The sequence below is a fragment of the Equus asinus genome, chromosome X (genome assembly GCF_041296235.1).
Source record: "Equus asinus isolate D_3611 breed Donkey chromosome X, EquAss-T2T_v2, whole genome shotgun sequence".
Taxonomy (NCBI): Eukaryota; Metazoa; Chordata; class Mammalia; order Perissodactyla; family Equidae; genus Equus; species Equus asinus.
The window spans coordinates 32,922,774-32,994,862 of NC_091820.1; positions in this window are offsets into that span (position 1 = coordinate 32,922,774).

The window sequence follows — 72,089 nt, forward strand, 5'->3', positions numbered from 1 at the left end:
GAGAAATAGACAGCAGTGCAATAATAAGAGACTTGAATAACTCACTTTCGACAATGGATAGATCATTCAGATGGAAAATCAGTAGGGCAATGTTGACCTTAAATGACATATTAGACCAGATAGAATTAACAGGCATAAACAGAACATTCCATACAAATCAACAGAATATACATTCTTCTCAAGCACATATGATACATTCTTCAAGATAGATCATATGTTAGGACACAGAAAAAGCCTTATTAAATTTAAGATTGAATTCATATCAAGCATCTTTTCTGAGCACAATGGTATGAAACTAGAAATCAATTACAAGGAGAAAAGTGAAAAATTCACAACAAATATATGGACATTAAACAATATGCTACTGAACCAACCAGTAAATGGGTCAAAGAAGAAAGTAAAAAATACCTTGAAACAAATGAAAATAGAAATACAACATACCAAGACTTACAGTATGCAAATGAAGCAGTTCTAAGAGGGAAGGCCTTAGAGACAAATGCCTACCTCAAGAAGCAATAAAATTCTCAAGCAACCAAACAGAAAAGACTCAAAATTGCCAAAGAAATCTTGAAAAAGAAGAAAAAAGCTAGTCATTAAGCTCCCTAATTTCAAACTATATTACGAAACTATAGTAGTCAAAACAGTATGGTGTTGGCATAAAAACAGACGATGGGACAGAATAATGGAAACAGATCAATGAAACAGAGTAGAGAGAGCCCAGAAATAAACACACACATATATGAGCAATTAATTTTGAAAAAGGAGCCAAGAATATACAATGGGGAAAGGACAGTGTCTTCAATAAATGGTGCTGGGAAAACCATAAAGCCATATGCAAAAGAATGAAACTGGACCACTACTAACTTACACCATATACAAGAACTAACTCAAAATGGATTAAAGAGGGGCTGGCCCAGTGGTGCAGTGGTTGAGTTTGCATGTTCCACTTCAGTGGCCTGGGGTTCTCCAGTTCAGATCCCGGGTGCAAACATGGCACCACTTGGTAAGACATGCTGTGGCAGGCGTCCCACATATAAAGTAGTGGAAGATGGGCACGGATGTTAGCTCAGGGCCAGTCTTCCTTAGCAAAAAGAGGAGTATTGCAGCAGATGTTAGCTCAGGGCTAATCTTCCTCAAAAAAATAAATTACTTAATTTAAAAAATGTATCAGAGTTGAACCTTAAGACCTGAAATTATAAAACTCCTAGGAGAAAGCATAGGTGATAAGCTCATTGACATCAATCTTGATGGTGGGTTTTGGATTTCACACCAAAAGCAAAGGCAACAAAAGCAAAAATAAATAAGTGGGACTATATCAAAGTAAGAAGCTTCTGCATAGCAAAGGAAACAATCAACAAAATAAAAAGTCAACCTAAGATGAAATGTTTGCAAATCATTTATCTGATAAGGGGTTAATTTCCAAAATATATAAAGAACACATATAACTCAATGGCAAAAAAGCAAATAATCCAATTATAAACTTGACACAGGATATGAAAAGATATTTTTCCATAAAAAGACATATAGTGGCCAATAGATTTATGAAAAGGTGTTCAATATTACATATCCTGAGGGAAATGCAAATAAAAACCATAATGAGCTATCACCACATATCTATTAGAATGGCTATTATCAAAAAGACAAGAAATAAGAAATGTTGGCCAGGATGTGGAGAAAAGGGAACCTTTGTGCACTGTTTGTGGGAACATAAATTGGTGCAGCCACTATGGAAAGCAGTATGGAGTTTCCTCACAAAATATCATATGATCTCACTTGTATGTAGTATCTTTTTAAAAAGGCAAAACGAAAGACAACCAAACTCAGTGATACAGAAAACAGACTGGTGGTTGCCAGGTGTATGTGAGAGTGGCTGAAATGAGTGAAAGAGGTCAAAAGCTACAAACTTCCAGTTATGAAATAAATAAGTCCTAGAGATGTAATGTACAGCCTGGTGACTATAGTTGATAATACTGTATTGTATATTTGAAAGTTGCTAAGAGAGTAAACATTAATAGTTCTCATTACAGGAAAAAAAAACTTGCAACTGTGGTGATAGATGTTAACTAGACTTATTTTGGTAATAATTTTGCAGTATATACAAATATGGCATCATTATGTTGTGCACGTGAAACTAATATTATGGTATATGTCAATTATATCTGAGTTTAAAAAGTTTAAATGAAAGTTTGAATTGGTTTAAATTCTGGAAATTTTAAATTTCTGGAAAATTAAAATTTTCTGGAAGTGTGAATTCTGGAAATTCACTTTGAAAATAGGTACTAAATGCTTATTCACATCTATGATCCAGAAAATCTTCAAGAAATCTATCCTAAACACACATCAGAAATGAAAGAAAATATGGAGATTCATCATGTTTTTAAAATATTTAGTGGAAAATTAATGATGAATGTAAAAGAAAAGGATTATTTCAATTGCAGTGCAGCCATACAATGGAATATTATGCAACTATTGAAAATGCTATTTTTGAAGAATAGCTAACGACATGGAAAAGTGCTTTGCAATAATGAATCAAAGAAGAATGCAAAAATATTTGAAGGGAGATGTACAAAATACTTACTGTATTTTGTCAGCCTCCATCAAATTTTCTATGACTTGGTCTTCCCCAGCTGTTTGGGCAGGTGTTTTCCTTTGCCCCCAACCCATCTCTTCATCTTTATTCCCAGCACTGCCCTAATTTACGAATCAATCATGAACCCAGATAGGAAGTCAAGTGACTGCTTAGAAACAGAATGTATTTTCGTTTAAAAAAATGATCAAGTCTTTTCCCCCCAAACTTTATTGGGGAATAATTGACAAATATAATTGTACATATTTAAAGTGTACAGTGTTATAACTTGATATGCACATACATTGTGGAATTATTACCAAGATTAAGATAACTAATACATGCCTCATCTCACATACTTAACTAATTTTTGTAGTGAGAATGCTTATTTATCCTCAGTAACTTTCCAGTGTACAATACTGCATTAATAACTATAGTCACTCTTATTGCATAGATTATTTTAGCAATGGTTACCTCAAGGGAGGGGGAGTAAGTAGCTAGCGGACAAATGTGGTTGAAAGAATTACAATTCAGTGAATTAGCTACTAAAATTTAAAAAATATTAAAAAATAATCTCTCAAAAAAAGTAAAGACACATACAGGATCTTAGTTGAGATTTATATATTGCTCTTTCATTCTCCCTCACTATCAGCAAGACCTGCTGCCCAATGATTCACTGATCTTAAATGTGAATTAAAGTCTCAACAGATACATGGGGTCAAATATTTATTTTTAGAGGAGAAGATTGCGCCTCTGACCTGAGTGCTAAATAAGTATTATTCATTAAGGTGTGATAACTTTTCCTAACCCTGGAAAATGTAATGATGGTTCTCATTAAAAGTTGCCAGAAATTCTGACCCACATGTGCAAAAAATGATAATGGTGAAAGATTTCAGTGGACATTTATTGTTTTGTCTGCCTAAAACACCACTCACTTATTTTGGTAAATTTCTGCTTCCCTATTCCAATTGTATCATCTCAATGGGTGCTATCTTTAGACTACTCAGCACTCCTGGCCACAGGAGTGACCACATGATTCAGGCCTGGGCCATTATACTAACATATCCTATTGGCCATGGTGGTCTCTCCAAGGGATGGGCATGTAAGCCAGACTGAGCCAATCAGAAACCTTTTCTAGGAATTTCCAATTTGAAGTTGGAAGAGAAGCTGTCATTCCTTTATACTATATACAAGATATATATTCCTTTATATTAACAACGTCTAACATTTATTGAGCACTGACTATGTGCTAAGGCAGCAGTGATTTCCACAACGTCTCATTTAATCCACACAACAACATGTGATAGGTACCATGAGCATCCACATTTCACACGTGAGAAAAATGAAGCACAGAAAGGTTAAGTAACTTGCCAAAATTTCACATTGCTTAAAAGAGGCAGAGCCGGAATCTTGAACTCAGGTAATCTGACTCCAGAATACACCTTAAAATGCTGTGACCATGCAGTGGCAGTATTCTGAAGTGATTCCCACTTTGTAGAGATAGAAACAGGAAAGAGGGGATATTGGAAGAGCAGAAGAGACTCCTTGATGCTATCCAGCTGTACCTCAGTTCTTCCAGGTTAAAGAGCAAATAAATCCCTTTGGTTTTCTTAAAGCTGATTCTAGATGGATTTGTATCATGTGAAGACAGAAAAGTTCTGATTAACACACAAAATCTATTTGAAATGCAAAGCCACTAATATAGAGAAGGGAGAAAAACAGGGACTGTGGTTTTAATGTGTTTTTTATTCATTTTTTTAAAAGATTTTTTCTTTATTTTTCCCTTTTACTCCCCGAAGACCCCCGCTACATATTGGTATATTCTTCGTTGCGGGGCCTTCTAGTTGTGGCATGTGGGGCACTGCCTCAGCGTGGCTTGATGAGCAGTGCCATGTCCGCGCCCAGGATTCGAACCAACAAAACACTGGGCTGCCTGCAGTGGAGCACACGAACTTAACCACTCGGCCAAGTGGCCAGCCCCTTAATGTGTTTTTTAAATTATTAAAATTACCAAGAAAGAAGTTTCAACTAACCACAGCTTAAACAACAAATTATGAAAGAGAAAATTATGAAAGAAAATTAAGGCATTCACATGAACAAACAAGTTCAGGTGAACAAGCAGAACATTCAGTTAGAGAGGACAAAATTAATGTATTGTTACCAATGATAACAGTGTTCTCATATTTTTCTAGGTGTTTATTTTTTGTTTTGATAAAAATGTTCACTTTGTGACATTGATACAGAGCAATAGAACCATAAACTTTTTCACCATGTGCATAGATTATTTCATGCACTTTTGACAGATCTACTAAAGTATTAGTAGTTATTATTCCCTCCTACTCTCATCTGTAGAGAGTTGGCTAGCAAGTGTCTCTCATGCAAAACCACTTCATAATGTGTTTAAATTGCTCCCAATTTACTGTTCACCCCACCCTCCTGTGTTGAACCAGTCCTTAGAACTTGTCTCATGTCTTGATGCCTATTCTTAATTTCTACCTTCTTATTCTGAAGACCACCTCACTTTTCCCTATAGCCCCAGAGACCCATCCTCTGCCTCAATCTTGCCAGTCCTCCTTCCCAGAACTGATTCTTTGTCACGTATACTAACTTGCTATCTAAGCTCTCCCCCTAGTTTGTACATTGATAGATTTCTAGGATAATGATAACCTATCTGTCTGATTTTCAAATATTGATAGCCATTCAGATTGTCTACCGCTATATTCTGCAGATATGTTTGAAAATGGAAGAGAGAAGAGTAGTGATCAAACTTTCTACTAGGGCTTTTGAGTATATTTATTTAATATTCATAAAATGCTATGTGGCAGTTTTCTTTCTATTGTTCCTATTTAACTTATAAGAATGGTAAGGAAGAGTACAAAACTAAGATTCGTAACTCAAAAAAACATAATTTCTCCAGGTTCACAGGAAGAATCTCCGAAATCATCCTCTATAAATGTAATATATATAATATAATAATATATAATATATAAATATCAACGTGTATAAATGTACTCACCGAGCCTTTATAAGTGTACTTACAATCAAACACAGATATTAGACAAGTCTCCTAGCTTCTTATCTGCTCCTTTTCCCAACCAAAGTTCCAACTTGAATTCTCTCCTATATAGAAATTCTAGATTTACTGGTGTCACAGAGTTAGAAAGTGGTGGAAGATGGTCTTCAAATGCAAGTCTGCCCTTCTCCAAAACTCATACTTTTTCTAGTACACAACTTTGCCACACACGCAATCTGGTATTGAGTTGCCTGTTAGCTGCATCATGATGGAACTTGCCATGCCCTCAGAACATTAAGACTTGTCTATCTAAATAGAACCTTAGAATTAGTATTTGCATCCAGGTCAAGCTTAATAACATTTGCCTAGTCTCACAGGATAGGTCAAATGCCAAGTCTTGTATCATTCCCTTGTCCTCCCATGCCAATATCTCTGTAAGTGGGAGAGCATGTGTACTGCCCAGGTTATAAGACAAATAGCTGTTCCTTCCTTTTGGCTAGTGCAGAGCACACAACAATCATCATACATACACATATCTAAAGCATACCAAGTCTGAGATATTACTCAATTTAAACCTTTCACTGGAGCGTAAAGTACAAGTTTAGATAATGCTTGGGGAAAAAGCACTTTCTGGGTCTTCTCACATAGAAGGCAGCAGGTTAGAACTTTTCTGGAATGTGTTGCTATGGTCTAAATATTTGTGTTCCTCCCAAACTTACAAATCAGAATCCTAACACCCAATAATGTAGTGTTAAAAAGTGGGGCCTTTGGGATGTGATTAGGTCATGAGCATGGAGTCCCCATGGATAGTATTAGTGCCCTTGTAAAAGAGACCCCAGAAGATTCCCTAGTTCCTTCTGTCATGTAAGGATACAATGAGAACTCTGCAACCAGGAAGAAAGCCCTCACACTGAGCTCAGACTTCTAGCATCCAGAACTGTTAGAAATAAATTTCTGTTGTTTGTAAGCTACCTAGGCTATGTAATTTTGTTATAGCAACCTTAACAGACTAAGACACGTGTGTAGAGAGAAACTGAGCTAGCTTTCTTTGGAATGAATTTGTTGTTCAATATCTGGGAAGCGGTCAGCCATAGCAGTCTTATTACTCTGCAATGTACCTTTTCCTTTTTATTTTTTGATCTAGAGTTTGTGTATAATCTTAACTGTTATCTTATCTGAATAAAAGTGGCTTTTACACGATCAGATAGAGTCGCCTTTCCTTATGCCCTGATCGTTCTTCTAAGGCCACTTCCCCCTGTTATGTGCTGTCACTGGAACCTGAACTTCTTCATGGCACTGATCAAAACTACTATTTTATAAATATGTAAGTACTGGTTTAATGATTATCTACTCCACTAGAAAGCAGACTCAATGAGACCATGGATTGTCTGTTATGTTTATATTTGGAGAAAGAGCTTAAACAAGGAAATGAATTATAGAATTTTAAGATTAAAAAAAGAAAGTATCTCGGGGCTGGCCCCGTGGCCGAGTGGTTAAGTTCGCGCGCTCCGCTGCAGGCGGCCCAGTGTTTCGTTAGTTCGAATCCTGGGCGCGGACATGGCACTGCTCATCAGACCACGCTGAGGCAGCGTCCCACATACCACAACTAGAAGGACCCACAACGAAGAATATACAACTATGTACCAGAGGGGCTTTGGGGAGAAAAAGGAAAAAAATAAAATCTTTAAAAAAAAAAAAAAGAAAGTATCTTAGAGTTCATCGAGTCAATCTTTCTCGTTTTCTATATGTACAAACTAAGAACCATTTACACACTCTTTTCTATACTACCACCAATAGCTGTACTCTATTATTAAAACTTGCTATGAAAAAAATATGTGGAATGGATCAGTCATCCAAATCCCTTTCCTTTAGTCCTAATATCAGTTTCTAACTTCTGCATTCTCCATTCTATATACCACATATCTCTGTAAAGCTATGTTTTCTTATCTCAATTTTTATTATCATTCTTTTACTTTAAGATCTTATTTTTTTCTCATCTGAGGTAGGGCAACAATCTTCTGACTGATTGTCTGACCTACAATCTTCAGGCTTGCCAGTCCAACATCCATCATATGGCTATAGGGATCTTTCTAAATGCATAAAACTAATCATGTGACTCATGCTTAAAATCCTTTAGTGATCTGAAGCTGCTGTGAGGTCTATCTCTTTAGCAAGGTCTTTCATGACCTGATGCATGCATACTTTTACAGCCTAGCCTTTTACTATTTTCTGTTCTTACATTTAATGCTTCAACCATACTAAAAATTTCCTCCTATGTATATTTGCAAATGCTGCTTTGATTGTGTGAAATGTTCTTCATTTCTACTCTCCTCATATTTATCTGACTGACCCACGCAAGTTCATTCAGACATATCTCAGAAGTTACCTCTAATCTTCTCTAATTTCTCACTTTTCCAACCATAGGTTGATTTAGGTTTCCATCCAGGACACAGCCCTAGCACTCAGTATCTGCTTGACCTGTAACTTAAATGCTTACATATCTCATTGTTTTGTAATTATCCATTAAGTAACCTGTGGGCTCTATGAGGGGAGGGGAGGTTGGCCAAATTTTATTATTGCAGGCATTCGTTCATTTATTGAACAAAATTTTGTTGAGGACATAGGTACTTGTGATATGAAGACAAACCAGAGTATCTGATGGTAACTCCTAATATAGATTAATTATATTCTTACAAATATTGTGATTGAGACCACCAAGATGGTGACACAGGTAATTACTCACTTTGCTCCCCCTCACAAGAGCAACTAACAACCATTCATCGAGAAAACACCACTGAGAGAATCCTGGAACATGGGGATTGAAGTTGAAGAACCCCCCTGTAATACGAAGACCAAGACAGACTGCATTAGATGTATAAGAAAGGTGGCTACACATCGGCTGCATTGCCCTTTCCCTCACCAGTGTAACACCACACAGAGAGGTCTCCCCTGAGCCTACAGCCCCTCCAATGGGAAAAGAGCCCAGAAGGAACACCCAACTTTCCCACTGTTGTGGATCACTTCCTGGGAGGTCCTACCCTGATCTTGCCCCATGGGGATTGCAGGGGAATCTTCAGGGCTCATTCACTGGAAATCTGAGTGTGATGGAGAAAGAGGATGGGCTTGCATCAACCAGCATTCAGGTCTTGGCAGACTGAATTCATATCTGGAGAGCCCAAGTAGTAGTCCCAACCAACAGCTTTACTTATCTACACAACTCAGTCAGTGTGACACCCTGACCAGGGAGCTTGATGAGGTGCAGCTCTTCCTGATTCAGGTTCTTCAATGAAGTGTTTTGCCATCCCTAGAACCGCGGTTGCCCATGCCAAGGCAAGGGAGTTGAGTCATAGCCTCACTCACTGCTATAAGGCATGACTTTCAGCCCCATCTGACTAGTAGGGCTGGTGAGAACACCTGGAAGCTACATAACCTAGCAATGCTCTAGGTGAGAGGTGGCCTGGCAGAGATAATCACTCCCAGAGCAAAGCTAGTACTAGGCATGGAGCGTTCCCCTTCTACCCCCAGTAAGAGTCATTAATCCATAGTTTCACCTGACCTTGATGGTAGCTCCTGGTCTCTTCCAACTTGAAAGCCTGTTTGGAAAAGTTGGGAGTTGCCTTGGTGGCCCCTCTCCATCCTGCACTCCATCCAGTGAGGAGTCAAGCACCCAGTCTCATTTGACCAGAAGAGATAGCAAGAATACCTGGAAATGTATAACCCAACAATGCTCAAGCAGAGAGATGACAGACAGAGCTGAAGTCTGCAGAGCAAAGTCAGTGGCCTTATTCAGCCAGGGAACTTGGGGCATGGGTTGACATGAGTTAAGACTACAAACAAAGAACCTTATCAGCTTTAAAGCTGTTTTTCTTGCTGTACCTTGGCAGGGAAACTAATGCACAGCCCTTCCCATTGCTGAAAACAGTCTTCACCGTGCCTGACCAGCGAACGTAACCAGAGTACATGGGGAGCTGGGCAGCCCATGCAACAGCCCTGCTTACAGTGGCAATTGAACAGAGAACACAGTCTGTGGCTTTCCCCATCTGCAGAGCAAAACTAATGGCCTTACCTGACCAGGGAATTCAATGCACACTCTAGTCTGATTGCAGTCCCCAAACAATGAGCCATACAGTGCCTGGATCTTCTCCTGCTGCCCTACCATGGCAGGGAAGCTAATTTATAGTCCCATCTAATGCTGAATATAATACCCAGTCATGACCATCTGGTAAGCCTGACTGGAGAACCTAGGCAACCACAAAGCCCATTATACAGACTCACTTGGACAGGGAGGCAAGTCAGTAGTCCTTTCCAGTGGTTCTCAGATAGTGGCACATTTCCCCACCCCCAATCTCAGAGATCAAACAGTTGCCTTACCCCCAATAGCAGGCACCACCTGCCCAAGGACATTACCAGCTGACATATCCAGAAACCCAAACTGAGATGACTGGTGAAGAACTTTCTCTGCCAAATCTATAAAGTCTGGAAGATGAGTACCACAGTTACCAACATAAGAAATGAAAGATCTTGAAAAACCAGATAAATATGATGCCACCAAAGGAATTTAATAATATTTCAATAACTGGCCCTGAAGAAATAGAGATCTATGAACTGTCAGACAAAGAATTCATGAGAATACCCTTAAAGAAGTTTTGTGGACTACAAGAAAACATAGACAGACAACAAAATTAGGAATACAATGCATAAACAAAATAAGAAGTTTAATGAAGAAATAGAAACCATCAAAAACAAAAAACAAATAGAAATACTAGAGTGGAAAAATACAACAACTTCCCAGAAGAAATTAATAGAGAGCTTCAAAAGCAGGCTCAACCATGCAGAAGAAAGAATAAGTGAGCTGGAAGATAGAACATTTGAAATTATCCAATCAGAGGAGCAAAAGGAAAAAAGGCTGAAAAGGAGTGAAGAAAGCCTCTGAGACCTATGGGAAACAATGAAAAGAAAAAATATTTACATTATAGGAATTCCAGAAAGAGAAGAGAAAGAGAGAAGCACAGTAAGTATATTTAAAACAATATTGGTTGTGGCTGAAAACTTCCTGAACCTGGAGAGAGAAATGGACATCCAGATTCTTGAGGCCCAAAGCATCCCAAATAGGTTGAACCCAAATAGGCTACAGTGAGACACATTATGACTAAAGTGTCAAAAATCAAAGAGAAAAAAGTATATTAAAAGCAGCAAAAAAAGAGAGAGAGAGAAGTAGCATACAAAAGAATCCCCATAAGACAATAGGCAGATTTCTCAACAGAAACTTTTCAGGCCAGGAGAGAATGGAATGACATATTCAAAATATTGAAAGAAAGAAATTGTCAACAAAGAATTTGATACCTGGAGGAGATGTCCTTCAGTAATGAAGGAGGGATAAATATTTCCCCCAAAAAAAACAAAAGGTGAGGGAGCTCATTACCACTAGACCTGCCTTACAAGGAATGCTAAAGGGAGTTTTTGAGTGGAAGTAAAAGGACCCTAATTAACATCATACAAGTATAAGAAGGTAGCATAAAATTCACTGGTAACAGTAAGTATATAGTCAAAAATATATTCTGTAATATGGTAATGATGGTACATAATTCACTTACAACTCAAGTTTACAAGTTAAAAAACAAATGTAGTAAAATATCCATAACTGAAATAATTTGTTTTTAGTTACATGATATAAAATATGTAAATTGTAATGTTTATAGCCTAAAATGTGACAGAGGATAAGTAAAGCTATAAAGCTTAGAAATTCTATTGAAATTGAGTTGCTATCAGTTTTAAATAAAGTGCTAAAATTTCAAGATATTTTCTGTAAGCCTCATGGGAATAACAAGGGAAACGCTTGCAGTAACTACACAAAAGAACATGATAAAAAAACATCAAAGAATACTGATAACAAAAGGCATCAAAAAATGAAAAAAAGATAATAGGATAAGAAGCAAGGAACAAGAGAACTACAAAACAACCAGAGAACAATTATGAAAATGGCAATAGTAAGTCCTTACCAATCAATAATGTCTTTAAAGGTAAATAGATTAAATTCTCTAATTAAAAGACATAGAATGGCAGGGGGCTGTCCAGTGGTGCAGCAGCTAAGTTTGCATGCTCCACTTTGGCAATCCCGGGTTTGACAATTCAGATCCTGGGTGCAGACCTATGCACCACTTATCAAGCCATGCTGTGGCAGGTGTCCCACATATAAAGTAGAGGAAGGTGGGCATGGATGTTAGCTTAGAGCCAATCTTCCTCAGCAAAAAAAGAGGCATATTTGTGGCAGATGTTAGCTCAAGGCTAATCTTCCTCAAAAAAAAGAAAGACATAAGATGGCTGAATGAATGAATAAACAAGATCCAACAATATGCTGTCTACAACAGACACACTTTAGCCTTAAAGATACACGTAAACTGAGAGTGAAGGGATGAAGAAAATATTTGAAGCAAATAGTAACACTAAAAATGTAGAATAGCTATACTTACATCAGACAAAGTGGACTTTAAACTAAAAATGGTAAAAAGAGACAAAGAAGGTCACTATGTAGTGATAAAGTTGTCATTCCATCAAGAAGATATAACAACTGTAAATATTTATGTGTCCAACATTGCAGCACCTAAATATATAAAGCAAAAACAAACAGAGCTAAAAGAAGAAATAAACAGTAATACAATAATAGTTTGGGACGATAATGCTACACTCTCAGAAAGAGATAGACGATCTAGACAGGGAATCAGTAAAAAAAAAAAATAAAAAACAGTGGCTTTGAACAACGTTATAGGCCAAATGGACCTAACAGATATATATAGAACATTCTAAAGGACAACAGCAGAATACACAATCTTCTCAAGTGAACATGGAACACTTACTACGATAGACCATATGTTAGGCTGCAAAACAAGTCTTAGCAAATTCAAGAAGACTGAGATCATACCAGATATCTTCTCTGACCACAATGGAATGGAAAGAAATCATAAAACAATGAAAGGAGGAAGAATTGAAAAGTCACAAGCACATAAAAATTAAACAATGCTATCCTGAACAATTAATGGATCAAAAGAGAAATTAAAGGGGAAATAAAAAAATGTTTTTAGACAAATGAAATGGAAACACAACATATCAGAACTTATGCAGTTCAGCAAAAGGAATTCTAAAAGGGAAAATCACAGCAATAAACACCTACACTAAGAAGCAAAAAAATCCCACATAAGCAACCTAATTGTATGTCTAAAAAAACAGAAAAAGAAGAAAAGAGCCAAAGTTGGTGGAAGGAAGGAAATAATAAATGTTAGAGCAGAACTAAATTAAATAGAGAATACAAAAGCAATAGAAAAGATTAATGAAACTAAAAGTTAGTTCTTTGAAAAGATAAACAAAATTGACAAAAGTTTAGCTAGACTAATCAAGGAAAAGTGAGAGGATTCAAATGAACAAAATTATAAATGAAAAAGGAGACATTACAACTGATACTACAGAAATACAAAAGATCATAAGAGACTACTAAGAACAACTATACATGAATAAACTGGAAAAACTAGAAGAAATGGAAAAATTCTTACAAACATACAACATACCAATACTGAATCAGAAAGAAATAGAAAATCTAAATATATCAGTCACTACTAGTAAGGAGATTGAGTCAGTAATCAAAAACCTCCCAATGAAGAAAAATCCAGAACCAGATGGTTTCACTGGTGAATTTTACTAGACATTTAAAAAGAAATTAACATCAATCCATCTCAAATTTTTCCAAAAAAAAATTGAAGAGGAGACACACTATTACCAAAGCCAGAAAAGGACACTACTAAAAAAGAAAACTACAGGCCAATATCCTTGATGAATGTAGATTCAAAAATTCTCAACAAAACACTGTCAAACTGAAGTCAGAAGCACAAGAAAAGAACCATTCTCCATGACAAAGTGGGATTTATCCCTGGATGCAAGGATGGTTCAACATACACAAATCAATCAATGTGATGCATCGCAGTAATAGAAGGAAAGGAAACAATCATATGATCATATCCATTGATGTATAAAAATCATTTAACAAAATTCATCATCCATTCATGATAAAAATGCTCACCAAATTAGATATAGAAGGAATTCTCTCAACACAATAAAAGCCATATATGACAAGCCCACAGCTAACATCATACTCAAATGGAGAAAGGTTGAAAGATTTTCCTCTAAGATCAGGAAGAAGACAAGGGAGCACACTCTCATCATTCCTATTCAGCATAGTACTCGAAGTCCTAGCCAGAGCAATCATGGGCAGAGAGAGAGAGAAAAAGAGATAGAGAAAGAAGGAACAGCCACCAGAATTGGAAAGGAAGAAGGAAAATTTCTGTATTTACAGATGACAGGATTTTACATATAGAAAATCCTAAAGACTCAACCAAAAAGCTGTTAGATCTAATCAAATTCAGCAAAGTTGCAGGATACAAAATAATACAAAAATCAGTAGTATTTCTATACACTAACATCAAATGATCTGGAAAAATATAGAAACCAATCCCATTTACAATAGCATCAAAAATAAATAAAATATTAGGAATTAACTTAACCAAGGAGGTGAAGGATCTCTACTCTGAAAATTACAAGACAGTGGTGAAAGAATTCAAAGGAGACACAAATAAATGGAAAGGTATCCCATGGTCATGGATTGAAAGAATTAATATTGTTACAATACCAATACTATCAAAATGCCATGTATTGATTCAATGTAATCCTTACAAAGATTCCAATGGCATCTTCTAGAGAAGTTGGAAAGCAATCCTAAAATTTACATGAAACCACAAAAGACCCCAAATAGCCAAAGCAATGCTGGGATAGAAGAACAAAGCAGGAGACATCACACTTCCTGATTTCAAGCTATAGTATAAAGCTATAGTAATCAAAACAGCATGGTACTGACATAAAGATAGACACATAGACCAGTGGGGCAGAACTGAAAGCCCAGAAATAAACTCTAGTATATACAGTCAACCAATATTTAACAAGGGAGCCAAGAATAGTCAACGGAGAAAAGACAGTCTCTTCAATAAATGGGACTGGGGAAATTGGATATTCACATATAAAAGAATGAAACTCGACCCCTATCTTACTTACACCACTCACAAAAGTTGTCAGCGCCGGCCCTGGTGGCCTGGTGCTTAAGTTTGGCATGCTCCATTTTGGTGGCCTGTGTTTGGTTTCCGGGTGTGGAGAGAGTGGACACCCTTGTCTTATTCCTGTTCTTGGAGAGATAACATTCAGTTTTTCACCCTTGAGTATAATGCTAGCTGTGGATTTGTCATACATGGCCTTTATTATGTTTAGGTATTTTCCTTCTATAGCCATTTTATTGACAGTTTTTATCATAAATGGATGTTGAATCTTGTCAAAGGCTTTCTCTGCATCTATTGAGATGATCATGTGATATTCTTTTTTTCAATTATTTCATTGAAATCATAAAGGTTTATAACATTGTATAATTTCAAATTGTTATTATTTATCAATATCTGTATAGACTGCATCATGCTCATCACCAGTAGTCTAATTTTTATCTGTCACCATACATATGTGCCCCTTTAACCCTTTTGCTCACCCCTCAGCCCCCTTCACCTCTGGTAACCACTAATCTGTTCTCTTTATCCATGTGTTTGCTGATCTTCCACATACGAGTGAAACCATGCAGTATTTGCCTTTTTCTATCTGGTTTATTTAGCTTAACATCATACACTTAAGGCCCTTCCATGCTGTTGCAAATGGGATGATTTTGTCTTTTTTATGGCTGAGTAGTATTCCACTATATATATACATATATATACCACAGCTTCTTTATCCCTTCATCCATAGCAGGGCACTTGGGTTGCTTTCACATCTAGGCTACTGTGAATAATGCTGCAATTAACATAGGGGTGCATGAATCTCTTCGTGTTATTGATTTCAAGTTCTTTTGATAAATACCCACTAGCAAGATAGCTGGATCATATGATATTTCTATGTCTATTAATCAATTATTAACTCTATTTTCAGCCCCAATCCCCTCTAGAGAAGTGGCAGGGGGCTGAAAATTCCAAGTTTCTAATTATGGCTTGGTCTTTCTGGTGACTAGCTCTAATCCAGGAGCCATCCAGGAACCCACCTAGAGTTACCTCATTAGAGCAAAAGATGTTCCTAGTACTCTTATGACTTAAGGATTTACAAAGGTGGGCTCAAAGACCAATATTAGAACACGAGATGCTCTTATCACTTAAGAAATTACAAAGGTTTTAGGAGCTCTGTGCCAGGAGTGATCTATCTATCTATCTATCTAACTTATCTATCATCTAATAAAAGTAACAAAAAGGCCCAATATACATAATGCAAAACCTGACAGAATTGAAGGGAGAATTAGACAACTCAACAACAGTAGTGGAGACTTCAATACTCCACAGTCAATAATGGGTAGGACAACTAGACAGGAAAACACTGAGGAAACAGAAGACTTGAACACGACTTTAAACCAACTGGACATAACAAACATCTATAGAACCCTCCAATAAACAACAACAGAATACATGTCTTTCTTAACTACATGGGATGATCTCCAAGATAGGCCATATCTTAGGCCATAAACAAGTCTTAGTAAATATAAAATAATTGAAATTATACAAACTGTGTTTTATGACCGCAGTGGAATGAAATTAGAAATTAATAACAGCAGGAAATTTGGGAAATTCACAAATGTATGAAAATTAAATAAAACACTCCTAAATATCCAATGAGTCAAGGAAGAAATCACAAGAGAAATTATAAAAAACACATTGAAAGGAATAAAAATAAAAACAAACAATACCAAAACTTATGAGATGTAGTGAAAGCAGAGCTTTAGAGGGAACTTTATAGTGGTAAAGACCTATATCAATAAAGAAGAAAGATCTCAAATCAATAACATAACTTTCCACCTTAGGAAAGTAGAAAAAGAACAAATTAAACAAAGCAGGCAAGCAACAAGGAGGAAATTATAAAGATAAGAGCATGAATAAATGGAACACAATAGAAAATCAGTACAGAAAATCAAAGGAAATGAGAGCTGGTTCTTTGAAAAAATTAACACACTTGACAAAACTCTAGCTAGACTGAACAAGAAAAAAATTCAGGAATTCTTAAATTACTAAAATTAGGAGTGAAAAAGTATACATTACTAGAGGTCTTACAGAGTTAAAAAGGATTACAAATTAGTACTATTACCAATTGTATGACAACAAATTAGATAACCTAGATGAAATAGACAAGTTCTTAGAAATACATGAACAACTTAAACTGACTGAGGAAGAAATACACAATCTGAATAGGCCTATAACAAGTAAAGAAAGTGAATTCTTAAAAAAAACTTTAAAAAAGAAAAGCCCAGGACCAACTTGCCTTCACTGGTGAATTTTACCAAACTATGAAAGAAGAAGTAACACCAATTCTTCAAACAACCCCCCTGCCAAAGAAAAAAGAACAAGAGAGAACATGAGGCCTGAATTACCCTGATACCAAAACCAGAGAAGTCTTCACAAAAATATAAATCTACAGACCAATACTCCTTTTGAACATAGATACAAATATCCTCATCAAACTACTATCAAACCAAGTCCAGGAGCATAGAAAGATGATTATACACCATGGCCAAGTTATATTTATCCCAAGAATTCAAAGTTTCAGCACACAACAATCAGTCAATATGATACACTGTTTTAAAATAATAAAGAACACGATGGTATCAACAGGTGAAGGAAAAGAATTTGACGTAATCCAACACTCTTTCAAGAAAAAAATGCTCAACAAACTAGTTATAGAAAGGAATTTCCTCAACATTATAAAGAGCATCTGTGATAAACCTAAAGCTAGCAACATACTTCATGATGAATGAAAATAAGATTAGGAACAAGAAAAGAATGTCTGCTTTCACCACTTTTATTCAACATTTTATGGGAGATTCTAGTCAAAGCAGAGAGACAAGGAAAAGAAATAAAAGACAACCAGAATGAAAAGAAAGAAATAAAACTATCTCCATACTACAGAAGAAAATCTCATGTACAGAAATTTTTAAGGAATCTATCAAATAACTATTAGAACTAACAAATTAGTTTAGCCACGTTTCAGGATATAAGTTTAATATTCAAAATGCAACTTTATTTCTATACACTAGCAATAAACCATCCAAAAATAAAATTAAGAAAACAAAAAGAATAAAATACTTGAGTAATTTTGACAAAAGGTGTTCAAAACCTGAACACTTAAAACTACAAAACATTTTTGAAATAAATTTACAAACACCTAAGGAAATGGAAAGACATCCTGTGTTCATTTAATGAAGAAAATATTATTAAAATAATACTACTATGCAAAGCAATCTACATATTTATTGCAGTCTACATCAACATACTAGCTGACATTTTTAAATTACTGTGGTCATAATAGTTTATAACTGTGAAATTTCAGTTGTACATTATTATTTGCCAGACACCATACAAATGTGCCCATTCACCCCTTGTGACCACCCCCTACTACTCTTCCTCCTGGTAACCATTAAATTGTTCTAATCGTCTGTAAGTTTATGTTCCACAAGTAAGTGAAATCATATGGTGTTACTCTTCGTCTGGCTTATTTGACTTAACATAACACCCTTAAGGTGCATCCACGTGGTTGTGAACGGGACAATTTTTAAGGCTTAGTAGTATTCCACTGTGTGTGTGTGTGTGTGTGTGTGTGTGTGTGTGTATACCACATCTTCTTTATGAAATTATCAGTCAATGGGTACTTAGGTTGTTTCCACGCCTTAGCTATTGTGAATAATGCTGCAACAAACATAGAAGTGCATAAGTCTCATTGTATCATTGATTTCAAGTTCTTTGGATAAATATCTAGTAGAGGGATAGCTGGGTCATATGGTATTTGTATTTTTAATTTTTTTGGAGATCTCCATACTGTTTTCCATAGTGGCTGCACCAGTTGCATTCCCACCAACAGTGTATAAGGGTCCCCTTTTCTCCACAACCTTTCCAACATTTGTTATTTTTTGTCTTGGTGATTATAGCCTTTCTAACGGGCATAAGGTGATATCTAAGTGTAGATTTGATTTGCATTTCCATGATGATTAGTGATGTTGAGCATCTTTTCATGTGCCCATTTGCCATCTGTAAGTCTACTTTGGAAAAATGTCTGTTCATATACTCTGCCCATTTTTGGATTGGGTTGCTTGCTTTTTTGTAGTTCAGTTGTGTGAGTTCTTTATAGATTATGGAGATCAACTCCTTATTGGATATATGATTTTCAAATATTTTCTCACACTTGGTGGGTTGTTTGTTTTTTTGTGTGTTGATTCAGGTTTCCTTTGCTCCCAGAAGCTCTCTAGTCTAAGTCCCACTTGTTTACTTTTTTCTTTTGTTTCCTTTATCTGAGTAGACATGGTATTCAAAAAGATCCTTTTAAGGCCGATGTCAAAGAGTGTTCTGCCTATATTTTCTTTCAGAAGTTTTGTGGTTTCAGGTCTTACCTTCAAGTCTTTGGTCCATTTTGAGTCTATCTTTGTGTATGGTTCAAGATAAATGTCTACTTTCATTCTTCTGCATGTGGCTATCCAGTTTTCCCAACACCATGTATTGAGGAGAATTTCCTTTCTCCATTGTATGTTCTTGGCTCCTTTGTCAAAGATTAGCTTTCTGTAGATGTGTGGTTTTATTTTGGGGCTTTCAATTCTGTTCCATTGGACCCATGTGTCTGTTTTTATGCCAGTACCATGCTATTTTGATTACTATGAGTTTGTAGTATATTTTGACGTCAGGGAGTGTGATGCCTCGAGCTTTGTTTTTTCTCAGGATTTCTTTGGCTATTCTGGGTCTTTTGCTGTTCCATACAAATTTTAGGATTATCTGTTCCATTTCAGTGAAGAATATCACTGGGATTCTGATTGGGATTGCATTGAATCTGTAGATTGCTTTAGGTAATATAGACATTTCAGCTATGTTTATTCTTCCAATCCATGAGCGTGGACTATCTTTCCATTTCCTTTTGTCTTACTCAATTTTTTTCAATAATGTCTTATAGTTTTCAGTGTAACGGTCTTTCACCTCCTTGGTTAAATTTATCCCTAGATATTTTATTCTTTTTGTTGAGGTTATAAATGAGATTCCAGTCTTGACTTCTCTTTCTGCTAGTCTGTTATCAGTGTATAGAAATGCAACTGATTTCTGTAAATTGATTTTGTACCCTGCAACTTTGCTGTAGTTGTTGATTATATCTAATAGTTTTCAGGTGGATTCTTTAGGATTTTCTATATATAGAATCATGTCATCTGAAAATAGTGAAAGTTTTATTTCTTCCTTTACAATTTAGATCCCTTTTATTTCTTTTTCTTGCCTAATTGCTCTGGCCAAAGTCTCCAGTACTATCTCAAATATGAGAGGTGAGAGTGGGCACCCTTGTCTTGTTCCTGTTCTCAGAGGGATGGCTTTCAGTCTTTTCACCATTGAATATGATGTTGACTGTGGGTTTATCACATATGACCTTCATTACGTTGAGGTACTTTCCTTCTATGCTCATTTTATTGAGAGGATTTTTTTTTTACCATAAATGGATGTTAGGTTTTTCTCTGTATCTATTGAGATGATTATGTGATTGTAATTCCTCATTTTATTAACATAATGTACACCTGAAACTAATATAATGTCATGTCAATTGTACCTCAAGACAAAAGGATAAATCCATGAGATTATGAGAAAAAAGTTTATTTTTTGAAAATATCAATAAAATTGATAAGCCTACAGCTAGCTAGGTAAAAGAGAGAGAGAGAGAGAGTACACAATGACCAATATAAGAAATGAAAGAGAATATGTTACTACAGAACGCATTGACATTCAAAGGATAATAATGGCATACTATGATCAACTCTAGGCCCACAAATTTGGTAATTTAGGTGAAACAGACCAATTTCTTCAAAGACACAATTTGTCAAACTTCATACAAGAAGAAATAGACAACAATAATAGCTCTGTATCTATGGAATAAATTGAATCAATAATTAATACCTTCCAAAAGAGAAAGCATCGTGACCTAATTCTCTCCAATCTTTATCAGTGGATAGAAGCAAAGGGAATACTTCCTAACTCATTCTATCAGGCCAGGGTTACTCTAATTCAAAAATCAGATAAAGATGTTAAAATAGAGATCTCATCAACATGGTGGTTTTAGCAGACTCTGAATTCACCTCCTCCCACTAACACAACCAGCTTACAGCTATTTTTGGGAAAATTACCCTGGAGAGAAAACTGAAAACTGGATAAAAAGAATCCCCACACAAGGGACAGTCCTGACTAAGGCTGCAGAGGCAGAAATTCCTGCTGGAGAGGAATAAAGCCACCTTTGGGAGCAGCAGAGTTTCTCAACTGGACAGGTGGGGCACACCCTAAGTTATGCAGCCCCCCTGGAGGAGTGAGGTCCAGAGCAGGGTCCAAGACTGCTATGAGCATACTTCAGACTCAGCCCAACTGAGATGAGGATCTTACTGTCTGGCGCTATTAACTGCAGCAAGGATACCCCTAGAAAACCTATTGGCCACAAGCCAAAAAGACCCAGGTCTTAAAGGGCCCATGCACAAATTCATTCATTGCAGCAACCTAAAATCACCAGAGAGAAGGTTGACAGTCCTTTGGTGAAATGAGACTCGCCTGGTGGGCTCTTGGGGAATCTTGATGAGAGGAGGGACCTCTCTGGAGACTGAGACATTGGTGCAGGCCATTGTTCTGATCTGGCCCTGGCATGCTGACATAGACCCTGGTGGGCTCCACTGAGGTTCTTCCTCTGGCCTGTTAGCCCAGGGGTCTGCAACATCCACTACAGCACAGACTGAATCCAGTTTAGCCAGGGCAGGCAGTCAGCCCTAGGGACTGGCCCCACCAAACAGCAAGCCCTCAGGCTACTTTTCAGCCTGCATTGACTGTTTGCCTTGATCCTCTACATGCAGGTGAGTGTGTCCACCTCTGTGGGGCAGGGCCTGTGCGAGGACCAGGTGAACTGTGGGGGTCATTGCTGAAGAGGTTAGGACCTCTGCAGTGCAGCCTCAGGGTACTCTCCAGGGGGATGGGAAGTGTTCAAAGACCAGTACTGTGTTGACAGTGTGTGTGGTCCTGTGGGGGCTGAGGCTTATCAGCAGCAGATGACCTGTACTTCACAAATGGCCATGAAAAGGATAACCCCCAACTTCCAAAGTCTGAAACAATTGAGTGCTCACGTGCCTAGGGCCAGCCCCACTCAGCTTCACTCCTAAGAGAACTGACAACAGCCTTGTAGGCCTGAGGCCTATCACAACTGTAAGCCCCTGAGCCTAGAAAACAGCTACACTGGGTACCTACCCAGTTAAGAGGAAAACTGTCATAGGAGTGTGGTGATAGACTTTGTAGGGAATGGTGCTGAGGCTCCCAAAACCAGATTTACAAACAGCTGGCCAGGGAAGGAAAGACTAGACTCCCTGGGTACCTGCAGTAAAAGCAACCCTGCCACAGTAGAAAGACACAAGTAGCCCACTGAGGGGTCAGTCCTAGATCATTTAGACTGGTGATGAGAGGGAAGCGCACTGCTGGGTATCATAAGGCATCTCATACATAAGACCACTTTTCTAAGATCAGGAGACATAGCTGACTCACCTAATACATAGAAATAAGCACAGAGAAAGAGGAATAATGAGGAGACAAAGGAATACTTCCCAAGCAAGGGAACAGGAAAAAAAAAAACAGAAAAAGGACTAAATGAAACAGAAATAAGTGACTTAACAAAGATTTCAAACAAAATATCATAAGGATGCTGACTGATATTGGGAGAAGACTGGATGAGCACAGTGATTTCATCAGCAAAGAACTGGAAAATATAATAAAGAACCAATCAGAAATGAAGAAAACAACAATGGAAATGAAAAATTCACTAGAGGGACTCAAGAGCAGAGTGGAAGATGCAGAAGAATGGATCAGTGAGGTAGATGAAAGACTAGAGAAAATCACGCAAGCTGAACAGAAAAGAGAAAAAAAAAATCAGACAGAATGAGAACAGTCTAAGGGAAATCTGGGAAAAGATCAAGCTTGCCAACATTCAGATTATAGGTGTCCCAAAAGGAGAAGAGAGAGACAAAGGGGTTGAAAATTTATGTGAGGAAATAATAGATGAAAATGTTTCTAACCTAAAGAAGAAAACAGACATCTAGGTACAGGAAGCACAGAGATCTCCAAATAAGATAAGCCCAAAGAGGCCCACATCAAGACATATTAATTAAAATGTCCAACATTGAAGATAAAGAGAGAATGCTAAAAGCAGCAAGAGAATGGCCACAAGTGACATACAAAGAAAAGCCCCTAAGGCTATCTGCAGACTTCTCAGCTGAGACGCTACAGGTGAGAAGAGAATGGCAGAACATATTCAAAGTGCTAAAAAGAAAAGGCCTACAGCCAAGGATACTCTACCCATCAAGGTTGTCATTCAGAATGGAAGGAGAGATGAATAGCTTCCCAGAGAAGCCAAAATTAAAGGAGTTTAGCACCAAGAAACCAGTTCTCCAAGATATGCAGAAGGGACTAATTTAAGTGGGAAAGTGATGACCACAAATAGAGATAAAAAATTATCAAAAAACCCCACAAAAAACCCAAAAAAAACCCGACAATAAAATAACTTGTAAAGGTAAATATAAAGTAAAGGTAGCAGATCAACTACCAGTGAAGATAATATAAAGGTTAAAAGAGAAATGTAGTAAAATCACCTATTTCAATGATAAGAGAGTAATGGATAAACACACACTAAACAAAAGACTATATATGTTTTGAAAAACATAAAATGTGGGAGGAGAAGACTGAAAAAGTAGAGCACTTAGAAAGAGGTCAAGCTAAAGAGTCTATCAACTCATTATAGACTGTTATATACATAGAATATTAAATAGCATCCTCATGCTAATCACAAATCAGAATCCTATAATAAGTAAGCAAAAAAGTAAGACAAAAGAAATCAAACATCTTACTAAAGAAAGTCATCAAACCACAAGGAAAGAGAGCAAGAGAAAAAGAAAGGAACAGAGAAGAACTACTAAAACACCCAGAAGAAAATTAACAAAATGGCAATAAATGCATATTTATCAATAGCTACTTTAAATGTCAATGGACTAAATCCTCCAATCAAATGCCATAGGGTGGCCAATTGGATAAAACAACAAGACCCGTGTATATGCTGCATACAAGAGACACACCTCAGAACTAAAGACACTCAGAAACTGAAAGTAAAAATATGGGAAAAGATATTCCATGCAAATGACAAAGAAAGGAAAGCAGGGGTAGCAATACTTATATCAGACAAAATAGACTTTAAAACAAAAATTGTAAGGAGAGACAAAGACGGGCACAACATAATGATAAAGGGAACAATCCAACAAGAAAAGATAACACATGTAAATATCTATGGACTCAACATAGGAGCACCTAAATATATAAAGCAATTATTAGCAGACATAAAAGGATAAATAGACCGTAACACAATAATCGTAGGGGATTTTAACGCTTCACTTACACCAATGGAAAGATCATCCAAACAGAATATCAATAAGGAAACACTAGCCGTAAAGGACACATTATACCAGATGGACTTAGCAGGTATATATAGAACATTCCATCGAAAAACCACAAAATATACATTCTTCTCAAATGTACTTGGAACACTCTCCAGGATTGATCACATATTAGGCCACAAAAAAAGTCTTAATAAATTTAAGAAGATTGACAAATACCATGCATCCTTTCTGACCACAAAAGTGTGAAACTAGAAATCAACTACAAGAAGAAAACCATAAAATCCACAAAAATGTGGAGATTAAACAAAATACTACTGAACAATGATTGAGTTGATGAAGAAATCAAAGGAGAAATCAAGAAATTCCTGGAGACAAATGAAAACATGACATGCCAAAATCTGTGGGATACATCAAAGGCAATCTAAGAGGGAGGTTTATAGCAATTCAGGCCTACCTCAACAAACAGCAAAAATCCCAAACAATCTAAAAGTGCATCTAAAGGTACTGGATAAAGAAGAACACACAAAGCCCAAGATCAGCAGAAGGAAAGAAATAACAAAAATCAGAGCAGAAATAAATGAAATAGAGACTAAAAAAAATAGAAAAAAATAATGAAACCAAGAGCTGGTTCTTTGAAAAGATAAGCAAAATCAACAATCCCTTAGCTAGACTCATCAGGAAAAAAGAGACAAAGCTCAAATAAATAAAATCAGAAATGAAAGAGGAGAAATTACAATGGACACCTCAGAATTACAACAGCTAATAAGAAAATATGAAAAGCTATACACCAATAAATTGGATAATCTAGAAGAAATGGATAAATTCTTAGAAACATACAGCCTTCCAAAACTGGACCAAGAAGAATTAGAGAATTTGAATAGACCACTCACCAGTAAGGAGATCAAAACAGCAATCAAAAACTTCCCAAAAAATAAAAGTCCAGGACCAGATGGCTTCCCTGGTGAATTTTACTAAACATTCAAAGAAGACTTAATACCTATCCTTCTCAAACTCTTCCAATAATTGAAGAGGAGGGGAGGCTTCCTAATTTTTTCTATGAAGCCAGCATTATCCTGATATCGAAACCAGACAAGGACAACACAAAAAAAGAAAATTACAGGCTAATATCACTGAGCAACATCAATGCAAAAATGCTCAACAATATTCCAGCAAATCGAATACAACAATACATTAAAAAGCTCATACATCATGATCAAGATGGTTCAACATCCACAAATCTATCAACGTGATACACCACATTAACAAAATGAAGAATAAAAATCACAAGGTCATCTCAATAGATGCAGAGAAATCATTTGAAAAGATACAGCACCTATTTATGATAAAAAATCTAAACAAAATGGGTATAGAAGGGAAATACCTCAACATAATAAAGGCCATATATGACAAACCCGCAGCAGATATCATTCTCAATGGAGAAAAACTGAAAGCTATCCCTCTAAGAACAAGAACCAGACAAGGAAGCCCATTGTCACCATTCTTATTTAACATAGTATTGGAAGTCCTAGCCAGAACAATCAGGAAAGAAAAAGAAATAAAAGGGGTCAATATTGGAAAAGAAGTGAAACTGTCACTCTTTGCAGACAATGTGATTTTATATATAGAAAACCCTAAAGATTCCACTAAAAACCTTTAGAAACAATAAAGGAACACAGTCAAGTCACGGGATACAAAATCAACATATATAAGTCAGTTGTGTTTCTATGCACTAACAACGAAGTAGCAGAAAGAGAAATTAAGAATACAATCCCATTTACAATTGCAGCAAAAAGAATAAAATACCTAGGAATAAACGTAACCAAAGAAGTGAAAGATCTGTACACCTAAAACTATAAAACATTGTTGAAAGAAATCGAAGAAGACACAAAGAAATGGAAAGATGTTCCGTGTCTTGGATTGCAAGAATTAGCATAGTTAAAATGTCCATGCATACTAACGCAATCTATAGATTCAATGCAATCTTTATCAACGTTCCAACAATATTTTTCACAGAAATAGAACAAAGAATCCTACAATTTTTCTGGAACAACAAAAGACCCCGAATAGCCAAAGGATTCCTGAGAAAAAAAGAACAAAGCTGGAGGTATCATGCCCCTTGATTTCAAAACATACTACAAAGCCATAGTAACTAAAACAGCATAATACTGGTACAAAAACAGACACAGAGATCAATGGAACAGAACAGAGAGCCCAGAAATAAACCCACACATTTATGGAAAGCTAATATTCGACAAGAAAGCCAAGAGCATACGATGGAGAAAGGAGAGTCTCTTCAATAAATGGTGTTGGGAAAACTGGTCAGCTATATGCAAAAGAATGAAAGTAGACCATTCCCTTACACCATTCACAAAAATCAACTCAAAATGGTTTAAAGACTTCAATGTAAGACCTGAAACCATGAAACTTCTACAAGAAAACATAGGCGGTACACTCTTAGACATTGGTCTTAGCAGCATATTTTCAAGGGCCATGTCTGATCAGACAAGGGAAACAAAAGAAAAAATGAACAAATGGAACTGCATCAAACTGAAAAGCTTCTGCACAACAAAGGAAACCATCGACAAAATGAAAAGACAACCTAACAATTGGGAGAAGATATTTGGAAACCATATATCAGATAAGGGGTTAATATCCAAAATATGCAAAGAACTCATACAGCTCAACCAGAAAAACAACAACCCAATTAAAAAATGGGAAAAATATCTGAACAGAGATTTCTCAAAGAAGATATACGAATGGCCAACAGGCATATGAAAAGATGCTCAACATCATTAGCTATCAGGGAAATACATATCAAAACTACAATGAAGTATCAACTCACTCCAGTCAGAATGCCTATAATTAACAGGACAGGAAACAACAAATGTTGGAGAGGCTTTGGAGAGAAGGGAACCCTAGTACACTACTGGTGGGAGTGCAAAGTGGTGCAGCCACTATGGAAAAACAGTGTAGAGTATCCTCAGAAAATTAAGACAAGATCTAACATATGGTCCAGCTGTCCCACTACCGGATTATCCAAAGAATTTGAAAATGCAAAGGCATAAAGATACATGCATCCCTATGTTCATCACAGCCTTATCCACAATAACCAAGAATTGGAAGCAACCTAGTCGCCCACCAAAGGACAAATGGATAAAGAAGATGTGGTGTATATATACACAATGGAATACTACTCATCCATAAGAAGTGATGAAATCTGGCCATTTGTGACAACATGGATGATCCTTGAGGGTATTATGCTGAGTGAAATAAGTCAGAGGGAGAAAGTCAATTATGGTATGATCTCACTCATAAGTAGAAGATAAAAACAATGACAAACACATAGCAATGGAGATTGGATTGGTTGTTACCACAGAGGAAGTGGGGAGGAGAGAGCAAAAGGGGTGATTAGGTGCACATGTGAGGTGATGGGCTATAATTAGTTTTTGGGTGATGAACATGATGTAATCTTCACAGAATTCAAAATATATTATGATGTACATCTGTAGGCTATATATTGTTATAATCCAATGTTACTGCAATTAAAAAAATAAAAATTTAAAAGAATACTCATTACAATAAAAAAATACAGATCAGTATTTCTCTCATGAAGCTAGGTGCAAAAATCCTCAACACAATATTAGTAGTCCAATCCAATGCTGTATAGAAAAAATTATACACCACAGCCAAGTGAGATTTGTCCCAGGTATGCAAGGTTGGTTCACCATTCAAAAATGAATTAATGTAATCCATCACATCAACAGACTATAAATGATAAATCACATGATCACAATAATAGATCCAGAAAAAGCATTTGATGAAATACAATACCTATTCCTAATGATAACTCAGTAAAGTAGGACTGGAGGGGAATGAACATCTTCAACTTGTTAAAGAATATCTACAAAACACTTACAGCTATCATCATACGTAATTGAGGTGAGAAACCTGAAGCTTTCCCACTAAGATGAAGTACAAGGCAAAGATGTCCCCTCTCACCACTTCTTTTCAACATCATGCTGGAACTTCCAGATAATATAGTAGGAATAAATGGAAATAAATGGTATACAGATTGGGAAGGAAGAAATAAAACTGTCTTTGTTTGCAGACAAGACTTTATTGTCTATGTAGAAAATCCAAGAGAATCTACAAAAACTCCTGGAACTAATACAAGGTTAATATATAAAAAATCAATCACTTTTCTACATGCCAGCAATGAATAAGTGGAATTTGAAATTAAAATCACAGTACCATTTATATTAGAACTCAGAAGAATATAAATCTAATCAAATGGGTAAAAATGAAATGAGGAAAACTACTAAATTCTGATGAACAAAATTAAAGAAGAACCAGATAAACAGAGAGATATTCCATGTTTTGTGAGTAGGAAGACAATACTTTCAAGATGTCATTTCTTTCCAAATTGATATATATATTCAATACAATCCCAATCAAAATCCCAAGTTATTTTGTGCATACTGACAAACTGATTCTAAAGTTTATATGTAGTAACAACTGACCTAGAATATCCAAGATGATATTGAAGAAGAACAAAGCTGGAGGACTAATGCTATCCAACTTTAAGACTTACTAGAAAACTATGTAATGCCACAGTAATACTACATTATGATGTTGGCAAAATAATAGATAAATGGAACAGAATAGAGAGCCCAGATATAGAACTACATAAATTCAGTCAACTGATCTTTGACAAAGGTGCAAAGGCAATACAATGGAGCAAAAATAGACTTTCCAACAAATGGTTCTGGAACAACTGAACTTCAACTGAACTGAACTGCAGAAAAATGAACGTAGACACAGAGCTTACACCCTTCACAGAAACTTAAAATGGATCATAGACCTAAATATAAAATTCAAAACTATGAGACTCCTAAAAGTTACCATAGGGCAACCTTGGGTATGGTAATCACTTTTTTGATACAACACCAAAGGCATGATCCTTGAAAGAAATAATTGATAAGCTGGACTTCATTAAGATAAAAGACTTCTGCTCTGCAAAAAACAATGTCAAGGGAATGAGAATGCAAGCTATGGACTGGGCAAAAACATTTGCAAAAGACACATCTGATAAAGACTATTATCCAAAATGTGCAAAGACCTCTTAAAACTCAACAATAAGAAAACAAACAATCCAATCAAAAACTGGGCCATAGGCCTTAACAGACACCTCACCAAAGAACATATACAAATGGAAAATAAGCTTATGAAAAGATGCCCCACATCATCTGTTATCAGGGAAATGTAAATTAAGACAATATTATGATACCACTACACAGCATTTAGAATGGTGAAAATCTGGGACATTGACAATAACAAATGCTCAGGAACACGTAGAGCAATAAGAACTCTCAGTCGTTGCTTGTGGCAATGCAAAATGGTGCAGCTACTTGGTAAATAGTTTAACAATTTCTTACAAAACTAAACATAATCTTACCATACAGTCTAGCAATTGTGCTCCTCAGTATTTACCCAAAGGAGCTGAAAACTCACATCCACCCAAAAACCTCCACACGGATGTCTATAGCATCTTTATTTGTAATTGACATACTTCAAAAGCAAACAAGATGCCATTCAGCTGGTGAAGAGATAAACTGAGGTACATTCAGACAATGGAATACTATTCAGCACTAAGAAAAAAATTGAGTTCTCTACCCATGAAAAGACATGGAATAATCTTAAATGCATGTTACTAAGTGAAAGAGGCTAATATGAAAGGGCCACACACTGTATAATTCCAATTATATGACGTTCTGGAAAAAGGAAAAGCACGGAGACAGTAAAAAGGGCAGTGGTTTTCAGGGTTTGGGGAAGGGTCAAGTGCTGAATATTTGGAGCACAGAGGATTTGTAAGGCAGCAAAAGTACTCAGTATGATGCCGTAATGATGGATACTTGTCATTATACATTTTTACAAACACATTAAATCTACAACACCAAGAGAGAATGCTAGTAAACTATAGACTTTGGGTGATTATGGTGTGTCAATATAGGTTCATCAATTGTAACAAATGTACCACTCTTTAGGTGATGTCGACAATGGAGAAGGCTAGACATGTGTGAGGGCAGGGATCTAGGGAAAATTTCTGTACTTTCTCTTCAATTTTGCTGAAGACCTTAAACTGCTCTAAAAAATACAGTCTTTAAAAATATTTACTACACAATAAAGAAATTGGTAAGTGAGTCATCCAACTTTGTAGTCTGTTTAAATATCACTTTGGCTACTTTGTGTACCTTGCATTTCCATGTGAATTTTAGAATGAGCTTGACAATTTCCTTTAAAAAGTCAGCTAGGGTGTGGCATCAGCATTGTGGTGGAGTAAGTTCAACCCTCGAACTCTTCTCTCTAAAACACAACCAAAAGGACATTCATACACCAACAGAGGACATTCACATAACATGGATAAAATCTGAGAGACTCACACAGCCATACGTCTGCAAGTGGTGGGGCTGGAGACTCCAGAAGAAGTGGAAGCTAGTAAGGGGGACTTTCGTCTTCCCAATAGCAGCCAGTGACCTAGGGACAGTGCACAACTTTGAGAGGAAAAGGGGGAATGGCCCTCTGTGGAAACACTATTGTTCTCTGAATTCCCTCACAGCCTGAGGGAAAGCTCCACACAAAGAGGAGACTGAGCTGTTGTGGGGGTGTCTTCATCAAACTAGGACCCCAGGAGAGCAGTTGGTGAGGGCCCAGGGAGAGGGCTGGGATTGTGTAGAAAATGAGAGTGCCCCACCTCTTGCCCAGTGCTCCAGATCTGCCATCAGTCAGAGTGTCACACAGAGAGAAAAGTTATCAGCAGCTGGACCTGGGGAGTCCCAGATCATGCTGGGTCCAGGATACACAGCTCCTGATCCCCAGCCATTGGCAGCAGGTGGAAGCTGTGACCAGATAACACTATGGGGAGGCAAGAATTCACACCATAAATCAGTATGAGAAAGTGTATTAAATCTCCAGATCAGGAGGAATGTGACAAGTGTCCAGAAACACTGAAGTATCCAAGTACCCAAACCTGAAGACACAGAAATTCGTAAACCTAAATGACAAAGAATTCGAAATAGCCATCATAAAAAACTCAGTGAGTTACAAGAAAACACATAAAGACAAATCAACGAAATCAGGAGCTTCCTCACAAAAGAGATTGAAACTGTAAAGAAGAAGCAATCAGAATAGTTGGAGATGAAAAACACAATGAATGAGACAAAGGAAAATGTAGATTCCCTAAACAATAGAGCTGACATTATGGAGGACTGAAATAGCAACTTAGAGGACAATAATATAGAAATGCTTCAGATGGTGGAGGGAACTAAGACTAAAACGAAATGAAGAAACTCTCAGAGAAATATCTGAATCATTCAGGAAGTGCAACATAAGGATTGTAGGTATTCAAGAGGGTGAAGAGAAGGAGAATGGAGCAGAAGGCATGTGCAAAGAAATAATAGCTGAGAAATTCCCAAACCTTGGGAAAGAGTGGAACTACAAGTGAATTAAGCCAATAGAGCTCCTAATTACATCAATGTAAAAAGAGCTAATGCAAGGAATATAGTAGTAAAGCTGGCAAAAGTCAAAGACAAAGAAAAATACTAAGGGCAGCAAGGCAGAAGAAAATAACATACAAAGGAACCCCTATCAGGCTTTCAGTGGATTTCTCAGCAGAAACCTTAAAGGCTAGGAGAGAGTGGAATGATATATTCAAAATTCTGAAAGATGAAAACTTTCAGCCAAGAATACTCTACCCAGCGAAAATATCCTTCAGATATGATGGAGAAATGAAAACTTTCCCAGATAGACAAAAGCTAAGGGAGTTCATTTCCATAAGACCCCCCTGCAAGAAATCCCCAAGACGGCCCTCATATGTGAAAAAAAATAGGAAGCCCTGAGCAAGGAGATGGATAGGTAGGCAATAATCAGAAAACGGGATCTCTCTATCAGATCAGGTTGGGAAACACTTAACTTTAACACTAAGGATAAAGAGAATGAAAACACCAAAATAAAACTAGCTTCATAATTTCAACTACAAACTCACAACACAAGATGGAATAACAGATGTGAAAAATAACTTAGGGGGGAAGAGGAAAAGGATGGAATCAGCATAGTGCAAGGAAATAAGAGCCTATCAGGGAATGCACTATCTCATCTATGAGATATTTTATACAAACCCAATAGTAACCCCTAAACAAATAATTAGAAAGGAGACGTATATGATAAACAAGGAGAAAAGGAAGAAAACCATCATAGAAAACTACCTAATCAAATTGATAGTCCAAAATACAAGGGATGAGAAACGGAGGAATAGCAGAAGAACCAGAAAATGAGCAATAAGATGGCAGTATTAAGCCCTCATATATCATTAATCACTCTAAATGTAAACAGACTGAATTCTCCAATCAAAAGACACAGAGTGCCAGGATGGATTAAAGAACAAGACCAAACAATATGCTGCCTCCAGGAAACGCATCTCAGCTCCAAGGACAAACACGGGCTTAGAGTGAAGGGATGGAAGAAGATACCACAAGCTAATGGCAAACAAAAGAAAGCAGGCGTTGCCATACTTATAAGACAAAGTAGACTTCAAGACAAAACAGGTAAACAGAGACAAAGATGGGCTGTATATAATGATAAAAGGTACACTTCACCAAGAAGACATAACACTTATAAACGTATATGACCCCAACACAGGAGCACCAAAGTACATAAAGCAACTATTAAAAAACCTAAAAGGAGATATTAGCAATCACACAATAATAGTAGTGGATCTCAACACACCACTTACATTAATGGATAGATCATCCAGACAAAAAATCAGCAAGAAAATAGTGGAATTAAATGAAAATCTAGACCAGATGGACTTATACATATATGTAGAACACTCCATGCCCAAACAGCAGACTATACATTCTTCTCAAGTGCGCATGGAGCATTCTCAAGGATAGACCATATATTGGGAAACAAGACAAACTTCAATAAATTTAAGAAGACTCAAATTATACCTAGCATCTTATCCAACCATAATGCTGTAAAACTGAAATCAACTACAAGAAAAAAGCTGAGAAAGTCATAAAAATGTGGTGACCAAACAACATGCTACTGAACAACGAATGGATCACAAAAGAATTAAAGGGAGAAATTAAAATATATCTGGAGACAAATAATAATGAAAACACACCATATAAACTTATACAAGATGCAACAAAAGAAGTCCAAAGCAGAAAATTTATAGCATTATAGGCCCTTGTTAACAAACAAGAGAAAAGTCAAATAAGCAATCTTAAACTACGACTAACAGAACTAGGAAAAGAACAAAACCCAACAACAGCAGAAGGACGTAAATGGTAAAAATTAGAGCAGAAATAAGTGAAATTGAAACACAAAAGACTGTGGAAAGGCTCAATGAAACAAGGAGCTGCTTCTTTGAGAAGATAAACGAAATTGGCAAACAGCCAGAATCACTAATAAAAATAGAGAGCAGGCTCAAATAAATAAAATTAGAAAGGAAAGAGGAGAAATTACAGCAGATATTGCAGAAATACAAAAAATTATGAGAGAATATTATGAAAAACTATATGCCAATAAACTGGACAATCTAAAAGAAATGGATAAATTCTTAGACTCTTGCAACCTCCCAAAACTGAATCAAGAAGAAATAGAGAATATGAATAGATCAATCGCAACTAAAGAGATTGAAACAGTAATAAAAACTTTCTCAAAAATAAAGTCCAGGACCAGATGGCTTCCCTGGAGAATTATACAAAACATCCAAAGAAGATTTAATACCTATCCTTCTCAAACTATCCCAAAGAATTGATGAAGGTGGAAAAATTCCTAACACATTCTACAAGGCCAACATCACCCTGATACCAAAGCCAGACAAGGACAACACAAAGAAGGAAAATTACAGGCCAATGATGACAATGAAGATAGACGCAAAAATCCTCAACGAAACATTGGCAAACTGAATAGAGCAATACATTAAAAAGATCATACAACATGATCAAGTGGAATTCATACCAGGGACACAAGGATCTTTCAACATCCACAAATCAATCAATGTGATATGCCACATTAACAAAATGAAGAAAAAGAACCACGTGATAATCTCAATAGACACAGAGAAAGCATTTGACAAGATCCAACATCCATTCATGATAAAAACTCTCAATGAAATGGGTATAGAAGGAAAGCACCTCGAAATGATAAAGGCCATATATGACAAACCCACAGCCAACATCATACTCAATGGGAAAAAACTGAAAGACATCCAGCTGAGAACAGGAACAAGACGAGTGTGCTCACTCTCACCATTCTTATTCAACACATTACTAGAGGTTTTGGCCAGAGTAATTAGGCAAGAAAAAGAAATAAAAGGAATCCAAATAAGCAATGAAGAAATGAAACTCTTGCTGTTTGCAGACCACATGATTTTATATACAGAAAACTCTAAAGAATCCATTGGAAAACTATTAGAAATAACCCACAACTACCACAAAGTTGCAGGGTAAAAAGTCAACTTGCAAAAATTAGTGGCATTTCTATTCTCCAATAACAAACTAATAGAATGACAACTCAAGAATACAACTTCATTTATAATCACAACAAAAAGAATAAAATACCTGGGAATATATTTAACCAGGAAGCGAAAGACCTATACAAGAAAACTATGAGACGTTACTGAAAGAAATTGACAAAGACATAATGAAATGGAAAGAGATTCCATCACATGGATTGGAAGAATAAACATCGTTAAAATATCCATACCCCTAAAGCTATCTATAGATTCAATGCAATCCCAATCAGAATCCCAATGACATTGTTCACAGAAATACAACAAAGAATCTTAAAATTCATATGGGGCACAAAAAGACCCCAAATAGCCAAAGCAATCCTGAGAAACAAGAACAAAGCTGGAGGTATTGCAATCCCTGACTTCAAAATATATTACAAAGCTATAGCAATCAAACAGCATGGTACTGGTACAAAAACAGGGTAACAGAATAGTGGAACAGAATTGAAAGCCCCAAAATAAAACCACACATCTACAGACAGCTAATCTTTGACAAAGGAGCCAAGAACATACAATGGAGAAAGGAAATTCTCCTCAATACATGGTGTTGGGAAAACTGGATAGCCACATGCAGAAGAATGAAAGTAGACATTTATCTTGAACCATACACAAAGACAGACTCAAAATGGACCAAAGACCTGAAAGTAAGACCTGAAACTATGAAACTTCTGAAAGAAAATATAGGCAGAACACTCTTTGACATCAGCCTTAAAAGGATCTTTTTGAATACTATGTCTACTCAACAAAGGAAACAAAAGAAAAAAATAAACAAGTGGGACTTAGACTAGAGAGCTTCTGGGAGCAAAGGAAACCTGAATCAACACACACACAAAAAACAAACAACCCACCAAGTGTGAGAAAATATTTGAAAATCATATATCCAATAAGAGGTTGATCTCCATAATCTATAAAGAACTCACACAACTGAACTACAAAAAAGCAAGCAACCCAATCCAAAAATGGGCAGAGTATATGAACAGACATTTTTCCAAAGTAGACTTACAGATGGCAAATGGGCACATGAAAAGATGCTCAACATCACTAATCATCATGGAAATGCAAATCAAATCTACACTTAGATATCACCTTATGCCCGTTAGAAAGGCTATAATCACCAAGACAAAAAATAACAAATGTTGGAAAGGTTGTGGAGAAAAGGGGACCCTTATACACTGTTGGTGGGAATGCAACTGGTGCAGCCACTATGGAAAACAGTATGGAGATCTCCAAAAAAATTAAAAATACAAATACCATATGACCCAGCTATCCCTCTACTAGATATTTATCGAAAGAACTTGAAATCAATCATACAAAGAGACTTATGCACCCCTATGCCCAGGAAGAAAATTAATGAACATAAAAAGTACTTAGCTAAAGAGATTGAAATTCTAAAAAACACCAAACAGAAATTCTTTAGATAAAGAACACAATTAACGAGATGAAAAATACAGTTGAAAGCACTGAAAATAGAGCAGAACACAGGAAAAAGGATTAACAAGGTCAAGGATGGAAATCTAGAAATGATTCAAGCCGAAGAGGTGGGAAAACTAAGAATTAAAATTAAATTCTATTAGAAATATCTGATTCAAGTAGGAAAAGCAGCACAAGGAATGGGTATCCCCAAAGGAGAAGGGGCTAGAGGACTTATTCAAAGAAATAATAGCTGAGAACTTCCTAAACGTGGGGAAGGAAATGGATATGCCAGTACACGAAACTAATAGAACTCATAAGCCTCTCAATGCAAAAAGAACTTCTGCAAGGTATATTATATTAAAACTGTTAAAAGTTGGGTCTGCTCAGTGGTGTAGCAGTTCACTTCATGTGCTCCACTTTGGCAGCCTGGTGTTCACCGTTTGGATCCTGGGCATGGACTTACACAACACTCATCAAACCACGTTGTGACAGGCATCCCACATATAAAGTAGAGGAAGATGGGCACGCATATTAGCTCAGGCCAATCTTTCTCAGCAGAAAGAAGGGAATTGGCAGCAGATGTTAGCTCAGGGTTAGTCTTCCTCAAAAAAAAAAAAAACCTGTCAAAAGTCAATGACAGATAAAGAATATTAAGGGCAGCCAGAGAGAAGAAAATAACTTATAAAGGAACCTCCATCCAGATAGCAGTACATTTCTCAGCAGAAACTCTACAGGCTAGGAGAGAGTGGAATTATATATTCAAAATATTGAGAGATAAAACTCAGCCAAGAATACCTTATCCAGCAAAGTTACCTTTCACAAGTGAAGGAGAAATAAAAGCTTTCCCAGAGTATGAAAATCTAGGGAAACTCATTGCTACTATGCCTGCCTTACAAGAAATGTGGTCGGAGCCCTCCTACCTGAAAAAAAAAGACAAAGGTTTACAATAGCCTCTTTGAGAATGTTCCATGTGTACTTGAAAAGAATGGTTTTTCTGCAGCTTTTTGATGGAATGTTCTGTATATATCTATTAAGTCTATCTGTTCTAAAGTTCCACATAAGGCTGAAGTTTCTTTACTGACATTCTGTCTGAGTGATCTGTCCACTGATAGGACTACATAGGCTGCATAGGCTATGGAGATAAGATGCTATCAGCAGAAAAAAACTATCTCATCTGTGAGATCTTTGATACAAAAATCATGGTAATCAAAAAAACAAAAAATCAGACCACAGTCAATTTCACAAATAAAGAAAAAACAAGTTAAAACATCACAGAAAACTCACCAAATGGAAATGGGAGTAATGACAATATAGAACAACAAGAAATAAAAAGGTAAAATGGCAGTATTAGTCCCTCATATATGAGTAATCACTCTAAATGTAAATGAATTGAATTCACCAATCAAAACACAGAATGGCTGGATGTGTTGAAAAACAAGAACCAACAATATACTGCCTCCGGGAGACCCATCTCAGCTCTAAAGACAATCATAGACTTAGAGTGAAAGGAAGGAGGATAATAGTCTAAATTCATGGCAACCAAAAGAAAGCGGGTGTAGCCATATTTATATCAGAAAATAGACTTCAAGCCAAAAAAGATAACAAGAGACAAAGATGGAAATATTATCATTATAAAAGGGACATTCCATCAAGAAGTCATAATATTTATTAATATACATGCACTGAACATAGGAGCACCAATATATAAAAAGAAACTAGTAACAGATCTTAAGGGAGAAATTAGTAGCAATAAAACAGTAATAAGGGACATTAATACCCCAGTTGCATCAATGGACAGATGGAACATTCTCAAAGATAGACCACAGGTTAAAAAACAAAACAAGTTTCAGTAAATTTAAGAAGATTAAAATCATATCAAGCATTGTTTCCAATGACAATTCTATAAAACTAGAAATCAACTACAAGAAGAAAGCTGGAAGAATCACAAATATGTGGAGAGTAAACAACATGCTACTGAACAACTATTGGATCAATAAAAAAAATCAAAGGAGAAATAAAAAGTACCTGGAGACAAATAAAAATGAAAAAACAACATAACAAAACTCATGAGATGGAGCAAAAGCAGTACTAAGAGGTAAGAATGTAGCAATAGAGGCCTACCTAAGAAAGAAGAAAAATCTCAAATGAACAACCTAAAAGAACTAGAAAAATAACAAACCCAAAAGTCAGTAGAAGGAAGGAAATAACAAAAATCAGTGAAGGGATAAATGAAATAGAGAGTAAAAGAACAATAGAAAGACTCAATGAAGCTAAGAGCTAGTTCTTTGAGGAGATTTTTTTTTAAAAAATGACAAAATCTTTGCCAGACTTACTAAAAAAAGAAGAGAGAAGTTGAAAATAAATAAAATCAGAAATGAAACAGGAGAAATTACAATGGTAAGCACAGAAAACAAAGGATTGTAAGAGAATACTGTGAAATCTATATGCCAAAACAAGTTGGATAATCTAGAAGAAATGGATGAATTCTTACAATCATACAACCTCCCAAAACTGAATCAAGAAGAAATAGAGAATCTGAATAGACCAATCACAAGCAAGGAGATGGAAACAGTAATCAAAGTCCTCCCAAAAAAGAGAAGTGCAGTGCCAGATGAATTCACTGGTGAATTTTACCAAATATTCAAAGAAGATTTAATACTTTCCTCGTCAAACTCTTCCAAAATATTGAAGAGGATGAGATGCATTCTAAGTCATTTTACAAGGTCAACTTTACCCTGATGTGAAAACCAGGCAAGGACAACACAAAAATGGAAATTTACAAACCAATACCACTGATAAACATGATGAAAAAATCTTCAACAAAATATTAGCAAATAAAATACAAGAATACATTATAAGAATCGTATACCACAATCAAGTGAGGTTTATTTCAAGAATGCAGGGATGGTTCAACATTCACAAATCAATAAATATGATGCGTTAACAAAATTAAGAATAAACATCACATGATAATCTCAATAGGTGCAGAGAAAGCATTTGACAAGATTCAAATCCCTTTATGATAAAAAACACAGTAAGATGGAAGGAAATTATAGAAGGAATGCATCTCAACATAACAAATGTCATATATAACACATTGATAGCCAACATTATAGTCAACAGTGAAAAACTGAAAGCTATTCCTGCAAAAACAGGAACAAGACAAGGACACCTTCTCTCATAACTCTTATTCAATATAGTATTGGAAGTCCCAGCCAGAGCAACTAGGCAAAAAAAAAAAAAAAAAAGAAAAAGAAAAAGAAAAAGAAAGAAAGAAAAGGTATCCGGATTAGAAAGGAAGAAGTAAAACTCTCACTATTTGAGGATGACGATTTTATATATAGAAAATCCTAAAGAATGCACCAGAAAACTATTAAAAATAATCAACAAATTCAGCAAATTCGCAGAGTACAAAATCAACATACAAAAATCAATTACATTTCTATATACTAATAATAAACTAGCAGAAAAACTTAAGAATACAATCCCATTGAAAATTACAGCAAAAGAATGAAATATGTAGGAATAAATATAACAAAGGAGGTAAAAGAATTATACACTGAAAACTACAAGATATTATTGAAATAATTGAAGAAGATAAAATAAGTGGAAAGATACTTCACGTTCATGGATTGGAAAAATAAATGTATTTGAAATGTCTGTATTACCTAAAGCAATATACAGATTCAGTGCAATCCCAGTCAGAATCCAAATAACATTCTTGAAAGAATCCTAAAATTTAAATGAAACAAGAAAAGACCCCAGAGAGCTGAAGCAATCCTGAGAAAAAGGAACAAAGCTAGAGGTATCACATTCCCTGATTTCAAAATAGACTACAAAGCTATAGTAATCAAAACAGCATGAAACTGGCAGGAAAATGGACACTCAGATAAATGGAATGAAATCAAGAGCCCAGAAATAAAGCCACACATCTATGGACAACTGATCTTTGAGAAAGGAGCCAAGGACATACAATGTAGGAAGGAAAGTCTCTTCAATAAGTGGTGTTGGGAAAACTGGACAGCCACCTGCAAAGGAATGAAAAGTAGACCATTATCTTACACAAAATACAAAAATTAACTCAAAATGGATTAAAGACTTGAATGCAAGATCTGAAACCATAAAACTCCTAGAAGAAAATTTAGGCAGCACACTCTTTGATATTGGTCTTAGCAACCTCTTTTTGAATACCACGTCTACTCAGGCAAGGGAAACAAAAGAAAAATAAACAAATGGGACTACATGAATTAAAAGGCTTCTGCAAGGCAAAGGATACCATCAAGAAGATGAAAAGACACCCCACCAACTGGGAGAAAATATTTGCTAATCATATATCCGACAAGGGGTTAATTTCCAAAATATATAAAGAACTCATACAACTCAACAACAAACCCAATCAAAAAATGGGCAGAGGATCTGAACAGACATTTTTCCAAAGAATATATGTAGATGGCCAAGAGCACATGAAAAGATGTTCAACATCACTAATTACTAGGGAAATATAAATAAAAAACTACAATGAGATATCACCTCACACCCGTCAGAATGGCTATAATTACCAAGACAAATAGTAGCAAATATTGGAAAGTATGTGTAAAAAAGGAAACAGTCATACTCTGCTGGTGAGAATGCAAACTAGTGCAGCCACTAAGGAAAGCAGTATGGAGATTTCACAAAAAATTAAAAATAGAACTACCATGTGATCCAGCTATTCCAATTCTGGGTATTTATCCATAGAACATGAAAACAGTAATTTGAGAAGATGCATGTACCCCTGTGTTCATTGCGACATTATTCACAATAGCCAAGACTCAGAAACAACCCAAGTGCCCGTCAAAAGATAAAGAATATGTGATATATACATATATGTACAATTGAGTATTACTCAGCCATAAAAAATGATGAAATCATGCCATATATGACTACATGGATGGACCTTGAGGGTATTATGCTAAGTGAAATAAGTCAGATGGAGAAAGACAATCAGCATATGACTTCACTCATGTGTGTAAGATAAACAAACAAACAGAAGGCCGGCCCCGTGGCTGAGTGGTTAAGTTCACATGCTCCACTTCAGCTACCTAAGGTTTCACCAATTCAGATCCTGGGCGTGGACATGGCACACTCATCAGGCCATGGTGAGGCAGCGTCCCACATAAGGGACACACATGTATGGTGATGGATGGAAACTAGATTTCTGATGGTGAACAGGATGCAGTCTATTCAGAAGTGGAAATATAACAATGTACACTTGAAATATGTATAATGTTACAAATCAATGTGACCTCAACAAAATAAAATAAAAAGCATATATCATATGATTATATTCATATGAATTATCTGGAATAGAAAAATCTACAGACACAGTGTCTTAGTCCATTTTGGCTATTGTAACAGAAATACCATATAATGGGTAGCTTATAAACAACAGAAATTTCTTTCTCAGAGTTCTGGAGGCTGGGAAATCCAAGATAAAGCCATCAGCAGATTGGTGTCCAATGAGGTTTCAATTTTTGGTTCATAGAAGGAAGAGGCAAGAAAGCCCTCTGGGGTCTTTTACATGAGGCACTAATTCAATTCATGAGGGCTCTGCACTCATGACCAAATTACTTCCCGAAGGCCTTACCTCTTGATATGATCACAGTGGAGGTTAAGATTTCAACATAGAAGTTTTGGGGTGAAACAAACATTCAGGCTCTAGGAGACAGAAAGTATATTAATTGTTACTTAGGACTGGAAGGTATGGGGCATACTGGGTAAAAGCTAAAGTGTATTGAGTTTCTATTTGAGGTGACCAAAATGTTCTTAAATTGACTGTGGTGATGGATGCACATATCTGTGAATATATTACAAGACGTTGAATTGTACATTTTAAATGGATGAATTATATGGCACGTGAATAAAGCTCAATAAAGCTGTTAAAAATCAAATGGGTGTCCAATGTATTGGTAACGTCCAGTTTCTTGATCCGGGTGTTGCTTTTATAGCTATATTTCATTGGAATGTGCAATTATGAATTACAACATCCTATTTTATGTACTTATGTTATACCTCAGAAAGTTAGAAAAGTTTTCTCCACTGGAATTTATTTTTGAGAATGATTTTAGACAGAAATATACACTTCTTCCCTCCTAAATTGTTAATTGGTTGAACTAACACCACTGAAAAATCCATTTTTTCCTGACTGATTTAGAATAAATACTGTGAAAGATGACATGAGCGAAGCCATATTAAAATAGAACTGGAGCAGCCATTTTAGAGGAATTGCCTTGCACATCTTGTTTTCTTTATCTTTCAAACGGGACCAAACTTACAACATTCCAAGAATTCAGTAAGGAAAAGAATATCCTGTTTGTAAGGACTGATGAAATTGGACTTTTCTGATGGCCAAATCACTAACCAATCAATGAAGTACAAGTCTAGCCTTTTGCCGAATGATCAAATCTCGAGCCAATCTATGAAGTACAAACCTAGCCTTACCTCATCTAACACCAATGAATTCTTCTTAAATGCAATTTACCTCATCTTCCTCCATTTTTTCCATAAAAATCTTGAGCCTCTCCCCTGTAATAAGAACACTATTTGGGTTTCTGCCTAAGTCTGTGCTCCCTGAATTGCAATTCTTTGATCCCTAATAAACATTTTGCCTCTTAAACTGGTTTCTGTTTTTGCAGGTTGACAATACACACAAACATAAATACCAAATATACATGAGTCTTCTTGTTTCTGTGCTTGCTGTTCTTTTCTCTTGAGATATCTGTCTTGACTGGTCTAATTCCAATGTGTCCAATAACTACAGCTTTATAGAATATTTTGGGAGCTGCTAGGAAATGTCCTTCATTCTGGCTCTTCTCACAGCCATGTACTTCCTGATGAATGTTAGTTAGCTTCTTTAGTACAATCCATTAGAATTCTTATTGAATTTACATTAAATTTAAATAATAGTTCAGAGTATAAATGGCACATTTATAACTGGTTTCTTGATTTTATATTACTATTATCATTGGTTATTATTTATATAACCATCATTTCTATCACTTATGATTTTACAAATATAACTTTTATAGTTGTATTTGTAATTATAATCTTCAATAACATTTTCTTATTTATTCATATGTTTTTCTTACTGTTAAATTTATTTCTAGATAGTTTATAGTCATTACTGGTCTTAATGAACTTTTTATATTGTATCTTCTAATTGGTTATTGCTTGCATAAAGGAAACTTTTCATAGTATTTATATCATATTGAACTTCTAGTGAACTCTTACTTTGTCAAATAATTTTCAAGTTGTTTCTCTTTTATTTTTAAGTATACAAATACATGTTATAAAACTAAGGATTTTTTTGTCTCTTCCTTTCCAATATCTATGTCTTTTAATCTTTTGTCTGCCTTATTGTGTTAACCAGATCTTCCAAAATAAAGCTGAATCATAATAGTCAAAATAGGCATTCTTGTCTTACTCCTGATTTTAGTGTTTTACTCTACTGAGCTGAACTGCTCTCTTATGAGACCTCCTTTCTTGCTTATAGGTTCTGGAAGCAGCCTATGAAGATACTTCTTAACTTCTCTCTCTATAGAGACATTCCATCTTGTCAGCCCATTTACTACCATCCCATCCAGAAAGAAATATGCCCTTTTGGTCACTGGATAATGAATCATGACTGCCCATAAAATGGCACACGAGCTGTAGAAATGTATGTTTCCTCACAATACTAGTGAATATAAACTTATATTGATGGGCAAAATAGTCAAGAAGAAGTAATGGATATATAAAAGAATTCAGAAATTTAAAGAAAAAGAGGAACTTGAACAATCAGACAGAATGACCCTAAATGAAATATATTTAAAGAAAGAAAAAGGAGAGAACTTCTTAGAAAATTTGAGCATATATTTTCATTGTGATTTGAGGATAATGCATTGATAAAATAAGAGAAGATTATCAGTAAAAAGATTCACTTCCAATCCAAATAGTTCACAGAGGTAAAAATCATTATTAAGAAATTAAAAACAAATATAGGCAGTAGAAAGTGGAATGGATACTGCATAATACTGAATTAATGGTACAAGATTAACTTGATCTGGATGAAGAACAAGGAGGTAAACAAAAGAAAACTATGAAAGGAATCATAAGAGCCTGAAAGACAGACTGAGATAATCCAATATCAGAATAATAGAGGTTCTTATGAGGGGAAACAAAATGATATGAAATAACAGAAAAAACCTATATGTATTAGTCTACTCAAGCTGCCATAACTAAATACCATAAACTGGGTGACTTAAACAGTAGAAGTTTATTTCTCACAGTTCTGAAGCCTGGGAAGTCCAAGATCAAGAGGCTGGCTGATTGGCTTCCTAGTAAGGGCTCTATTCTTGGCTTGTAGATGGCTGCCTTCTCACTGTGTTCTAACATGGTGGAGAGAAAGAGAGAGTGCTGATGTCTCTTCCTCTCCTTATAAGGGCACCAGCCCTATCAGATCAGGTCTCTACCCTTATATCCTCCTTTACTCTTATCACTTCCTCATAGGTCCCGTCTCCAAATACAGCCACATTGGGGGTTAGAGTTTCAACATATGAACTTGGGGGAGCACAAACATCCAGTCCAGAACACCTGTTAGGAGTTTTGATTTTTCAGATCAAAGGCTTAAGTTTTTTAAAAAGACAAATGTCTAACATCTAAGAAAAGTGTCTTAATTATAAGGATAAAGAGCAGGTTTTACAAGTTTATACAGAGAACAACTTATTAGAAATGAAACAAAATATCTGTTAGCTTTGACCTTCTATCCTGAACTACAGAAACTAGGAGACCAGAGATTCAATTGGCACTTCACAAGTGTGTTTGGGCTAGAAATAACAGAAACATTCCTCTAAGCATATATGACATCTTAAAGGTTCTAGTAAAAAGATAAAGACAAGGATGGCATCAGTATCTTGGTGGTGTACATCATTCATCTTTTATCTCCCCGTTTTTTAAATAAGTAATTAGACGTCCACAACTAAACAAAAAAGTGCCTCTGCACCCTATATCTGGTAAGATTCTTGTTCACCTATGCATCCAAAAATAAACAAACAAGACCTCAGATAGGGCTGTGGATCCAAAGAAGTCAATGACCCTCCCCCACCATACTTGACATGATCAGAGAAAAAACCCTAGAGAGGGCAATCTCGACAGATACCCACAAGTGAGAGAATTTGTAGAGGTCCAGCCTGCCTGAGGAGCAATTCCAGAATGCCATCAGAGTGGGGTGGAAATGAGTTTGGAAGCAAAGTACAGGGAGGAACTTGCTAGAGCCACCTACCTACCCAGGGTGATACTATAAGGGTCTAAGTTGTTTGGCAGCAGCAACAGCGACCTCTCCCATCAGGAAGGTGGAAAGAAAAAGTTGTGAGTGACTGCCTGGATACACCAGTTATGTGGATTGTGGGTGGAGAAATATATCTCTCCAGAAACACCCAGATTTCTGAGGAGGAACCTCCATGAATGGAGAGAGGGAGGAGAAATGGAAGGAAGCAAATAACAATGTCAAAGAACACTAAGGGAATGAGGTTTCTGCTGTCTGCTTCAGGAAGTCTGCCCAGAAGCCTCTGGGGGTACCCCACTAGAAGATCCCCCCACTGGTCTCACAGGCACCCCAAAGCCCCAAGTGCTAAACCCACACTTCTTCCGTTCTGCTTCAAGCTCCTTGTGTGTACCCCAGAGAGCCTCCATGAGAGTGAGCTCCAATAGACATGAAGCATTCTCAGGAACCAGGTCACTATAGAAAATAGATACTATAATTTGTTAATAAATACACAGTATAAGAAAGGTAAATTGTGACATAAAAATATAAAAGGGGAGGAGTAAAATGATGGAGACTTCATAAGCAAATGATGATAAGTTGTAATTAGCATAAAATGGACTGTTATCTCTGAGATGCTTTATGTAAGCCTCATGCTAACCACAAAGCAAAAACCTAGAGTAGATTCACAAAACATAAAAAAAGGAGAAATAGAGCATATGACCATGGAAAACCACCAATTTACAGTGGTAGCAGAAACAGAGGGAAAAAGAAACAATGGAAATACAAAGCAATGAGAAAGCAATCAACAAGTTGGCAGTAGTAAGTCCTTACGTAGCAACAGTCACTCTAAATGTGAATAGACTGAATTAATTTAGCAAAAGACACAGAGTGGCTGTGTGGATTTAAAAAAAGACTCAACGATATGCTTCATCCAGGAGATTCGTTTTAGCTCTGAAGACACATAGACTCAATGCGAAGAGATGGAAGAAAGTGGAAACTAAAAGAAATCAGGGGTAGCTATAATTATATCATATAAAATAGGCTTTAAGCCAAAAAGAGAAACAAGAGACAAAGAAAGTTATTATATAATGATAAAGGGATCAATACACAAAAAAGTATGGTAAACATAAACATATGCACACTGAATATCAGAGCACCTAAACATATTAAGCAAATACTAACAGATATGAAGTCAGAAATACACAAAAATACAATAATAGTAGGGGAATTCAATGCCCTACTGTCAGCAATGGAAAGACCATCCAGAGAAAATCAATAAAGAAGCATTGGAATTTAATCATACTTTAGAGAAAAGGGAGTTGAGACATATATAGAGCATTCTATACAACAGTAGCTGACTGCACATTCTTCTCAAGTGCACACAGAACATTCTCCAGGGTAGAAAATATGATAAGACACCAAACAAGCATTAGAAAATTAGAATATTCTAATCATACCAACTGTCTTTTCTGACTACAATGGTATGAAATTAGAAAGCAACAATATGAGAAACCTGGAAAATCTACAAATATGTGGAAACTAAGCAACACACTCCTAAAAAACCAACTGGTCTAAGAAATCAAAAGAGAAATAAAAATATCTCAAAACAATTGAAAATGTAAACACAACATACGAAAGCCTATTGGATGCTGAAAAAGCAGTTCTGAGAGAACAGTTTACAGTAATAAATACATATATGAAGAAATTAGAAAGATCTTAAGTAAACAACTTAACTTTACACCTCAAGAAACGAGAAAAAGAATTAAGTGCAAAGTTAGTAGAAGGAAGTAAGTAAAGATCAGACTTGAAATAAATGAAATAAGGACCAGAAAAACAAGCGAGGGGATCAATGAAACTAACAGTTGGTTTTCTGAAAAGATAAATTGAGAAACCTTTAGTTAGACTAACAAAAAAAGAGACACAAATAATTGAAAAGAGAAATAAAAGATGACATTACAACTGATACTACAGAATTACATAGGGTCATAAGAGACCACTGTGAACAATTATGTGAAAAAAATTAGATAATCTTGAAGAAAAAAAATATCTCTGGGAACATACAACTACCATCTGCATCAGGAAGTAACAGAAAATATGAACAGACCAATAATGAGGAAATTGAATCCATAACGAAAAACCTCTCAACTCAGAAAATCCTAGGATAGGATAGCTTCACTGGTGATTTCTATCACAGATTTAAAGAAAAATCCTTCTTAAACCTTTCCAGAAAAACCAAATAGGAGGAAACACTTCCAAAATCACTCTACAATGCCAGCATTACCCTGATACAACATCCAGATAGGGACACTACAAGAAAAGAAAAGTATAACCCAATATTCCTGAGATATATATAGTTGCAAAAATTCTCAAGAAATATTAGCAAATTGAATTCAGGAACACAGGTCATGAATTATACACCATGACCAAGTGAGATTTATCTCTGGGATTCAACAATGGTTCAACATACACAAATGAATAAATGTGATACACCACATTAACAGAATGAAAGATAAAAATCACATGATCATCATATTAGGTTGAAAACTGCATTTATCAAAATACAGCAACCTTTAATGATGAAACCTCACAATAGATTGGATATAAAAGAAATACACCTAAGCCTAATAAAGGTTATATATGACAAACACACAGTTAACATTATACTCAACGTTGAAAAATTGAAAGCGTTCCCTCTAAGATCGGGGACAAGACAAGGATGCTCAAGTATACCATGTTTATTCAACAGAGTACTGGAAGTGTTTGCTAGAGAAATTTGGCACAACAAAAGAAAAAGGCATCCATATCACAAAGAGAGAAATAAAATTTTCGTTATCTGCTGGTGATATTTTGCATATAGAAAATACCAAAGACAATCAAAAAACTACTGGAGTTAATCAACAAATTTAACAAATTTGAAGGATATAAAATCAATGTGCTGATATCAGTTGCGTTTCTATACACTAGTAATGAAATGTCTGAGAAAAAATAAGACTATCTCATTTATAATAGCACAAAAAATGTCTAGGAATAAATGTAACCAAGGAAATGAAAGATCTATACAAAGAAAACTATAAGATTTTGTTGAAAGAAACTGAAGAAGGCACAAACAAATAGAAAAGACATCTTGCGTTCATGGATCAGAAAAATTAATATTGTTAAAATGTCCATACTACTGAAAGCCATCTACAGATTCAATGCAATCCCTATTAAAATTTCAATGTCATATTCACAGATATAGAAGAACAGTCCTAAAATTTGTATGGAACCACATAAGACTCCGACTAGCCAAAGGAATCCTGAGAAAGAACAAAACTGGAGGCATCACAATTCCTGATTAAAAACTACACTACAAAACTACAGTACACAACAAAGTAACTATACTACAAAGTACACTAACAGTATGGCACTAGCCTAAAAATAGACACATACACCAGTGGAACAGAGTAGAGAGCATAGAATTAATCCACAGTATATGTTGTCAACTAATATTAGACAAAGGTACCAAGAACACTCAATGGTGAAAAGTTAGTCTCTTCAACAAATTGTACTGGGAAAACTATAAACACATGCAGAACAATGAAATTGGACCCCTATCTTACACCACTCACAAAATTAATTTGAAATGGATCAGACTTAAGCATAATATTAATACCATAAATCTCCTAGAAGAAAACATGGGTAAGAAGCTCCTCGACTTTGAACTTGGCAATGAGCTTTTAGATATGACATCAGAAGCACAAACAACCAAAGCAAAAATCAGTGAGTGAAACTGCATCAAACATAAAAGCTTCTGCACAGCGAAAGTGATTAATAAAATGAGAAGAATGGGATAAGGCCTACAGAATGGGAGGAAAGTTTTGCAAACTATATATCAGATAAGTGGTTAATATCCAAAATATATAAAGAACTCATACAACTCAATAGCAACGAAAAAATCTGATTTAAAAATGAGCAGAAAAAGTAAATAGACATTTTTCCAAAGAAGACATCCAAGTGGTTAACAGGACATGAAAAGATGCTCAATATAACTAACAATTAGGGAATTGCAAATCAAAACCACAATGAGATATAGTTTGATACCTGTTAGAATGGCTATCATCAGGATGGCAAACAATAACAAGGGTGTCCAAAGTTGTGGATAAAAAGGAACACTTGTACACTGTTGATGAGAATGTAAGTTGGTTCAGCTAATATGGAAAACAATATGGATGTTCCTCAAAAATTTAAAAATAGATCTACCATATGATTGAGCAATTCCAATTCTGGGTATATATCCAAGGAAATGAAAACAGGGTATTGAAGAGATATATACACTCCCATGTTTATTGCAGCACTATTCACAGTAGCCAAGACTGGAAACAACCTAAGTGCCCATAAACAGATGAATGGATAATGAAGGTGTGGTATATATATATATACAATGGAATATTATTCAGTCATGAGAAAGAATGACATCCTGCTGTTTGGAACAACATGAATGGACCTTGAGGACATTAGCAAAGTGAGATATTTCAGACAGGTAAGACAAATACTTTATGATATCAGTGGCTATCATATTACAATGTATAAATATATCAAATAAATATTGGGCCTGCTTATTCTTAATATTGTCTTTGTAGCACCAAATCCATCAAATCATAATCTTTATTATTTTTGTATGTTTGAGGTGCATATTGTCTTCATGGCCACTAAGATTTGAGATCCTCCAGGATCTTTCTCTTTCACGAGGTGGAGCTTATTTATAGAGTTGGAACATTGACTACACGCTATAAGAATTAGGTGACTGATAACATCTTTTGAAAACCAAATTGAATTTTGACATGTATTTAAAACTGTGACAGAACATCAAATGTTCCTTCTTTTGTATCATTGTTAAAGAAGTAGACTATTTTTTATTAAATAAATAAAAAATAAATTTATTAAATAAATAATAAAAAATGAACATAAGGCTGCATATATATTTTTGGATTAGTGTTTTCATGTTTTTTGGATAAATATCCAGTAGTGTGATAGCTGCATCATATGGTAGTTCTATATTTAATTTTTTGAGGAATATCCATACTGTGTTCCATAGTGACTGCACCAGTTTGCATCCCCACCAGCAGTGTATGAGGGTTCCCTTTCCTCCATACTCTCTCCAACACTTGTTGTTTCTTGTCTTGTTAATATACCATTCTGACCGGCATGAAGGGATATTGCGGTTGTGATTTGCATTTCCCTAAGAATTAGTTATGTTGAATATCTTTTCCTGTGTCTATCAGCCATCTGTATATATTCTTTGGAAAAATGTCTGTTCAGATCCTCTGCTCATTTTTTAATTGGGTTGTTTGTTTCTTTGTTGCTGAGTTGTATAAGTTCTTTATGTATTTTGGATATTAACCCTTGTCAGATATATGATTTGCAAATATTTTCTCCCAGTTGGTGTGTTGTCTTTTCATTGTGTTCTTGGTTCCTTTGCTTTTCAGAAGCTCTTTAGTCTGATGTAATTCCATTTGTTTCTTTTTTCTTTTTTTTAAGAGATTGGCACCTGAGCTAACATCTGTTGCCAATCTTTTTTTTCTTCTCCCCAGAGCCCCCCAGGATGGAGTTGTATATTGTAGTTGTAGGTCCTTCTGGTTGTGCTATGGGGAATGCCACCTCAGCATGGCCTGATGAGTGGTGCCATGTCCATGCCCAGGATCCAAACTGGCAAAACCCTGGGCTGCCAAAGTACAGCATGTGAATTCAACCACTTGGCCATGGGGTCAGCCCCCTGTTTGTTTTTTCTTTTGTTTCCCTTGCCTGAAGAAATATATTAAAAAATACATTGCTGGAGAGTGATGTCAGCAACATGTCAGAGTGAGCTCTCCCCTTAGACTCTCCTCTAAGATAAAATGAAAAGGACATTCATACACCAACAGACAACATTCACATAACACAAAAGTTGTCTGAGAGACCCACGCAGCCATATATCTGAAGGTGGAGATGCTGGATCCCCCAGAGGAAGTGGAAGGAGGTAAGGGGAATCATCTCTCCCTCCAGAATGGCAGCAACCCCAGGACTGCACACAGCTCTGAGAGAAAGGGGGAGGGGCATCCCTCCACAGGAACACCATCACCCTCCAAGTTCCCTCACAACCCAAGGGAAAACCCCACACAGAGGTAACTAAGATATTGCAGCATTGCCTTCATCAAGCTAGCACCTCAGGAGAGCAGATAGTGAGGGCCAAGTGGGACTGGCCCTGGGATTGCACAGGCAAAAGAAAGTGCCCCTACACTCACCCCAGCACTCCAGTTCACCCAGTCAACCAAGTGCTACACAGAAAAGCAGCCATCATGTGTAACAAGGCAGCCATGGATCATGGCAGTCTCAGAATACACAGCTCCTGACCCTCACCCGGTGGTGGCAGGTGGAAGCTGTGACCAGATACTATCACTATGTAGAGGCACAAATACACATCATCAAGCAGTATGAAAAAATATATTAAATCCCAAGACCAGAAGGAAAATGACAAGTACCCAGAAATAAATTCTGAAGGCACATAAATTTATCATCTAAATGAGAGAATTCAAAATAACTATCATAAAAAACCTCAATGAGTTATGAGAAAGTACAAATGGTTCAATGAAATCAGGAGCTTATTCACAAAAGAGACTGAAACTATAAAGAATAACCAATTAGAAATGTTGGAGATAGTAAACACAATGGGTGAGATAAAGAAAAATCTGGACTCCCTAAACAATAGAGCTGATATTATGGATGACTGAATTAGCAATTTAGAGAACAGAAATATAGAAAGGCTTCAGAGGGAGGACGAGAGAGAAATAAGTCTAAAAAGAAATGAAGAAATTCTCTGTGAAATATCTGACTCAATTAGGAAATGCAACAGAAGGCTTATGGGTATTACAGAGGGAGAAGAGAAGGATAATGGAGCACAAAGCTTGTTTAAAGAAATAATAGCTGAGAACTTCCCAAACCTGGGGAAGGAGCTGGAAATACAAGTGAAAGAAGCCAATATATCTTCTAACTATAACAATGTAAAAAGACCTTATCCAAGGCACATAGTACTAAAGCTGGCAAAAGTCAGTGACAAAGAAAAAATACTAAATGTAGCAAGGCAGAGCAAGGTTCCTTCAGCAATACTAAAGGAACCCCTCTCAGGCTTTCAGCATATTTCTCAGCAGAAACCTTACAAGCTAAGAGAGAGTGGAATGATATATTCAAAATTCTTGAAATACAAAAACTTTCGTCCAAGTATACTCTATCCAGTGAAAATATCCTTCAGATATGATGGAGAAATTAAAACCTTCCCAGATAAGCAAAAACGAAGGAAGTTCATCACCACAAGACACCCCCTAAATCTTCAAGAAGGCCCTCATACCTGAAAAGAAACAAAAGGTCGACAAATCCCTAAGCAAGGAGATACATAGGTAGGCAAAATCAGAAAATGGAAGCTCTTATCAGAACAGGTTAGTAAACACTAAATTATAACATTAAAAATAAAGGGAAGGAAAATATCAAAAATAAATATAATCTCATCATTTTAATCACAAACTCACAACACAAGATGGAATAAGATGTGATAATGGTAACTTAGAAGATGAAGAGAATGGGGATGGAATTGGCTTAGTCTAAAGAAATAAGAGGCTATCCGAAAATGGATTATTTCATGTACAAGATTTTTTATACAAATCTGATAATAACCACTAAACAAATAATTAGAACATGTGTACAAATGATAAATAAGGAGAAAACTAAGAAATCCATCAGGGGAAACTACCCAACTGAATTGGTAGTCTAAAATACATAGACTGAGAAACAAAGGAAATGCAGAAGAACCAGAAAATAAGCACAAGGGGTGAAGGGGTGCATTTATATGGTGACTGACAAATAATAATATACAACTGAAACTTCACAACGTTATAAACTATTATGACCTCGATGAAAGAAAATTTGTTGCTAAGACCGATGTCAAATTGCATACTGCCTATATTTTCTTCTAGAAGTTTTTGGATTCAGGTCTTACATTCAAGTCTTTAATCCACTTTCAGTTAATTTTTGTGTATGTTGTAAGCTAGTGGTCTATTTTCATTCTTTTGCATGTGGTTGTCCAGTTTTTCCAACACAGTTTATTGAAAAGATTTTCCTTTCTCCATTGTATGTTCTTGGCTCCATTGTTGAAGATGAGCTGTCCATACATGTGTGGATTTGTTTCTGGGCTCTAAATTCTGTTCCATTGATCTGTGTGTCTGTTTCTCTGCCAGTGTCATGCTGTTTTTATTACTATAGCTTTGTAGTATATTTTGAAATCAGGGCATGTGATATGTCCAGCTTCGTTCTTTTTTTTCTCAGGATTGAATTGACTATTCAGGATGTTTTGTTGTTCTGTATACAGTTTGGGATTCTTTGTTCTATTTCTGTGAAAAATTTTGAGATTGCATAGAATCTGTAGATTCCTTTAGGTAATATGGACATGTTAACTATGTTTATTCCATGAGCATGGAATATCTTTCCATTTCTTTATGTCTTCTTCAATTTCTTTCAACAATTTCTTAGATTTTTCAGTGTACAAATCTTCCATCTCCTTGGTCAAATTTTTTCCCAAGTATTTTATGTTCTTGTTGCAATTGTAAGTGGGGTTGTATTCCTTATTTCTCTTTCTGCTAGTTCGTTGTTACTGTATAGAAATGCAGCTGATTTTTGTATGTTTTGTACCCTGCAACATTACTGTATCCAATTATTTCTAATGTTTTTTTGGTATATTCTTTAGGATTTTATATATATAAATTCGTGTCATCTGCAAATAGTGACAGTTTCATTTCTTTCTTTCCAATTTTCATACTGTTTATTTGATTTTTTTCTTGCCTAATTGCTCTATCTAGGACTTCCAATATTGTGTTGAATGAGTGGTGATTTCAGGTACCCTTGTCTTATTCTTTCTATTAGAAGCATAACTTTCAGCTTTTCACCATTGACTATGTTAGCTGTGCGTTTGTTGTATATGGCCCTTATTATGTTGAGATATTTTCCATCTATACCCATTTTATTGAGAGTTTTTATCACAAATTGGTGTCAAATCTTGTCAAATGCTTTCTCTGCATCTATTGAGATGATCATGTGATTCTTGTTTTCCATTTTCTTAATGTGATGTATCATGTTGATTGATTTTCAGATGTTGAACCATCCTCACATCCCTAGAATAAGTCCCACTTGATCATGGTGTATGATCTTTGTAATATATTGTTGTATTCATTTTGCTAGTACTTTGTTGAGGATTTTTGCATTGATGTTCATCAGTGATATTGGCCTGTCATTTTCTTTTTTTGTGTTGTCCTTGTCTGGTTTTAGTATCAGGATAATCTCAGCCTTGCAGAATGGTTTAATAAGTGTCTCCTTCTCTCCAAATTTTTGGAAGTCTTTGAGAAATATATGTATTTAATATTCTTTGAATTTTTGGTAGAATCCACCAGAGAAATCATCAAGACAATTTGTTTTGGGGGAGGTTTTTGATTACTGTTTCAATCTCCTTACTAGTGATTGGTCTATTCAGATTCTCTATTTATTCTTGATCCACTTTTGGAAGATTGTATGATGCTAAGAATTTATGCATTTCTTCTAGGTTGTCTAGTTTGTTGGTGTATAGTATTCTCATAATTCTTTGTATTTCTGTGACATCCATTATAATTTTTCTTCCTTAATTTCTGATTTTACTTATTTGTCCTTTGTCTCTTTTTCTTAGTGAGTCTAGATAAAGGTTTGTCAAGTTTGTGTATCTTTTCACAGAACCACCTCTTAGTTTCATTGGTCCTTTCTATTGTGCTCTGAGTCTCTATTTCATTTATTTCCATCCTGATTTTTATTACTTCCTTCCTTCTAATAACAGGACTTCATTTGTTCTTATTTTTCTAGTACCTTGAGTGTAATGTTAGAATGTTTGAGATATTTCTCGTTTCATGAGGTAGGCCTGTACTACTATAAACTTCCCTGTTGATACCAGTTTTGCTGCATCCCATAGGTTTTGGTATGTTGTCTTTTCATTTTCATTCATCTACAGGTATTTTTTGATTTCTCCTTTGATTTTTTCATTGATCCAATAGTTATTCAGTAACATGTTGTTTACTCTCCACGTATTTGTGACTTTTCCAGATTTCTTCTTGTAGTTGATTTCTAGTTTCATACTGTTGTGGTTGGAAAAGATGCTTGATATCATTTCAATCTTCTTAAATTTACTGAGACTTCTTTTCTAACATATGGTCTATCTTTGAGAATGTTCCCTGCGAACTTGAGTAGAATGTGTTTTCTCTTACTTTTGGATGGAATGTTCTATATATACCTTTTAAGTCTATGTGGTCTAATGTTTCATTTAAGGCTGTTGTTTCCTTACAGACTTTCTGTCTAAATTATCTATCCATTGTTGTAAGTGGATTTTTAATGTCCACTGCTGTTGTATTATTGTTAATTTCTCCCTTTCGATGTGGTAATAATGCTTTGGTGCTCGTATTTTAGGTGCATATATTAATAAGTGCTATATTTTACTTATTTATTTATTTATTTATTTGAGGAAGATTAACCCTCAGCTAACATCTACCACTAATCTTCCTCTTTTTGCTGAAGAAGATTGGCCCTGAGCTAACGTCTCTGCCCATCTTCCTCTACTTTATAAGTGTGACACCTGCCACAACATTGCCTGATAAGCAGCATGCAGGTCCATGCCCAGGATCCAAACTGACAAGCCCTGGGCCACCAAAGCAGAGTGTGAACTCAACTGCTACACCACCAGGCTGACCCAAGTGTTATATTTTCTTAGTGATTGTCCCCTTTATCATTGTATAATGTCCATCCTTGTTCTTTTTTGGCCTCAGATCTATTTTATCATATAAATATGTCTACCCTTGCTTTCCTTTTGTTGCCATTTGATTGGAGTATCATCTTTCATCCTTTCCCTCTAAGCCCATGTTTGTCTTTAGAGCTGAGATGGGTCACCAGAGGCAGTATATTGTTGAGTCTTATTTTTTAATCCATCGAACTGCTCTGTGTCTTTTGATTGGTGAATTCAATCCATTTATATATAAAGTGAATATTGATATATGAGGGCTTCATACTGCCATTTTATCTCTTGTTTTCTGGTTGTTCTATATTTCCATTGTTTCTTTTTCCTTGCATTTCTGTCTGCAATTTCAGTTTGGTTTTTTTCTGTGATGTGTTTCCCAGTTTCCTCTTTTTTATGTTTTGTGATTCTGCTCTAAATTTTGTTTTGTGGTTACCATGAGGTTCATATAAAAAGTCTCATATATAAGATAGTCCATTTTCTGCTGATAACATCTATCTTCATTTGCCTATGCAGATTCTGTCTTTTGTTCTTCCTCCTCTGTTTTTGCTGTCACAACCTCTACCTTTTTGTGTTACAAGTTTGTCACCAAATTGAAGTGGTTACAATTATTTTTAATGCTTCCTTTTCCCTTTACCCTTTATGTTATGGTTAAGTGTATACTATCTTATTCTGATACAGAGTTGTAATTTTCTGATTAGCACTTTGATCAAAGATTTGTGTACCTTTTCCTTTTCATTTCAGGTAGTAGAGCTCCTTTCAACGTTTCTTTTAAGGAAGATCTAGTGGTCATGAACTACCTCAGCTTTGGTTTATCTGGGAAAGCCTTCAACTTTACTGGATAGAGCATTCTTTGCTGACAATTTTTATCTTTCAATATTTTGAATACTTCATTTCACTCTTCTGGCCTGTAGACTTTCTCCTGAGAAATCCACTGATAGCTTAATAGGGGTTCTTTTGTAGGTTATTATTTTATTTTCTCTGGTCACCCTTAATATTCTTTCTTTTTCATTCACTTTGGACAGTTTTAATGAAATGTGCCTTGGGGAAGATCTTTTAGTATTGAGATAATTAGGTGTTCTACTAGCGTCATGTACTTGTATATTCAGTTCTTTCCCCAGACATGGGAAGTTCTCAGCTACTATTTCTTAAAATAATCTCTGTGCTCCCTTCTCTATCTTCTTCTTCTTCTGAGATATCCATTACCCTTATGTGGCCGCTTATAATGTAGTCAGATATTTCTCATAGAATTTCTATATTTTGAAAATATTTCAGTTCTCTCTCCTCTTCTACCTGCATCATTTCTTAGTTTCTATCTTAAAGCTCACTAATTCTCTCTTCTACATAATCTTCTCTATTTCTAATGCTTTATAATGCAATCTTCACTTCATTTATTAATTTCTTCAGCTCCAGAATTTCTGTTTGCTTCTCCTTTATTGAGTTTCAATCTCTTTCATAAATTATTTCTTCTGATCATTGATTTTGTTCCTGAGCTTCTTAAACTGCCTTTCTGAGTTTTCTTGTTGGTATTTGAGCTTCTTCACAACACCTCTTTTGAATTCTTTATCAGATCACAATCTCATAACTTTATGTGTGGTTTCTGGATAATTGATTTCTTTTTGTGATGCCATATTACTGTGGCTCTTTGTGGTGCTTGTTGAGTTACTCCTCTGAGGGTTCTTTTGTTGTAGCAAACACAATTTTTATTTAGGTATAGCTTTGTTTTGACTCAAACCTTTCAACCACTTGGAGATTAGGAATCCTCCTTTTCTTTTTCAGTAGATGGCACTATATTGCTAGTTTTTTATTTCTTACCTGAACTCCCTCTGGCTATATTTGAGGATCTGCACTTTCCATTCTTCACTGCCTCTATTTGGGGCCCCACTGGTACTCTTGTCATTGGTACCTGTGCCTCTTGTGGTCACTGATACCTTACTGTTGCTGCTGTTGCTGTGGTCACTAGCTTTGCTGCTGGTTGCACAGGGATGGCTGTCATCTCAGCCACATCTGGGATCACCTGGGTTTGGACCTTTGCTGCAGTGGTGGAGGGAAGGTAATTGTGGGAAGAAAGTTGGGCTTTTAAGGCACCAGCTCAGCTGTTTCTTGTTACCTTATGGCCACAGGCACCCCTGTGGTTGGGATGTAGGAGTTTTGTGCATACCTCCATTCCTGCTTCCTGGCTTCAAGCTGCAGCTTGGGGATCCAGAATCATGGGATTCCAACTCTGCTGCTACTTGTAGTTCCTGTGGCCACAGGTGCCACCATGGCTGGCTGGCTGGGATTGCATTCGTGTCTTTGCTGCTGCCCATCAAATTCTCTGAGCCTGGGGATGGCTAGCTCAGCTTCCATGGCCAGGAATCCAGGATCCTGGGCTCTGCTTCTGCTGTTTTCCTCTTTACCTTCCTGTATGTATTCCAACCCGCCCACCTTTGTGTGTACTGATTGTGGATCTCTCTGGCATCCTGGTGTGTTCTCCAATGTAGCCTTTGTTGAGTTTTTCTTGCTGTAGACTGGAAGGGAGAAACAAAGGGGTTCTCACATGACACCATGATGATGATGTTTCCTGTGACCCTTTTTAATGTCAAGTGGCCATGGAAAAAAACAACAACAGCAACAACAAAATGTTTAACTACAGAATGATGATACTTTTCTTGAAACTCTAATAGAAGACATAACAACAGAAAACACTAAGAGAAATGATTTTAAAAAATTAAAATATTTCTACTATGAAAGATGAACCAAAGAAGAGGGGAGAAACAAAATGAGGAATTTTATTTTCTCAGTAGATGTTGCAAACTAAGGATTACTCTCTATACAGCATTGAAAAAATATTGTGCCACACCAAAGGAGCAAAGAATATGAACCAATAATTCACTCAATAGGAATTATGAAAATGTATAAGGATCATATATAATCATACACATTTTTTAACATGAAAAAATTGTTTTCGTAATTTCAGACCTAATTTCATTAAAATCAAAGAGGAACAGTCCTCCTCAATACATTGCTGGAGATGTTGCAAATTTTCACGATGTATTCGGTAGGAAATTGTCAATATATTAAGAAACATTCAAATATTATTGCCTTCTAAATAGAGAACCTCACTCTTCAGATTGCTCCAGGAAAATATGTGATTGTAGCCATTCAAAACTGCATTGTCTAAAGAGTGAGAGAGGAAACATATCAAGCAGTTAAAAAAGCATGCATAAAGGAATGGTAATAAATGATGGAGGAGTTGGTTTGTGCAGAGGAACTCCAATAAGGTCAGAGTTGCTGGAGCATACCTTTGAAATAGAAGTATCAAGAGATGAGGTGGGAAAGGCAGACAGGAACCAGATTATGTAAAACCTTCTGGGCCATGGTAAGGAGTTTGAATCTTACCCCAAGGGTCATATTGATTGGGAGCCTTTGATGAAGAGTGACAGTATCCAATTTGAAGTATAGAAAAATAACTCTGGCTGTTGTGTGGAGAAGAGGTTAGAGATTTGCAAGATCAGAGACAAGGAGATCATTTAGGATGCTTCTGCAACAATACTTTGAGTGATGATCGAAAGACTCATCTCTATCAATGACAGGAACAAGGCAAAAAAAGAGGATGCAGATTCAAAAAGCATTTAGCAAATTGAATTGATAGGACCTTGTGATAAATTGGATGTGAGAGTTGGAAATAGATAGGAGGAGTCAGGGAGGATCCCAAGGTTTCTATATTGGAAGACTTGGGAACTATTGGTAACATCCATTGGGATAATGAATGTCAAAGGAGATGCAATTTTCTGGGGACAAAACTTTCTTTCAGGAATAAAAGGTATATTTCACTGATAAGTTTTCCCACATTTATGTTTTCCACCTCCATGCAGCCTATGATGACTTTTCCAGTAAATCTCTTCTGAATCATTTTGTGAATCATTCCAGTAACTCCTCAGAATAATCCAATTAAGTAGATTTTACACATCCAAAGGATTGCTTTAAAAATACTAATTCATTCCATCATTTCTGGGTTTTCTATGTCCGAATTTGTGTCAAGGCATTTTTCACAAATCTTTTATTCCCCTTCTCTATTAAACATCTTTTTTTTTTGTTTTTCTTTTAAGATTTTTAAAAAATTTTTGTTCCTTTTTCTCCCCAAAGCCCCCCGGTGCATAGTTGTATATTCTTCGTTGTGGGTTCTTTTAGTTGTGGCATGTGGGACGCTGCCTCAGCGTGGTTTGATGAGCAGTGCCATGTCCGTGCCCAGGATTCGAACCAATGAAACACTGGGCCACCTGCAGTGGAGCATGTGAACTTAACCACTCAGCCACAGGGCCAGCCCCTCTATTAAACATCTTAATTTACCAAAGTCATAATTAGTAGACTTTATTTATTATTTGACATCTTGTTTTGGCTAATTCTTTTGCACTTTCAATACAAAAGCTCTACCTGCTTTTTTTCCCCACTGAGAAACAATGAAGACTTCTTTCTTTTCTTTTTAAAATTCCAACATGCCAATCTCCATTCCTGCAGCTCCAGTCACAAATTTTAAGACTTTGAACTAATCTTTCTCCACTTTCGTCATGTACTTTAACTTCCAACAGTTCCCTGGTGTATTTAGCCTTATAGCTGTACAGGAAGTCTTCCGTTAATGAATGCGCTTTGTTTGTTAATCAAAATATCATTGAAACATCGCAAAACATTTCCTTTATAAGGAGTCTCTTCAATAGTAATCAAGTCCCCAGGTCAAACAACAAAGACTATGTAAGCAGTTAAGTAGCTTAAGAAGTACAGTGTGATCCAATTCCTGAGTCTCCTTAGAAATCCTGAACTTTAGCTCCCTCTGAGGCTTGAAACTGTCTAGAGTCACTCTGAGATGTATCGCAGATGCTGCTTCACACAAAATGAGTAGTCCTGAGGACTAGTGATAGCTTGATTATTTTTTAAAAGTAATGCAGACACATAACAAGACAAATATTGTATAATTCAACTTATATGTGGTACCTAGAGCAGTCGAATTCATAGAAACAGAAAGTAGAATGTTGATTGCCAAGGGCCGGGGGAAGGGGAGAATGAGGAGTTGTTTAATGGATATAGAGTTTCAGTTTTGCAAGAAGACAAGAGTTCTGGAGATTTGGCTGCACAACAACGTGAATGTATTTAACAGTACTGAACTGTGCACTTGAAAATGGTTAATATAATAAATTTTATGTAATGAATATTTTATCACAGTTGAAAAAATTATTCCTGTCAAAAAGAATACATACAAAAGTTTAAAATTTAAAATACAAAAGGCTATACAGTGAAAATAGGACTGCTTTCCAAGTTGTCCTCCAATTTCCATCCTCAGAGGCAAATAATGCTACCAGTATTGTGATGACTAATTAGATAATATAAATAAACATATTTAGAACATAGCCTGGATGATAGTAATGTTCAGTACTACTATTGTGATGATGATGTCGTTACATAACTTTCAGAGATATTTTGTGCATATACAAATATATATTTTTTGAAAAATCTTAAGAAATCATACATGCTCATGGTACCTATAGTTTGATGTCTTTTTAATTGCTGCAGAATATTCCATTGTGTGGAAGAGATAAGATTTATTTCACCAGTCCCTAATTGATATACATTTGTGTTGCTTCCAGTCTTTTGTTACTATATTAGTATCCTTCCTGATGCATGTATCTTTGCACACGTGTTCAGTTCCTGTCCTAGCCAATAAGACGGTGCAAAGATACATGCATCAGGAAGGATACTAATATAGTTTTCTTTAAGAAGGATGCACACAGCAACTGATTGGCTAGAGTGTTTTTTCAAGGGAGCAACAAAATAATGTAATGTGTGATTATTGAAAAACTCTCATATAAGCCCTATAAACTTCTAAATCCTGAACTCCTTTGTGACTCAAGGTTTAATTTATCAAAAAAGGAAGTTTGAAAGATGGCAGGTCAGGATTTCCTATGAGTCCTATAGCAGTGCAGGGAAGGACTTCAGGACTTATAAGGACAAGTAAAGATTCAAGTGATAGTGTCAAGAGCAGTGACGGTCTTTTTGGTATGAATGTGGGGCAGTAAGTTTGGACTGGGATATCTAATAAGTGTAACAGCCCCCAGCTTGGTACATACAGCATTTTTGGTGTTTCTTGAATATGTTAAGCTTATTCTCACTTCAAAGTCTTTGCATTTGCTATTACCCCTGTCTGGAATGCTCTTTCTTCAGAGATTGTCATAGCTCATGTAGGGTCCTGCTTAGATCTCCTGAAGTAACCTCTTGTAACTCTCAAACCAATTTAAATTACTTTATTTTTCTTTCCAGAACTTATCACTATTTGAAATTATACTATGTTTATTATATTATATTGTTTATTGTATGGCTTTATTTCTAGATGCCAGATGCATAAGGGAAGAGAGTTTTACTCACTGCCGAATTCCCAGTGCCAGACACATAGTAGCAGATTATACAAATTATTGAAAATATGTCAGAATATTGCAACATCCCCTCCTCCCACACTCAACATTAGTAAATGTATCTTACTATTGTCATGTGAGTCATTTTAATGTCATTTGACTTTCCCCCCAAAGATATAAAGAATTTGGAATCTTTCTGACTTCTTAAATTAAAAGATGAAAAGGTTTGTAAGTCTACCTCTTACTGATTGTGTGACTTTGGGCAGTTTCTTTGAGCATCTATTTCCTGATTTATTTATCTTTTTATTGAGATTATAGTTTACAACCTTATGAAATTTCAGTTGTACATTATCGTTTGTTAGTCATGTTGTAGGTGCACCACTTTACCCTTTGTGCCCACCCTTCACCCCCTTTCCCCTGGTAGCCACTAATCTGTTCTTTTTGTCTACATGTTTAACTTCCACGTATGATGGAGTCATTCAGAGATTGTCTTTCTCTATCTGGCTTATTTCACTTCACATAATACCCTCAAGGTCCATCCCTGTTGTTGCGAATGGTACTATTTTATCCTTCTTTATGGCTGAGTAGTATTCCCTCATATATATATATGCCACATCTTCTTTATCCAATCATCACTTGGTGGGCACTTAGGTTGCTTACACGTCTTGGCTATTGTAAATAATGCTGCAATGAACATAGGGGTGCATGGGACCTTTGGAATTGCTGATTTCAAGCTCTTTGGATAGACAGCCAGTAGCAGGATGGCTGGGTCATATGGTATTACTATTTTTAACTTTTTGCAAAACCTCCATACTGTTTTCCGTAGTGGCTACACCAGTTTGCATTCCCACCAGCAGTGTATGAGGGTTCCTTTTCTCCACAACCTCTCCAACATTTGTCACTTTTTGTTTTGGTTATTTTTGCCATTCTAATGGGTGTAAGGTGATATCTTAGTGTAGTTTTGATTTGCATTTCCCTGATGATCAGTGATGATGAACATCTTTTCATGTGCCTATTGGTCATCCATATATTTTCTTTGGAGAAATGTCTGTTCATGTCCCCTGCCCATTTTTTGATTGGGTTGTTTGAATTTTTTGTTGTTGAGTTCTGTGAGTTCTTTATATATTATGGAGATTAACCCTTTTTCAGATATATGACTTGCAAATATTTTTTCCCAATTACTGTGTTGTTTTTTGTTTCAATCCTATTTTCCCGTGCGTTGAAGAAGCTATTTAGTCTGATGAAGTCACATTTGTTTATTCTTTCTATTGTTTCCCTTGTCTGAGAAGACATGGTGTCCGAAAAGATCCTTTTAATATTGATGTCAAAGAGGGTACTGCCTATATTTTCTTTAAGAAGCCTCATGGTTTCAGGTCTTACCTTTAGGTCTTTGATCCATTTTGAGTTTATTTTTGTGACTGGTGAAAAAGAATGGTCAATTTTCATTCTTTTACATGTGGTTTTCCAGTTTTCCCAGTACCATTTCTTGAAAAGACTTTCTTTTCTCCGTTGTATGCCCTCATCTCCTTTGTTGAAGATTAGCTGTGCATAGATGTGTGGTTTTATTTCCGGGCTTTCAATTCTGTTCCATTGATCTGTGCAACTCTTTTTGTAGCAGTACTAAGCTGTTTTGATTACTGTAGCTTTATAGTATGTTTTGAAGTCACAGAGTGTGATGCCTCCAGCTGAGTTCTTTTCTCTCAGGATCGCTTTAGCAATTCAGCGTCTTTTGTTGCCCAATTTGAATTTTAGAATTCCTTGTTCTATTTCTGTAAAGAATGTCATTGGGATTCTGATTGGGATAGCGTTTAATCTGTAGATTGCTTTAGGTAGTATGGAAATTTTAACTATGTTTATTCTTCCAATCTCTGTGCATGGAATCTCTTTCCATCTCTTTATGTTATCATCAATTTCTTTCAGGAAAGTCTTGCCATTTTCCTTGTATAGATCTTTCACTTCTTTATTTAAATTCACCCCAAGGTATTTTATTCTTTTTGTTGTCATTGTGAATGGTATTGTGTTCTTGAGTTCTTTTTCTGTGAGTTCATTGTTAGAGTATAGAAATGCTACTGATTTATGTAAGTTAATTTTATACTTTGCAACTTTTCTGTAGTTGTTATTTCTAATAGTTTTCCAGTGGATTCTTTGAGGTTTTCTATATATGAGGTCATATCGTCTGCAAACAGAGAGAGTTTCACTTCTTCCCTCCCTATTTAGATTCCTTTTATTCCTTTCTCTTGCCTAATTGTTCTGGCCTAAACCTGCAGTGCTATGTTGAATAAGAGTGGTGATAGAGGGCATCCTTGTCTCATTCTTGTTCTCATGGGGGTGGCACACAGGTTTATGCCTGTTGAGTATGATGTTGGCTGTGGGTTTGCCGTATAAGGTATTTATTATCTTGAGGTAATTTCCTTCTATCCCATTTTGTTAAGAGTTTTTATCCTAAATGGCTGTTGGATCTTGTCAAATGCTTTCTCTGCAACTATTGAGATGATCATATGGCTTTTATTCCTCAATTTGTTGATGTGATGTATCACCTTCATTGATTTGCAGATGTGGAACCATCCCTGTGTCCCTGGCATGAAACCCACTTGATCATGATGTATGATCCTTTTGATGTCTTACTGAATTCGTGTTGCAGAAATTTTGTTGAGAATTTTTGCACCTATGTTCATCAGCAATATTGGACTATAGTTCTCCTTTTGTGCTGTCCCTGTCAGGCTTCAGTATCAGAGTGATGTTGGCCTTGCAGAATGTGTTAGGAAGTGTTGCATCCTCCCTAATCTTTTGGAATAGCTTGAAAAGTATAGGCATGAAATCCCCCCTGAAAGTTTGGTAGAATGCCCCAGGAAAGCCGTCTTGTCCCGGTGTTTTATTCTTTTGGATGCTTTTGATTGCTGTTTCAATCTCTTTCCTCGTGATTGGCCTGTTCGTATTGTCTGTTTCTTCTTGACTTAGCTTTGGGAGGTTGTAAGAGTCTGAGAATTTATCCATTTCCTCTAGGTTATCCATTTTGTTGGCATATAGTTTTCCATAGTATTCCCTTATAATCTGTTGTATTTCTGTGGAGTCTGTTGTTATTTCTCCTCTTTCATTTCTGATTTTGTTTATTTGAGCTTTCTCTCTTTTTTCTTTGTATGTCTGGCTAGGGGTTTGTCAATTTTATTTATCTTCTCAAAGAACCAGCTCTTTGTTTCATTGATCCTTTCTACTGCCTTTGTTGTTTCAATAGCATTTATTTCTGATGTGATTTTTATTATTTCTCTCCTTCTGCTGACTTTGCTCTTTGTGTGTTCTTCCTTTTCTAATTCAGTTAGGTGTAATTTGAGATTGCTTATTTCAGATTTTTCTTGTTTGTTAAGGTTTGCCTATATTGCAATGAATTTCCCTCTTAATACGGCTTTTGCTGCATCCCATATTAGTTGTTATGGCATGTTCTTATTTTCATTTGTCTCCAGATATTTTTTGATTTCTTCTTTAATTTCTTCAATGATCCACTGCTTGTGCAATAGCATATTGTTTAGTCTCCACATCTTTGTCCCTTTCTCAGCTTTTTTCTCATAATTAATTTCTAGCTTTATAGCATTATGATTGCAGAAGATGCTTGTTATTATTTCAATTTTTTAAAATTTGTAGAAGCTTGCCTTGTTTCCCAACATATCGTCTACCCTTGAGAATGTTCCATGTGCACTTGAGAAGAATGTGTATTCTGCTGTTTTTGGATGGAATGTTCTATATATGTCTATTATGTTCAACTGTTTTAGCTTTTAGTTTAATTCCACTCTTTCCTTGTTGATTTTCTGTCTGGAAGATCTGTCCAATGATGTAAGTGGGGTTTTGAGGTCCCCTACTATTATTCTGTTATTTTTGATATCTTCTTTTAGGTTTTTAATAGTTGCTTTATCACTTTTGGTGCTCCTGTGTTGGGTGCATAGATATTTATATATTATTTTCTCTAGATGTAGTGTCCCTTTGAGCGTTATATATTGCCCCTTTTTGTCTCTCTTTACCTGCCTTATCTTGAAATGTACTTTGTCTAATATAAGTATTGCAACACCTGCTTTCTGTTCTTTGCCATTAGCTTGGAGTATCATCCTCCACCCCTTCACTCTGAGCCTGTATTTGTCATTGGAGCTGAGATGTGTTTCCAGGAGGCAACAAATTGTTGCATCTTGTTCTTTAATCCATCTTGCCACTCTGTGTCTTGTTATTGGAGAGTTCAATCTGTTTACATTGAGGGTGATTATTGATGTATGAGGCCTTAATGCTGTCATTCTCTCACTCATTTTCTGGTTTTCCTGCATTTCCTTTGTTTCTTGTCCTGTGTTTTTTGGTCTACCCATTAATTTCTACAGTTTCTTATGCTGTGTTTCTTAGTTTTTTCCTTATTTAATTTTTGTGTCTCTGAACTGCTTTTTAGTTTAGTGGCCACCCTGAGGTTTGCATTCAGAATCTCATGCATAACATAGTCCATTTTTCTGATGGCCTCTTATTTCCTTAGTCTAAACTAATTCAGCTCCTTTCCTCCTCCCTTTCTAACTTATTATTCTCATATCTTTTTCCAACCTGTGTTGTGAGTTTGTGGTTAAATAGACAAGATTGTCTTTGTTTTTGGTGTTTTCCTTCCTTAGGCTAATGTTATAGTTGAATATTTGCTGTCCTATTCTGATTCTATCTGTCTCCTTACTCTGTGTTTTGTGATCCCGTTCTCCCTTTTTTCTTTTTTCAGGTATGAGGGCTTTCTTCAGCATTTCTTGTGGGGGGGCGGGTCTCATAGCTATGAAGTCCCTTAGCTTTTGTTTGTCTGGGAAAGATTTAATTTCTCTCTCATATCTGAAGGATATTTTTGCTGGATAGCGTATTCTTGGCTAAAAATTTTTATCTTTTAAAGTTTTGAATATGTCATTCCATTCTCTCCTCTCTTGTAAGGTTTCTGCAGAGAAATCTGCTGAAAGTCTGATAGGGGTTGCTTGTGATTATTTTCTTCTGCCTTGCTGTCCTGAGTATTCTTTGTCATTAATTTTTGCCAGTTTTACTACTATATGCCCTGCAGTAGATCTTTTTACATTGACAAATCCAGATCTGAAAGCTTCCTCCACACACATTTCTCTCTCATTCCCTATATTTGGGAAGTTCTCTGCTATTATTTCTTCAAGCATGCTTTCTGCTCTATTCCCCTCCTCTTCACTTTCTTGGATACCTATAATTCTTATGTTGCATTTCCTGATTGAGTCAGATATTTCTCAGAGACTTTCTTAATTTATTTTTAGTCTCAGTCCTCTCTCCTTGTCTGTCTTGAGAAATTCAACATGTCTGTCTTTGGCTATGCTGATTCATTCCTTTATGGCATCCACATGAGCATCCAGGGAATCTGTATTTTGTTTTCTATCTTCCATTGTGTCTTTCATCTGTAGTATTTCTGATTGATTCTTCTTTATTGTTTTAATCTCTTCTGTGAAGCAACTCCTGAACTCGTTGAATTGTTTCTATATATTTTCTTTTACCTCATTGAGCTTTTTGACAATACCTATTCAGAATTCATTGTCATTTAGTTTACTTATTTCTGCACCCCCAGGACTGAATTCTGGGTGCTTGTCATTTTCTCTCTGGTATCGAGGTTTGATGAATTGCCTGATGCTGGAACTATGAGGTTTTCCCATTGTGGCATTATTCGGTCACAGTTACAGCCTATCATCACTGGGTGGGGTTCTAGAGCCTCATGTTCTGAGCCCTCTGCCTTCAGCTGAGATGGCACTGTGCAGGTGGGGGAGTTTCTCTTATGTGCAGTCTGTAGTTTCCTGATCAGCTCTTGCTATCTGGTCTCCTGGGGTCTTGGCTTGATGAGGTCACCCCTTGTGAAAGCTTTCATTCTGTTAGAGGGCTTCCCTCTAGGCTGCAAGGGCGCTAGGGTGTCCTGGGTGATCCTGTGGACATGTGACCACTCCCCTACTCCTTCTCTCATGGAGCCTCCCACGGCAGTGATCCCAGTCTTTAGGGGAGGGAGTGAAGTTCCCTTTTACCACATTCCAGCTTCTCTGATGGGGGCTCCAGCCTCTCTGCCCTCTGTCATTTGGCTGTGTGACTCTGAGGATTCCTGTGATATTAGGACACTTTCTGTTGGAATATGGTTGTTCCTTTTTGTTGTATATTGGAGGGAGGAGAGTCCTGGGCAAGCTCACTTCACTATGCCTTTGATGGTACTCTATTTCCTCAATATTAAACGGGAATAACAGCACCTATTTGCAAGATTGCTGCAAGGATTAAATTAAATAAGTAATATAAAGCATCTAATTCTGTGCCTCACATATGGTAGGTTGTCAGTACATGTAAGTTCTCCTTCCTGCCTATAGACACTTGAGTCTGGGCTCCCAACCTGAAGGAACTCCATTTTCTAGAAACAGAAAACCTCTGACCTTTTCTCTGTTTTTGAGGAAGATTGGCCCCGAGATAACAACCATTACCAATCTTCCTCTCTTTGCTTGAGAAAAATCATCACTGAGCTAAGATCTGAGCCAATCTTCCTCTGTTTTATGTGGGATGCCTTCATAGCATATCTTGATGAGTGGTGCTAGGTCTGTACCTGGGATCCAAACCAGTGAACCCCAGGCCACTGAAACAGAGCATGCAAACTTAACCACTATTCCACTGGGCAAGCCCAGGGAAACTCTGACCTTTGAACTGTTATGCTTGTTAGAGGTCACAATAGAGGCAGAAGTGCTGAGACCTCCAGATGGATTTGTGTTTCCCCTTTTAAAAAGTCATTGTTCTTCCCCTTTTAAAAAGTCATTATATTTGTGTGAACTGATATAATTACAGTTTTACTCAGTTACATGATGTACCTAGACAAACATCATGTCTCAGTGTTTCAGAGACCCTGAAGGACAAATAGTTAGGCAAGTTCTTATGCTGCAATTGAATGTTTAGTTTGGAAATTGTAAGTTTGCTCCTGAACACAGAAAGAAGGCACAACGGCCTGTCTAGAAGCCATAGCCCAATTTCTGCTTTCTGTCCATGCTCCAAACTGCAGCTTCAGAGTCTTTTTTCAAACTACTGATTTGGAAGAACCTCATAGCTTCAGAATGTAATCAAGTCAGTATTCAAAAACAAAGCTTTTTTGGGAAAAATATCATTGTTTGAGGATGCAATTTGGAAGCTGACTACCACCTGAGAAATTATAGGTTCTTTTTGCAGACTCACTTTTAAAGTTGCTGCTTAGCCTCCCCACATGTCACTGATTGGATAAAATCAAAATTCTGTTGGAGTGTGCTACAAGGAAAAAGAGCAGATTCTTCAAAGAAAACCTACTTCATCCTGAGCTTTCGAGCTTGGCCACAACTTACCCTACTAAGTGCCCTGTTTCTTGCCAATGATCATATTTATGAGCCAGATGAGTCATGTATTACTTGGGACTCCTAGGTGCAAGAAAAAGAAGGAGATTCAGTCTGTTTTAAACAGAAAATAAAATTATTACACAGGCCACAGAACCTCTGAAATAGAGATTTAAAGCTGGAGGCTACAAATGTAGCCAAAACTAGGTGTAATTCTACCTCCACTAGGCATAATCACTGCAAAACACACTGGTAAAACTAACTCCTTAGAGGCTTCCTCTGTGACTGTAATCACAGCTGCCTCCAAAATTTCAATGTCTAAGTTCCACCATACTTGCCAATAATAACTGCTGTATGGCAGCTCTGTTTCCACACTACTTTCTTCCAAATTCAAAGGCTGAAACGGGTACATCTGATTGATAGAAACTGGATCACATTTCCTGGGAAGTGAGAGTAGGATTCAGTTTTTTTATTGTGGTAAAATAAACATAACAAAATTTATTACTTTTAATCTTTTTGAATGTACAATTTGGGGCATTAGGTACATTCATGTTGTGCAACCATCAGCAGTATCCATCTCTGTAACTTTTCTTAATTAAGACTTTATTGAGGATGGTGTCAAGGCAGCAAGGAAGCAGACTCTGAACTCACCCACTCCGATAGACACAACAAATTTACAGCTACTCTTGGAACAATTAAACCTGAGAGAGGATTGAAAACTGGATAAAAAGAACCACCACAACATGGGGCAGTGTTCACTAAGGTTAAAGAAGCAAATATTCCTTTCTGAGGAGGAAAAAAAGCCACCTTCTAGCCACAGTGTTTCACAGACAGCCAGGAGCAATCTTAAGGTATGAAGTGGTCCATGGAGGAATGGGGGATCTGAGCAGGGGAGCACCACTACAATAAGCAGCCTTTGGACTCAGCACAACTGAGACAAGTGTCATAATATCTGGCTTTACTGGCTATTAAGAAAAATGGTGAGTACCCCCAGAAGAGCTATCAAACATAAGAGAAAGAAAAGCCTGCTCTTAATGGGGCCGCACACAAATGCACAGATATGGGAAAGCAACACAAAATCAACAGAAAGAAAGTACACAGACCTTTGGTGAAAAGAGACTCACTTGACACACTCTGGGTGCATCTTAGTGATAGGTGAGATCTCTCTAGGCTAGGACCACCTGTCCAGGGACGGAGACATTGGCAGCAGGCATTATTGTGACCTAGTACAGGCGTACTGACTCAGAGGCCAGCAGACACCATGGGAGTTCTTCCCCTGGCCTGTTATTCCAGGGGTCTGCCCCATCCACTATTTCACTGATTACATCCAGTTTAGCCATGGAGGGAGCCCACCCTAGGGACTGGAACTACCCAACAGCAAGCCCTAGGGCAACTTGTGGGCCAGCAGAGGTGAGGTGTCTGGAACCTCTGCATCCAGGCAACTGGGTCTGCCTTTGTGGGGTAGGGCATGTGTTAGAGATGGGCCTACATTGGTGGAATGTGCGGGACCTCTGCAGTGGGGGAACTTGGTTTGTTTCAGTGGGTTGGAGTATATGCATGAGGCAGGACTGTGTTGATGGGATATGTGGCCCTGTGGATTGTGGGGCTTGTCAGCTGTAGAAGATTTCTGCTTCTCAAACAGCCACATAGAAGATTGGCCTCCTGTCCAAAGACTGAAACAATTGGGTGCTCCCAGGCATGGGGCTGGCCCCCTCTCAGCTGAAATCCTGAGAGAGGTGACAAAAGCCTTGTAGACTGGAGGTCTACGGCAATGCTAGGTCCATGATCCTATCGATAAGGCACACTGGGGACCTACTCACTTAACAGAAAAACTGCAACATTAATGTGCAATGAGACCGTGCAGCCAATTGTGATGGGACTCCCCACACCTGATAAAGTGACTGAAGGGACCATAGCAGACACACACAGCTGAGCATTATAATTTTCCAGCAAGGGGGGAAGCCTGGCCTTCCAGGGCAAGTGCAGCAAGGGCAACCCTGCCACAACAGGACACACATAGCCCACAAAGGGGATACTCCTGAAACATGTGGAACTGGTGATGAGAGGGAAGCACACTGCTGGGCCTCATAAGGCATCTCTTACATAAGATCACTTCTCCAAGATTGGGAGATGTGGCTCACTTACCTAATATATAGATATAAGCACAGATAAAAAGGAAAAATGAGGA